General features: G+C 56.7%; 3 protein-coding genes across 4 annotated transcripts; all 3 read left to right on the top strand.

Annotated features, from left to right (window-relative positions):
* The first annotated feature begins 33,342 nt into the window (after positions 1 to 33,342).
* LOC130594376 (elastin-like) lies at positions 33,343 to 51,290 on the top strand. The gene is made up of 21 exons (XM_057400215.1): positions 33,343 to 33,510; positions 39,375 to 39,428; positions 39,851 to 39,877; positions 40,039 to 40,071; positions 41,456 to 41,500; positions 42,045 to 42,137; positions 42,520 to 42,579; positions 42,694 to 42,759; positions 42,850 to 42,897; positions 43,965 to 44,036; positions 44,279 to 44,305; positions 44,502 to 44,573; positions 47,529 to 47,555; positions 48,017 to 48,085; positions 48,362 to 48,406; positions 48,531 to 48,605; positions 48,687 to 48,746; positions 49,592 to 49,684; positions 49,774 to 49,824; positions 50,993 to 51,142; positions 51,223 to 51,290. Exons 1-21 carry the CDS (start codon positions 33,432 to 33,434, stop codon positions 51,288 to 51,290), a joined length of 1,314 nt encoding a protein of 437 aa, XP_057256198.1. The 5' UTR covers positions 33,343 to 33,431.
* A 40-nt stretch (positions 51,291 to 51,330) lies between these two features.
* Positions 51,331 to 55,419, top strand: LOC130594379 (elastin-like). Its single transcript, XM_057400224.1, has 11 exons — positions 51,331 to 51,568; positions 51,674 to 51,733; positions 52,182 to 52,304; positions 52,480 to 52,533; positions 52,735 to 52,869; positions 53,053 to 53,100; positions 53,512 to 53,553; positions 54,674 to 54,715; positions 54,927 to 54,956; positions 55,075 to 55,125; positions 55,273 to 55,419. Exons 1-11 carry the CDS (start codon positions 51,337 to 51,339, stop codon positions 55,320 to 55,322), a joined length of 867 nt encoding a protein of 288 aa, XP_057256207.1. The 5' UTR covers positions 51,331 to 51,336; the 3' UTR covers positions 55,323 to 55,419.
* A 1,305-nt stretch (positions 55,420 to 56,724) lies between these two features.
* On the top strand, positions 56,725 to 65,814 carry LIMK1 (LIM domain kinase 1). 2 transcript variants are annotated; one of them, XM_057400222.1, is made up of 16 exons: positions 56,725 to 56,831; positions 58,704 to 58,800; positions 60,558 to 60,696; positions 61,070 to 61,179; positions 61,263 to 61,454; positions 62,389 to 62,494; positions 62,570 to 62,754; positions 62,839 to 63,022; positions 63,138 to 63,224; positions 63,453 to 63,584; positions 63,684 to 63,743; positions 63,827 to 63,892; positions 63,990 to 64,146; positions 64,259 to 64,314; positions 64,448 to 64,605; positions 64,693 to 65,814. In XM_057400222.1, the coding sequence occupies exons 1-16, from the start codon at positions 56,774 to 56,776 to the stop codon at positions 64,844 to 64,846; spliced, it is 1,941 nt and encodes a 646-aa protein (XP_057256205.1). In that variant the 5' UTR covers positions 56,725 to 56,773; the 3' UTR covers positions 64,847 to 65,814. The 2 variants fall into 2 exon arrangements, with proteins under 2 accessions (XP_057256205.1, XP_057256206.1); XM_057400223.1 differs by lacking the exons at positions 56,725 to 56,831; positions 58,704 to 58,800 and adding an exon at positions 59,187 to 59,314.
* Positions 65,815 to 68,323: the final 2,509 nt, after the last annotated feature.

The raw sequence follows: 68,323 nt of genomic DNA, 5'->3' as shown, positions 1-68,323 counted from the left end.
ACCCTCACAGGTTAGCAAGTTCTTACAAAATCCATCATAAAGATAAGCATGAAGATCATGCATGCTCAAGGCTTCGGTCCATGAGAGAGTTTCAAAGTCCAGATATTGTATGCACCTCAGTCTTGCTGAGGAACTTTTAGGCCATGGGCTGAAGGCAGTGATGGAGTTGAGTAAGTTGCTTATAAATCTTAGGTTCTGTTATTAGTGGATGCCTCCTTATGGCCAATGTAATTTCTGAATTAGGGGCCTTCAGCAAACAGCTCTAAGTGCCATGATGTTCAGTGACAACACTGCAGTCATCCAGTCTAACCTGTCTACATTTCTGTAGTATACACATAAGACAGTGCTCCTGTTTTTACTGTGAAATGCATTCCCTTATTGTATTGACAAAAGTACATGGCCTTATCAGCACTGCCTTCATGGATTTGGTGCAGTATAATTCAAAATCTTTAGTCCAAGACATCTGTATGCTGTCTCAGTGGGATACCCAGAATCCGAAAGTATTAAACTATGAGCTGGTCATGATCAGGACCACCATTGTTTTGAAACTAGTTTGTGCAACATCTGTCCAGAATAGCTTGAGGTTGAATTGAAATACTCTCAGGAGCCCTACAGCTGAAGCTTAAGCAGAAATATAATGCGCATATCTATGACATAAGATGAAAGAGAAAACACTTCTTCTGTGGAAGGGAGGTGTGTAATTGCAGAGACATGAACTGGATCTGGTTTTAATCCCATTGGACAGATTGAACACTGTCAAGTGCAATTTCTAATCTCAGTCCTGCTCTGCTGCGTTGGAGTATGGCTGGAGGTGTTTTTCAAGTGTTTAGGAGCCTTTCCAAAGACAACAGTATCATCTGGATAACATCAGCCTCCAGGCTGGTTACTTGAACGGGACACTCTTTGAAAAGCCCTCAGTGCTGATGCAAGCCCATATGGCGCATATTTAACCTGGGACATGTCCATCTGTAAGACATGCCATGAGGCTTCTGTAGCTCTCGCACACTGGCTCGGCCACTCTCAGCCTGTAAGTGCAGCACAGAAGTGCCATTCCCCTCTCCCAAATCCTACAGGACTTCTATGACCCATGGAGGTGGCCAAATGTGTCAGAGGTCTCCCGCTGCGCTGAGGCTCTATGTGCAGCCCACACCCCTCCAGGTCTTCCCAGCTCTGTGTGAAATGAACCTATCCAGCCTTTCCACGTGCACAGCATGGAGTGGGTCTCTGCCTTGTAGTGCAGGACCAGCACCCCGAGGAGAGGAGGAGCACTGTGGGTGTGGATTAGCCCTGGCTCAGCATGCAGACAGGCTCCTCCAGGGATGCCCTTGGTGGAGCCTGGGCTTGAGGGGTGGTAGGGTGTGGGGGGGTGTGTGTGCAGAAGTGGTGCTCAGTGTCAGCTCAGGGCCCAGGGAAGATGGGCAGTGCTCTCTTTTCTGCTTCACCCTTTCAATCTCCAGTTTCAGGCACATGGAGGCTCTCCCTGCCTCTCCCTCCACCTTCATCGTCATGACACCCCACTGCCAGCCTGGGTTGGATCTTGTCCTTTCCCAAGCAGCTCCTCCTCCATAGGCAGCACTGCTCCTGCCCATACCAGTCCTGACAGTGAACCTCTGCCCTGGGATGGAGTCAGCAGCCCCTTCATCCTCTAAAAAACAGTGGATGATACCATGGGGGAGGATGCCATCCCTCTCACTGCCGGAAGCAAAGGCACAGGGGGGGTCAGCATCCTTGAGCTTTGTGGCCAAGGGCTTGATCTGGCTGCAAGTCAGAGTCACACAGATGATTTTTGCAGGGAAGAGTATCTGCTTCTCTCTAAACAACTCCAAAAGGGCTTTTTCCTCTGTCCCGCTGACATTTTGAAAGTCCTCATGCTTGGCACAGCTGTGCACTGGTGTGTTCTGGGGTTTCAGTTTTCCTTTTGCTGCTTCTGTAGGTTTTCCAGAGATTAAGAGATTTGGAAAAGCTGCAGGTGGAAATGGAAAAGTGCAGTGAATACATATCCTAGACACTCTTGATTTTTATGGCCATGAGCAGTAGAGGGGAAGAAAAGAAATCTGTACATTCCTGGCTGGAAGTAACAAGTAGGTGTTTGAGAATATCAGGAAAACTGTGATAGTGGTTTACAAAGTTGTTTTCTTTAGCACAGAACCTGTCACTTCAGGCAGCTCAGATTTTGGGTCTCACTAAGAGCAGAAGGGATGAGCTATACCATGCCTGGCATTAACCACGGAGGAGCAGAGTTTTGCTTTCCAAGGAAGAACAAGGATTCAAAACATGGCATGAGGGAGGTATAGAGAGGGCCTTAGGGCAGACGTTCAGACTTCCCTGTACTGTGTGGGGCAGGATATTGGCACAACCGCATCAGTCTGCTGGGAGACCAGCAATGCTTGGTGTCAGTGCAATAGCCCCCAGCTAGGATTAACCTTGTGTCATCAGAATTTAGGTACCTGACAGAAAACACATCCCTACAAAGCAGCTGATTGAGAGACAGATCTTTGCAGCTTTTCTTCCCATTTACATTTGTGCTGGTGTCTGTCCCCTACAAGTGTCTGAACTCTGTTTGCAGGGGGAGGACAAGCCTTGGAGGAGCACACACGGGTGGCAAATGCTGCAGCTGCACAACACATGCTCAAGTTCCCGTGGAAAGAGTTTTCCAGATGCAGATGCCAGCACTGCTGTCCCTGGAGAAAGGTAGAAAGAGGGTGCTCTGAAGCCTTTGGCCTTTCTGGTCTAGCCAGGGCGGGTGCGGAAAGCTGAGCTGGGACCCCCAGCATCACCACCCAAATCCCATCAGCCTCTGGAAGGAAGGTTTCCCTTGAGACCTCGTGGGAGCAGCACTGGAAAGGGACCATTGCCAGTGGCTGTCTGGGAAGCATTCCCTGCCCTAGACCTTCCTGCTCCTGCACCTGGGCAGAGGATGGCTGGCAGCATTGCAGTGCAGCTGCAATCTGCTGCCTCTGAGTAGCACCCAGATCTTCCTACACCCATCCTTGTGCCATGGCACCATCACTGGGAGAGAAATGCTTGGCCATCACCACTGCACCTTGGGTTCCTTCAGCTCCCTCTCCCCACAGAGGAGATCTGACTGTATCCAAATCCCAACACTCCCATGGGCTTGCAGAAGTAATGGGTGCAGGTGCTGGATAAAAGGACGCAGCTGCTGTCATGGGTACAGCAGAGGCATGGTTGTCCTTGCACTGGCAGCTCAGTGGCCTCTGATCGGTTATTTGAGTCTGGCCTGAAAGAAAACAATCTTCTTTTGGAAAAATTGGCGTCTAAGAGCATGTCTTTAGGGGTCTGAACTCTTCTGAACTCATTCCTTTCATTTTAATACTTTAATAGAAATTAATAAAATTTAATGAGCAAAACCTTATATTGCTTTGGTAAAGTTAAGACATTGTCTTTTTCCTAACAGAGCAAATATTTTTGGCACAGCAAGTAAGTGCTTTTCTGTCTAAGCTCACACAGGCTGTGCTTGACACTGCCCCTATTCCTGGGGAGTGCAGCTGGATGCCCACTGGCATCATGCTCTCCCTGCTTCTGCCAGGCTCTTGATAACCCAGAGCTGTCTCATACAGGTAGGAGGGGTAGAAATGAAGTTTGTGAGGGTGCTGAGGCAGTGGCACAGGGTGCCCAGAGAAGCTGTGGCTTCCCCATCCCTGGCAGTGTTCAAAGTCAGGTTGGACAGAGGGGCTTGGAGCAAGCTGCTCTAGTGGAAGGGGTTCCTGCCTGTGGCAGGGTTTGTTGCTGGATGAGCTTTAAGGCCCCTTCAACCCAAACCATTCTAGGATTCATTCTTAGTTTCATCTTCCCCATGCTGATCACAGCCTTTCCACATTGGTATCTGGGTGCTGCTCCTGCAGCCCAGCTGGGTCTGGGTAAGCTTATTCCTGTTGTTGTCCTAAGGGCTGGTGTCTTTTTTTCTTTCCAGGATATGGTGCTGAGAGCTAAATATTAATCTTTTCCCCTCTAGCACAGGATCTGTTAGCTCTATTTCTGTCTTCAGCTCACACATTAGCCACAGATTGGGTAATGCTGCATCAACATACCTATCCCACCGAGCATTGGGGATGGTCCTGCGGTGGTGGGGCTGGGTTGTCTGTGAACAAAGATGACATGAGTGGCTACCAGGTGTCACTGGGGGCAGATCAAGTCTGCTGGGGATCACCTGGTCAAGTATCTTTGGACATCCTGGGCAGTCCTAGTCTGGTGTCTTGCTATCCTAGACCTGTCCTGGCTCCAGCTGCCTACAGGGCACAAGTCTTTCAGGGCTCCCCAGGAGACGGGAGCTCTACAAATGGGAGTGCAGACAGGACACTGGGCCTCAGAAAAAGGATTGGCAAGATGCAAGAGAAAACGTATCCCCTGCTGCTGCTGTTTCTCCTAATGAAGAGCAAGGCTTTGCCCAAGCCTGAAGGCATGAAGCGAAGTCTGAGCAAAACTCTGATGGGGAAACTCTTACTGCCACAGAGCTTGTCCAAGTGCAGGAAGGCAAGGGGGGCTGTCAAGCTTATAATTTTAGTGAGTCCTGGGGGCAGAGACCTGCTGGCTGTTGCTCTTCTGAGCCTCTTTTCCTAGAAAGCCGAAAGTAATCCAGATGGGCACCATCTGAGAGGAGCTGCTGAGTTCTCTGGCTGGAGGAAGAGGGATATGCTGCCAGTCCCGGGAGGTCTGATGGGTCTCGCAATCATTCAAGCTTTGCACCACTGCCTCTGGCCAACACTCGGGCTCTTCGGAAAGTATTTCTGAATGATTCCCAGCCATCATTCCCATTTTGTTCTGTTTGAATTTTTCCTTCAAGACAATCTTGCTCGTAATTGTTCTCAGATTTAGGAAACTGGCTCTTTCTGAGACCCAGAAAACATTGTTGGTTGTTGGGACAGTACTCCTCTCTCACTGTGAGCTCCCTCGAGCCACACTTGTGCCTGGGGCTACTGCAGTGTCCCAGGCCAGACAGGGACCTCATTTTTACTGTCAGAGTGAAGTCTGTGCTCCCACCACCTGTGGCTGTGCTGGGCAGAAACATTTTGACTTCAGAAATCAACTCTGGCTTTTGGAGAGCCTTGGGCATTTCACGGTGGTGAGGAGACTCTCCAGTGCACCCCTGAGTGTCTGCTGCACAAGGGTGCTCCTGTAGGCACTTTGAGGCTGTCTGTCCATCTCCCCAGGGACAAGAAGACCTCTGCTGTGTGGCTTCTCTGACAGGATAGTGATGCAGCCACATGCAGCACCCTGAGCCTTCAGCAAACCTAAACTGAGTTTCCTATTCTCTGATTACATCAGGAGCAGCTTTCCTTTAAAAATGCATCCTGTCAGTATCTGGCCTGAGGATCTGGGCTAAAACAGCTGATAAGTGCACTGAGGGGTATTTTACTGCTGCCCTTGGTCTTCTGTCACCCCAATAACTAGCCCACTCCACTTTTATGCTCCAGGAAGGGAACTGCTGCAAGGGGAAGTTGGACCAGTGACATCTGGATACCGGCAATCAGTCACTGTTGGGAACCTCGTGTCTGCATCAGAGGCTGGGAGTAGACCTCCTCCATCAGTCCATCTCTGAGGCAAGACACAGAGATGCCCTTGCTCTCCCCTTGTGCCTCTGCAACGGCGCAATCCAGGAGCTGCCCCCATTCCCCTGCAGAGCAGCAGCGATGTGCTTGTTGCATCTGCCTGAGGTTGCTGCCAGGACTTGTCCATCTGCCCTTCGTTTGGCAAAATGCATGGGAAAGTGCTGTGTGGAAACAGAGCAGAAAGGTGGGGAAATGGGGACAGAGTCTGGTCTGTTTGTGGGGAACTACACAAGGGAGGGCAGCTAGAGGGTGTGCTGAAAGAGGAGCTATGGCTTGAAGGAAGATGTCAGAGCTGGTCCTGAGGCTATGGCCTTGTGAATGAAATTTCCTGGGGTGCCAGATGGGAAAGCATCACAGACATAGCCAAGGAACAAAATCGCCTTCTGGAAAGGTTGGGCTGGGAGAAATGTTAGGGCAAAGGCAGATGTCTGCACAGTACCCCCAAAGGTGTCCATGAAAGTCAGAAGAGAAAAGGAAGAGCAGTCTGGGAACAGAAGAGTCACCAACATAGCCTTGGAAAGACAAATGCTGAGGGCAGGGTACTCACTGCAGGGACTGGCTGTACTCACTTCAGGGACTACCTCATACCCACAGCACTGAACAGGCACTGCTGAGAGCTGCTCCACTCCCAGTTCTGCTCACCCACAGGCACAATGAAGGGCTCAGCACAGGAAGAGGTGGGACAGGCGTGTGGAAGGAGACCTGGTACTATGAGAGGAACCTAAAAATACTTGGCTTGTTTAGTCTAGGAAAGTGAAGGCTGGAGAGAATTGGTCTATAAATACATCTGGGAGTAAACAGCTGAAGGGGTAAGAGCTGTTTAGGCTAAAGGACAGTGCTGGCAGAGAAACAGATGGCTATCAGCTGGCTGTGAACATGGTTATGCTGTGAGCGAGAGGAAAGATCCCCTCCTTGCAAAAGGACCCTCTGACAGCCTCTTCCAGGGTCAGGTAGAGGCAGATTCCACAGCTCAGCCGTAACTTTCAGCCAAAAATCCTTGTCAAAAATCTCACTGGATGTTCATAGCCTCATATGCCTCTGTGCCATGAGGGTGGCGATGGGAGAGGAGCCCCTTGGTGGGACCAGACTGGGTTGGTACCTGGCAGGGTCACCTGGCAGACCAGTGGGATGATGCTCAGAGCTCCAGATGCTGTCATGGAACAGATGTCCCCATGCCTATCACTGATGTGAGCTGTGAAGGTGACAGAAACGTCAATTCACCAAGCAGCTGTGGGGTTGGGAAGATTGTGGTTCACCAGGAACTTAAAAAAAAACCACACTGGTGCAGATCCAGGTTGGCCCTGCCCTGGGTTAAAAAAACAAATAAACATGACATTTCTGGTGAACTAGAAACCCTGGTGCCTGGCCAGTGCTGCAAATAGCCTGACTGGTTTCAAGATGGAGCTTGAAAAATGTATGATTACCCAAGCGGCTGCCCCTGGTAGCAGGGGATGGGAATGCGTCCCTCAGGAGCGCTTCCCAGGCTGGCGCTTGACCTGTGGCTGTAGTCTGGTGCACGAGGACACAGACACCCTGCCACCGCCAGGCTGGGCACGGTGGTGTGGGGCTGCTTCCTTCCTCCTGTGCTGCCCAGCCCTGCTCCGTGGCTGCAGGGACTGCCCTTGGGAAATCATCGTGTGGAAAGCAGAGGGGACGAACAGGTGTGCGAGTCCCGATTGTGCTGCCCGGAAAGGTAATGCTGCAGGCAGACGTAGCTGATGTAGCTGATGCTCAGGAGGGTCTCAGGGCCGGTATCTGCAGGTGATGCTCACCATACAAGGGTGATGCTCAAGGGCACCTTGCACACTGCTCTCACTTTCTTTGGTCCCATTTTGTCCTCCAGCTCCTTCCTTCCATCACACTTTGCTGTGCTTGCAGCCTCTGCCATTCTGTTTCCCTTTCCCATGTGGTCTCCCTCCACCTTCCCTTGATGTGCTGACTCAGCCTTACACCACCTGATACCCCCTTGTCAGAACACTGCCTGTGTGCTAGGGGACAGTGCTATTTCCACCCTATATCCCCCTCCAAGCCCTTTTCCAGGGCGTATGTTCCCCTATTACACATGCTCCTTTCCTCCCCCCTTGATAAAGCTTCAGTGAGGTCAGACCTTCACAGCCATTCCCTGCCTATGGGAATGTTGCACTGCATTTGTGGCTCCCAACAGGTTTTTGGTGGGGATGACACAGTTCCAGGCACTGATTTGTTCCCAAAGGGGTCAGTGCCAGCACCCCAGAGCTACCACTCACTTTTTCTAGGCCACAAGTTGCCCAGAGAAGCTGTGGCTGCCCCATCCCTGGCAGTGTTCAAGGTCAGGTTGGACACAGGGGCTTGGAGCAAGCTGCTCTAGTGGAAGGTGTCCCTGCCCATGGCAGGGGGTTGGAATTGGATGAACTGTAAGGTCCCTTCCAATGCAAACCAGTCTGTGAGCCTATGGTCATTACCCTCTCTTCCAGCTTTTTGATGTTCCTCAGGCTTTGTTCCTCACAAACCATAATTACCCTTCGCCACTGCAAGATCTCTCCAGGCATCCCACTTTGATCCCTGGTGCTCAACCCCTCCAGATGCATGTCAGAAGCAGAGAGCAGGTTCTCACCTCCAGTGATGCTGGGGCATGATGTGTAATGTGACATGCACACCTGGCACAAGTGCAGCCAGCTTTCACCAACAAGCCCCAAGGAAGAAGCTACACACCCCAGGGGCTTGTGGTCATGCTAGGGGGATTCCCACCCAGCTTTGCCACTCATAGCTTTGTCAGTGTGACCCTAATGCTTCATGTTTCTTAATTTCCTCTTCCATCCCAGCTTTCCCCTTCGCCATCCATTGAATCTCAGTGGAAGCAGGAACGAGCTCCAGCAACGCTCTCGGCTGGGCAGTTGCAATGGCTGTAGTAAAGTGCTTGAAAAGAGATGAGAAATATTGCTTGCACTTGAGGGACTCGGGGCCTCCTTCCAGCTGGTTGGGCTTGAAACAGGTTACAGTTCTGGGAAATGAGGCCCTTTTAAAGTGTCAAGTAAACGATGCTTTGGCGTTCCCAGAACACATAAGATGTAAACCTGCTACCCGAGCACGGCACACTGCTGTCCCCATAACGCCATCGCTTTCAGACCCCCTAGGGAACCCTCTTTGGGGTAGGCCCTGCGTGTCTTGGATTCACTGCTCCACAGAGCTCCCAGACACAGTAATACACAGAAAGATTTCATCTCCTGTGTGGAAGTAAAGAAAGATTTTATCTCCCATCAGTACTCAAGCTGCCAGTGGCCTGTGACCATGCCCTTCCTTCCCTGGAGGACCTTCAAACATCCCTGCCCCATGCCTGTATGATGTAAGCCAGCTAATATTCAGCCCAGGCAGCAGAAAGCAAGGTAGGAAAGGATTGCAGCTGGGGTTTTGAGTCACTAGTCACTCCGGCCCCTTGCACCAGCCTCCCAGTGGGCTCTGCAAGCCCTGTCAGGGTCCAACCCTCCATGCAGGGTGTCGGTCACCATTGGAGGGCACCAGGCACCCTGACACCCTGCCCCAGGCTGCTCAGGCATCCTTGGCTTCACTGCCCGGCTTCAAGCCTGCTCTGGCTTTGTGCACCACAGGGCTTTGGCAACACCAGCAGCACTGGTGGGTGTCTTGCTCCACAGCACCCATGACCTGAGTGTCTGCAGCATGCCCAGCTTCTGTGGGCTCTTGCACAGGCAAGTGGACACTGGACATCCAAGGCTCAGGGCTTGTCCCAACACTTCTCACACATGGGGGTCCCCTCTCCTGCATGGCCTGGGGACCCACGGGGCAGTATCACTGTGCTGTGGGTAAACCCCCCCAACCTCCCCACTCAGGGTGCCATCACAGATCCCTGAGCGCTGGGACAGTTGTGTCTGCTCAGCCCAGTACTCAGACTCACAGCCCTGTTTTGTCTGTCCGGGGCAGCTCTGCTGGATCAAATTAGGGGCTGTGCTGCATCTTGCCTGCTTGTGAAAGCAGCCAGGGCTTGGTCCCCTTGGTGCCTAAGGCTTCAACTTAGTGCTCTGCTACCCAAGTTTCTGCCCCGGGACCAGGCAAGATGGCTTGAACCACATTTGAAGCCATGCAGCCAGGGCACTGCTAGGAGAAGGTTGCAGCTGGGGACAGGCGAGTTCTGCACCATGGGCCACCTCGGGGGGTGGCAAGGGCACAGCCCTGCCCCAGCAGTACCCACTTCTACAAAAGCTTCAGCCTTGCTCCTGGGTCAAGATCCCAGCCTGTCCTGTTACCTCAAATGTCAGTGGTCTGTGCGCTGGGGATGTGAAGAGCAGCAGTGCTCAGCGCTTGCTTTTGTGCATGCTCGAGGTCTGTGCCATCCCCTGCCATGGCTCTTCCCTGGGACAGGGCAGCTCCTGTCCCCACATGCCTGGAGATCAGGCACAAGGGCCACAATCTGTTGATGCTCACAGCTCTTGAAGTGCCCAGGCTGTGCATGCAACACCTCTCTGCTCAGGGAAGTTGTCTGGCTGCTTGATGCCAACCCACTTTTGTTGTGTGCTAAGATGCAAAATATTTTAATCCACATTTCTCTTTTGTGTTTCTTTTCTTTCCCATGCTAGATTCCTAGAAGACAGGGAATTTATGGTGTGAGTCTGCTCCAGCCGCACAGGAGCCTCAGCCAAGGTCAACACCACGAGACAGGCAGCTCCTGCCAAGGGGGGAAACAGCGATCACTTAGTGCTTGGCGGAGGAGGAAATCAAACCAAAACCCTTCCAAAAAAATCTAGATATAAAACACCCCCCACCCAAAACCCTATGGTGGAAAAAGACCAAAAGCCGTAAGGACTGTGCCTGCACTGTTTCCCCTGCCTGGCCCCAGCCTGGCCCTGCTTCGCCTCTGCCCCAGCCCTGTCCCCTGGCACTGGGAAGGCAGCGAGTGGGAATGTAGCCAGTGGCACAGGGTTGTTCCTGCCACCGTGCTCAGCTCCATCACTTGCCTGGAGGTCATGTCTGACCAGGCTACCTAGGCCAGCTTCTTGAAACCCAGTTTCTAGGCTACCTTTTTTATTTAGGGGCCATTCCTGTGTGGCTGCCTGGTTTAGCATCGCTCGTCAGCATCCTTCCCCACATGCCTCTGCCTGGCACTGAGAGACACTGTTCTGACACCCGCCCTGTGCGCAGGGGCCAGAGATTTTGACTTCTTATGGCACGCATGTTCCCAACCTGGTCTTGGCAGCCACAGGGAATTCAAGCCATTTCATCACATTGGATAATGTGCTTTGTGGTGTTCTCCAGCAAATGACCTCTGTGCTCTTCCTGGCGTGTTTGTGTGCCTGTTAGCACCCATGCCAGGCTCTGCCACACAGACCTGTGCACACATCTGTGGGTCTGCAGCCAGGACAGATGCCAGGTCACTGCCCACTGGTGAGGAAGAGAGCATCAGTCCATGGCATGAGTGGCTCTGGGGATCAGGATGGGGCTCACAAAGCCTTGGCAAGGCAGATATGCTGGCCCTTTTAAAGACATAAAGCAGCTACAGAGAAGAAGGGAACAGTCTGTTCATCTCACTTGTGGAAGGCAGGACATCAAATGGGCTTAAGTTATAGTGGGGGAAATTCAGGGTAAACACTGGGAAAAGCCATCTTAGCAAAGCAACATGCGCAGATCTGCCAGTGTGGAAGTGGCCAGCCCCGGAGCTGGGGCAGAGCACGCAGGAGCCCTCCCAGCCTCTGTGTCATCCCTCTCAGATCCCATGGGCAACCCTGGGCACTAGCTCTGCCCACATCCCAACCTGGGCCAGGCTCTCTGTTCTCCCTCCATCTCTGCTCTGCCCATGCTTTTACTCTGTCAACCCTTCCCCTCACCCAGGGAGCTTCAATGGGGTCTCTATCCCAGCCAGGGAGCTGCTGGAGATGCCATTGCCCATAGGGAGGTGATGGGGTGTGGGACAAGGTGGGCTGGGGAAACAGAGAGGTCCCATGGCCAGACAAGCAGTGGCTATCCCATGTGGTGAGTGAGGGTCACTGCTGGCATCACACACTACTCTTAGCTCCCCTGCCTGCCTGCCTTTACCCCTTTGCTGATGTCAAACCCTGGATTTCCATCCTGGTCTTAGGCATGACCTACGCAGTGGCCTGAAGCCACCCTTCATCCCTCACATCTTCATTGTTGGGAAGGAAAAGCCTTGCTGAGGCAGGGCCAGCCCCAGCTCAGCCCCACGGGGTGTGGAGCCTTAGACATTTCTGTGCCTTCCACATCTGCTTGCTCAGGACCCCTGTCACCACCAGGAGGGACTCAGTCATGTGGAGCCCACAGCTTGGTGACCCCCTGAGTGCCCCCAGCCCTTGAAGGGGATACCTGTCCAGGACAGGGGGCTCTGGTGAGACCTCCCCTGCAGTCCTGATCCAGCTCTGGGGCAGCAGCACGGGAGGGACTTGGAGCTGTTGGAGCGAGTTCAGAGGAGGCCATGGAGATGCTGCGGGGACTGGAGCAGCTCTGCTCTGGAGCCAGGCTGAGAGAGCTGGGCTGGGTCAGCCTGGAGAAGAGAAGGCTCCTCAAGGGGAGACCTCAGAGCAGCTCCAGTGCCTGAAGAGGCTGCAGGAAACCTGGAGAGGGGCTTTGGACAAGGGCCTGTAGGGACAGGACAAGGGGAATGGCTTTAACCTGGCAGAGGGAAGACTGAGATGAGCTCTTAGGCAGAAGCTCTTCCCTGTGACAATGCTGAGGCGCTGGCACAGGGTGCCCAGAGAAGCTGTGGCTGCCCCATCCCTGGCAGTGTTCAAGGCCAGGTTGGACACAGGGGCTTGGAGCAAGCTGCTCTAGTGGAAGGGGTCCCTGCCTGTGGGAGGGGCTGGAACTGGATGAGCTTTAAGGTTCATTCCAAAGCAAATCATTCTGTAATTCTATGATTCTGAGAGCCTTGGGTTACCCACACTCTTAGTGTGAAAGCTACACCAAACTAATAACCAGTGGTGGAACTGTCCTCTGGCCATAGGTCTGCTGGGGATACAAGGGATGCTGCAGGGACACCTGTGCAGATCTCAGCAGATAAAGGTGCAGCAGATGAGCAAAACCATGGTCTGGGTACAACATGCCACTTGCAGGTCTGCCCTGCACCCAGGGACACCCTGTGCTCAGGACAGCCTGTACCCTCGGGCTGCTGCCAGGTTGTCCTCCGCACCTTATCCAGAGGAAAAGGTGTTTCCTGTGGGTGTCCTGCCCTTTGGCTGCCGGCTGCCACAGTGACTTAGGCAGCTGGTTTCCTCTCCCAGCCCCTTGCACCTCTCCCTCCGGCTTCCACCTTACTTTGCCAGGGAAGGGTGTGAAATACCCAGCTTATCGCGGCCCCATTCACCAGTGATTGCTGTGTTTCTTGTGTGCAGGCACCTCCCTGCTCCACACTAACCCAGGCCACAGAGCTGGCAGGACCAAGGTTGTGGGTCTCCAGCCAGGTCACAGCCCTCCTGCTGCTCCCTGAGCAGCACCTCAGCACTCAGTAGCCTGAACACAGGTATCCACCAACAGAGTGGCCTCCAGAAATGCTCAAACCTAGAGTCTGCCTTGGCCATCTTCTTAGGGAAAGCACCATGGCACACCCCCCCACCTCGAGATGCCCCATGTCTGTGGGGTGAGGATGATGGACCCCCCCCTGCTGACAGCTCATCACAAAAGGGCAGGTCTGGTGACATCCATACACCACCCATCTGTGGTCCCTTGTCCCAGGAGCTACTGTTGGTAGTCTTGTGGTAGCTGCTCATCATCATCATGACTGCCCAGCAACTACATCAGGGCAGCCATGGAGGGGAAGACAGAAATTTCCAGCAGCAACATTCATGCAGTCTTGAAACAATTCATTAAGGGAAAAAGGAGTTTGTGGTTAAAAGTTTGGTGTCTAAGACATTGGCTTCTGTTCCCTCCTCTGCCGCACTTCAGTCACAGGCAAGTCACTGGGACTGAATCCTAGGAGAAGCTCTGGAGCCAATGTTGTGCAGCAAACTGCTTCCCACTGCTTTGGTCTGCAACGGGGCTGGTTAGACCAGCACTTTCCAAGCCACTTGGCCATTTGGGGTGACAAAATCCCCTTACACTTGTCCTAGACCGAGGAAGGGACTATTGCCTGTGTTTACTCTGTTTGACTTCTGAAGCTGTCTGATGTCTCCCTGTTTAAGGCCCCCTCAGCTCGGCTCCATTTAAGGGGCTTAGGAAGAATTGAACATTGCTGGAATTCTTCTCTTGCTAACTTTAAACATTCATTACTTTAAATTCTAATCCCCTGAGATTATCCCATTGGAGAAAGCAATGTAAAGCAATGGGGGAGAGAACAGCATGTCTTCTTGCCCATTGCACTAGTTGATGGGACTTTGGGGGGGGGGGAAGTGTGAAAATGCCAATACAAGCCTCTCCAAACCTAGCTTGATTTTTACACCTTGGCATGGACTCTCAAACAAGACAAGTCTGAAGTCTCTTGCTCCAGCTGGTTTTGAGTCGTACATGTCCAAAGTGTCTCCATGGAGCACGAGGGGAAATGTGTATTTTTCCATGTGTGTGACTCAGAAATGACTGAACCCAGTCGGTTCCAATTTCTTGAAAAATCCACTTTGGCTTGAGCCCAAGAATGGAAAATTTCAACCAAAAAAGAGTTGATTTGAGCTCTAAATAACATTTAAAAAGGTTTAGAAGGGAAACTGGATTTCAACCATCACTATGGCAATCACTTCTCAGAGCCTTCTGGCAGCAACAGCAGAGCAAGTAGTGAAAGTAATTCGCAAGGAAAATTCACTAGGATCCCATGGGCAGATTGGGATTCAGCTGCAGATGCTTCGTACCAGCCGTTCACTAGCAGGAGGGAGGTCAGCCCTTGGAACAGCAAAGGAACAGGAGTGCTCAGATCCAAAATGCATGGATGATGGAGGTCAGCCTCAGGCCTTGGCACTGACTGAGAGCAGGGCAACTGCTTTCAGACAAAGACACCACCCTGCCCAGGGAGATATTTCTCTCTCCTCCCTGGGTTGTGCCTTTGCCTTGCTCAGTTGGGCAAGATTTATTCCCTGAGAAGTGCCTGAATAATTTCAAGCCACAACTAATTAAAGACTGCTGCAATCTGCTTGCACACAGGAAGCTAGGCAGAGAAAATGGCATAATCTCTAGAAAACTGATGTGTTGTGAATTAGCTCTAATCAGACTAACAATGATGGATGTACTCCCTCAGTGGCTTTCATCTGAAAGCTTATTATGCTGATCATTGTGAAGGCCCTGCGCTGGATTAGGATGAGATAGACCAGCTGATAGACCGGGTTTCTCCTGCATTTCAAGGATGCTGGATCTCATCACAGAGATGCTGTCCAACTTGGCCCTAGTCACACTAGTAAATCAATGGCCGGGCTATAACCGGCAATGTGGCTCCCTGGCTCTGATGAAGAGAGGCCGGCAGGTTTCCCTGAAAAGAGCAGACTGTTTATAATTGTGGAAAAAAGCTCCATTAATTGGAAAGAAAGCTGAAACTGTGCATTGCTCGCTAAAGTGCTCAGGACATTCTAGTACGGCACAGAGCTGCAGGCTGGGAGGGATCTCTGGTGCCTTCCATCCAACCTCAGAGCAGGGCTAGCTCCAAGAAGAGACCAGGTGGCTTTGGGCTTTGTCCAGGCTGTTTGTGAACATCTCCAAAGAGGATTTTCACCCTTGCTGTGAAAATCTTTTTCTTCATGTCACTCTGGATTTTCCTTTGCCGCAACTCATTCTTGTTTCCCCTGGATCCTTTGCCACACACCTCTGACAGGAGTCTGGTTTTGCCTTCATAACTCATTAGGTGGTTGAAGACAAAACCACCATTAGGTTATGAAGGCAAAACTATAAATTTTATAATCCCTTACCTTAAAAAACCCACTTCCCTCAGCCTTCCCTCATGCATCAAGTGCTCCAGCCCCTTACGATTTTTGTGAGCACTGGACTCACTCCAGCATGTCACTTTTTTATAGTCATCCCAACCCAAATGCAACACTAGGTCCCACCAAGATCTAATCTGGCCCAAACCAGTGAAGGTTCAAACCACTGTGACTCTGCCCCACCGGGGTCACCACCTGATGTCCACAGGTTTCTGCTCACAGCAAGTGTTATCAACCAAGGCCACAGCTCAAGGGAAGGAGAGGCTGGGCAGGTGCTCAAGTTAAGGAAAGGACAATTCTGTGCTCATCAAGCCATATGCTTGAGGCCAAAGCTATGGTGTGCTGTGTGTGGGTCGGAGCCCATGTACCTCATCACAGGACATACAGTATGGGATGTGGCTGTGGTGAAGGGTGCACATAGGGGATGATGAGTGAGAGGCATGGGATGACCCCTGGGATGGGGAGGGCCATGCAGAAACCTAATATATTGGTGTGGATATGCCAGAAACCTGCTTAGATGAAAGGGCTTTGAGGGTCGATGTAGTTGAGGTTTGACTGACTTTGGCTGCAGGCTCTGCTTTGGGAGAAGGAGAAATATCTCCAGGACTCTGTAGAGAAACAGGCACCTTCAGAGCACTGTGCTGCTTCCAGAGTGGGATCTGCAGCTTATAAAAAACTGTCTGTGGACTGAAGCATTGCATGGTCATGGTGGTGCTCAGGTATTTCTGAGTCAACTCAGAGGTTTCCTGTGCTGGAGTCACTGCAGTTACCATGGAGGAGATGTGACAGGCAGGATGAGGTATTCGTCTCCATCCCCTGGGGACCTGTTGCAGAGGGACCCTGTGGATAAGCTGGGCTTCTAACACGAGCCTGTGGAGCAGGACAGCAGTGTGACCTGGGGTTTACTCACGTCAGTGGTACTCAAGTCCTTTTTAGGCACCAGAGCAACCAGTCTGGATATGTCCCTTAATCACAACTGCACATAAATCTTGCTGTCACAGTGGGAGCCTTTCACTTCCAGATATAGATTGGAGGGCAAGTGCTACCAACTATTCTGGGACGTGGCAGCTGATAAATGGCTCCAGAATTTACTATTTTAGACTTGGTCTTTGCAGTTGGGGAGACATGATAGAAAAGTCAGTTGCAGAACGTGCACGTTGACCACATAGGCTTCATCTGAAACTGAAGAATAACCTCTGCCAGATTAGTGTTGCAGGTGGAATATTTTTTTCCTATACTGGGAGAAGTTTAGGGACCCAACCACTGAACTCATCAGAACTGAAGAGCTCAGAAGCTGAATGTGCCAGAGGACAGCAGGGATCCCTTGCAATAGTGGCTTGCCCACCAAAAATCATAGTGAGAACAAACAGCTTAAAGAGACCAGACAGATCTTCAGGGAAAAGTGGGTCTGAGGACCTGGAAGAGTCAGGCATAAATGAGAATTGCCAGAAGTCAAGCTGAGCTGGACCTTGCAAAGGCAGATCAAACAAATAGCAGAAGACTCTCTAGCTACGTCAATAAAGAGAAGGGGTCAGAATGCAGGGAGAGGAGTGGAGATTAAACTCAGGATGGCCCCCATCCTAAACGCATTGCATTTCTGGTGATGTCAGTGGTGCACCCACTATGAGGTGGCTTATGGAGATATCCCCAGGAAACCAAACCCTGTGATGGTATCAGCCCAGGGGAACACACCTACCCCAGTCCTACAGGAGTTGTCTGCAACTCAACACAGCTCCCATAAGGACGGGTCAGTGTGGACTGGGGAGGGCCAGCAAGGTTGAGGGGGCTCATCAGCCACCCCCAGCTCTGAGACAGGTCTCCCTGGAGGTCTAGGAGCTTCCCATCACTGTGAGAAGCACCTTCTGCAGGTGGTGCAAAGAGCACCACTGCATGGTGCAAAGGGCAGAATTCTCACTGGGAGAAGAGCAGGGAGGATTTTTAACATATTTTCTCAGTTGAGAAAGGCAATTAGGGGAAAAGTTGGGGCAGGAGAGCAGCACAGTGGGATGTTGGCTAATTGCACATGACTACGTGACAGCAGCAGGTACAGGAAGAATTAGGGCAGAGGGAAACAGCAGTGAATTGTATCAGGGGTTTGTGTGGAGCTGTTCCGGAAGGTGTGATGTCTGACTTAAGAGCTCTGCACTCCATCAGACATGGATGGGACCACCAAGAAAGAGATTGCTCCCCGCAAAGACTTGGGAGACTGGGGGATCATGGCTTATTGCAGAGGATAGGGGAGATCAGGCTCCAATCTGATCACAGCAGCAAGCAGGTGGGCTCTGCAGCACCTAGAGGATGCTGGTGGAGGGGGCAGAGAAGGGTTGAAGCTGGTGAAGGACACCTCTCTGCTGCCTCAGGACTAGGGGCAAGGAGTGGAACAGACCTTCCAGGAGAGCAGTGGAAATAGGGAGGACCGTAAGATGGAGTGAGCGTGGTTTACGAGATACTGATGCTGCTGGGAGTCAGCAAGCTCTGCGCCATGAGACTGTGGTCCTTATAGTGTGAATAAATCCACAGGTGCTACAGTTTTTAGAGGTTTTAGTAGTGTGGATTTTCCCCATAGGTCACATGGAGGAGCCATTCTGAAGGAGCCAGCCAGTAATGAGTTTTAACTGTTAAGGCAATAAACAGGGATACTTGCACGTCCTCTGGAAATTCAGGCATTGCCAGGAGCAATGTACATGCTGGGAGGAGGAAATCTCTTTTCATTGTGCAGCACGAGGCTGAATCCTTGCTCTAGTTGTAAAGGAGGAGGACCAGGAGGTGAATCTGCCCCTTCTCCTCTTGGACCAGGCTCAGCTTAGCTCTGTCCCCAGCTCTCAGCTCTGTCCTTCCAGCACACCAGCAGGGCTTTTCAGTTTAGCAAGACCGTCACTGCTCTCCTACCACAGCTCTGCTGTGGGACTTGGCCCTGAAGTCTTCAGCCCTTAGCAGAGCAGAGCTTGCACCAGGGTCCAGGCTTAGTCCCATGTGGCCCTGTACACATGCACATTGCCTCCAAGGAATGTGCTTGCTGAGTGGAAACTGTGTCATCGGAGAACTATTCCATATTTTTGTTCATTCGCATTCCCCAAATGAAAAATGAATCGTAATGTCTCATAAATAAGGGGCCAAGTTTCTCATTTACATATTTCTGTGGTTGTTGGAGCAGGGGTGGCTGTGGCCCTGCCAACCATGTCCTAAGCCTTCCTCTCATGCACCTTCACTCCTGCTGGCAGCTGCCTGCACTGCCTGGAACACGGTGCCCTGAGATCTGTGTGCTCAGATGGGCTCTGCATCTCTTAGGTCACCCTGACTCCTGCCAAGCACCTTGTGCAGCTACAGGCTGCTGGCACAAGCATGATGGGGAAAGCATGGGTATGTGGGAGCTTCAGGGGAATCCCAGCCCCAAGAAGGTTTTGGGGATTCAAAGAGGGGTTTGCAGAGGCCTGGAAGGTGTGATGGAGAGGGGAAACCCCACAGCCTGACTCTGGAGCCACGGCACTGGGATGATGACAGACAGCAGATATGGAAGGGGTGGCTGGAGAAGCACAAGTGGAAGAGGGTAGGAAACTGTAGGGGAGAAGGAGGTGAGTGAAGGGAAGAGGGAAGATGGGACAGTCAGGCACAGTCCAAAGCAGGAGGCAGATAAGCACAGGCTGATGTGGCTCTGCCTTCGCACTGGAAACATATGGCTGTCCCATGGCTCCCTCCTGGGGCACAGCCAGCCACTCTGCCCTTGCTCACTATGTCCAGCTACACCAAGTCTCTATCTTCGCCCCTCACTCTGACCCTTTCCATGCTTCATGGCCAGGGCCAATTTGCAATTTGCCTTCTCCCTCCTTCTTGCCTTCCCAGTGAGGACCCTGCACCCTTAGGGTCAGATGTGGCACCCTTGCCAAGTGCCTTCTCTTGAGGCACTTGACATGAGTAGAGTGGAGAGAGGAGCAGGATCTTTGGGTATCCCTTGTGGATCTCCTAAAAGTGTTCGTAGCCAGGTGTGTTGGGACTTATATTGGGGGCATGTTTTCCTTTCAGTTCCTCCAAAGAGATCTGTAGGTTCTCAAGGGGGTCCAGTTGGTGCAGGGCACCAGGACCTCTTCTGGGTGCTCAGCGGGACCATCCCAGGGCATGCCAGGGCTGAGAGCCCTTCTGGACTGGGAAATGCATCTCTCCTTTGGGATGCTGCTGTCAGCAAGCTGTGCACTCCAGTGGCCTGACCTTGTCTTGGTGCACACTTGGGCTCGGGCATGGATGGGTTTGATAGGTGGAGATGCTGCACAGATGCTAGCTGTGGCCATAGCTGTCTTCTGGACCTGGTTTGGGGTTTCAGGTGGGACACTGTTTGCCAGGGGGGAAGGGTCTGGTTTGTGCCACCCAAGGGTTAATGGTTATAAACTGTGCTGCTAAAGCCATCTTCTGGTTTCAATTTAACTTTGCATTTGCGTGTGGATTAGTCTCAGGGATGTTCATGTTCACTTAATAATCTCCTCACTTAGGCACTGCAGAGATGAGCACTTAGCTGCCAGAGCCAGGGGAGGAAGTGGAATGTTTTACCCTTTTCTCCCTGAAGGTGACCCCACTTTCCCAGGCCTCAGCAAGCAAAGACTGCCAGACACCTGGCCATTAAGATATTAACAGTGATCAAGGGGCAGACATGAACTTGGCAGACCCCTCATGCAAGAGTTCAGGAGAGATGCACCCTTGAGCTCTCCATCTCACTCTTCCAAGGGTGCATCAAGAGTAAGGGACATGGGGTGGCCACAGTCTCCCTGTCCTCCTGCAGACCTCCATCCAGCAGATCACGATAGGATTCCCTGAGCCCTGGCAATGCCATGTGCGAGGTGGTGATTATCCAAATCCACTGGGAGAGGATCAAGCCAACCCTACTAAGCCCAGGGCAGCCCAATGCCAGCATTGCTTATGCTGTCTGCCTGGCCCAGGCACACAGAGCCCAGGACTTTGCTTTGGCTTCTGGCTGCTCCTCTCTTGTCAGACTTCAGAGTTGTGCTGGAAAAAGATGTTTTTTGGAAAGGGAGCTAGTGTGTCCTGCAAAGTTGTCTAAACATAGCACAGGGAAACAGGAATGCAGGGCAAGGCTCTGAGCACAGCAAAAAAGCCACGGGGCTCACTGCTTGCAGTTCAGCATCCTTGACTTCTCTGCAGCCAGCTCCCAGGGATGCTGAAGGGGCAAAGCATGTCAGGGCTGTCCTGCAGTGAGAAAGCATGCCAGGTGCCCAAAAGAGCAGGGTCATAGTCTACAGCTCTCCCCAAGCCTCCTCTGCTGTGCTGGGGCTGAGGACACCACTGTGGATTCGGAAATCCATATCAAAAGGGTTTGCAATGACATCAGGAATGTGCTGGGGCTCTGCTTGGCTCCTTGTCTCTCTGTACATCTTCCCAGCAGGACTGGTGCTGTCACTGACCCTGTCATTGGAGGAGGGCAACTGGTAAACCCACTTGTCCAGAGTCCTCCCCAGCAGACCTGTACTAGGGACATTCTTGTAGACACCGATCATGGTCCTCATGCTACATCAAAGGGAAGTCTTGGTGCCAGAGGATGTTGTCCTGGCCTTTCTGAAGTATCCCATGCTACAGCTCCTCTCCACTATCCATCTTAGCATTGGAACCTGGACATTTTCCAAGTCATGGACACAGAACAATGGACACAGTCTGTGGACAACTTCTGCTAGGTGACCTTCATTAAGCAGGAGGTTGGACAAGAATCATAGAATGGCTTGGGTTTGAAGGGAACTTAAATATCACCTTTGTTCCCAAATAAGGCCTGGAGAATGGCATATGGGCAAATCTGATGTGAAAGGAGAGCAGGACATGCTCCTTATTGGGACTCTTCACAGACTCACAGAGTGGTTTGTGCTGGCAAGGACCTTAAAGCTCATCCAGCTCCAACCCCGGCCACAGGCAGGGACACCTTCCACTTGAGCAGCTCGCTCCAAGCCCCCGTGTCCAACCTGGCCTTGAACACTGCCAGGGATGGGGCAGCCACAGCTTCTCTGGGCACCCTGTGCCAGCACCTCAGCACCCTCACAGGGAAGAAGCTAGGACCTATAGAGGTCCCTGAAACCTCAACCAGCCTGTGATTCAGTCTTTCCCTCTCTTCAGCTATTGAACATGATCTTCTTGGCTCTATCTTCATCGTTCAAGACCAAGTTCCTGACCAGCAGGTGGTTCCTATCTCCCCATCCCTCAGTGATTGCTCAGAGGACACAGGGGCTATGTGGCCTGTGGGCCAAGGCAGCCCTGCTGTTGAGCTCGGCATAATACAGGTGAATATCCACAAGTCTGGGCTTCTTGGAGCAGCACATTGGCTTTCAGGATGATGCAGGGTCTCCTTCTGCAGCCCCATAGCTCTCCTGCTCATTAGTCATGCACAACCCCGTGGCTCCTTGCCAACAGCTGAACTCCATCTCCTGTTCAAATCTGGGCTTGATGGCAGCCTGGATACACCCTGTGCCAAAAAGCACCTGATCAGATTAGGTGGTCCTCACCAGAGCAGATAGGGTCCTCACCTCCCTGTCTGAGACTCTTTAAAGAAAGTGAAAAGAAGAAAAAGGGAGCTTTTAACATAAAACATCTGGCATGTTATTCTGTCTTGCACATTAGGATGCGAAAGAAACGTCCTCCAGGCAGAAGGGAGGAAACAGGAGGTCTCTGGGTCTATGCAGTAACTGGTACAAGAGCAGCTGGACCTACCACCTCCAAGTGGGCACTGACCTGCTCCTGCATCCCCCCAGGATGTGGTCAAAGCTGCAGTTCAGGAACTTGCCCACCACCTCACATGCCTCAGGGGAGGGCAGGCTGCAGGGTTCACAGCCATCTGGAAGAACCTGAAACCATCTTAAGACCAAAACCAGGGACAGACCTCCTCACCACTACCACAAGCCGACATCAGGCAAGGTCCCAAATTTCCTCTGGGAGATGGAAACTTAGTGCCTGGAGAAGGCGGGAGCCAGGATTGTTAAGCAGGGACAGGCAGGCTGTAGGAGGGTGTTAGAGAACAAGCCATGGCTGAGAGAGTGCTGTAAAATACTTGGGAGTCTGTCAAGCAGGCTGGTGAGAAAGTGATTTTAACATCACTTCCACCTGGTCTGAGCATGGCCCAGAAGAGCGAGGAAGTATTTGAAGCTGAGCTGAGATCAGAGCCTCACAGTGACCCAGACCAATGCTGCCATTTATCACCCGGCTTTAAACACCCACTTTTATGATGTGTGAGAAAGGGGAATCTGGTTCTCTAATTAATTCAGGAGTGATGAGTTGTGAAGTGCTGCAAGAAAAAACAGCTACCACAGAGATAGCAGAGTGCACCATGCCAGCACAGCCCGCTCCTGCTGCTAGGCAGCCCCGCTCAGCGTGGGGCAAGATGACTTCGCCTGAGGGCACTGCCTGCTCCAGTACTGCCTGCTCCAGTACTGCCTGCTCCAGCTCTGGGCACTGCCTGCTCCAGTACTGCCTGCTCCAGCTCTGGGCACTGCCTGCTCCAGTACTGCCTGCTCCAGCTCTGGGCACTGCCTGCTTCATCACTGCCTGCTCTGGCTCTGGGCACTGCCTGCTCTGGGCACTGCCTGCTCCATCGTGGCCTGCTCCAGGCACTGCCTGCTCTGTGCACTGGCTGCTCCAGCACTGCCTTCTCCAGCACTGCCTGCTTGGGCACTGCCTTCTCCATCACTGCCTGCTCCAGCTCTGGGCACTGGCTGCTCCAGCACTGGCTGCTCCAGCACTGGCTGAATTTGGGTTTGAAGTGCCTGCTTGGGCACTGCCTGCTCCAGCTCTGGGCACTGGCTGCTGTGGCACTGCCTGCTCGGGCACTGCCTGCTCTGGGCACTGCCTGCTGTGTCACTGCCTGCTCCCGCACTGCCTGCCCTGGGCACTGCCTGCTGCTGGCAGTTCGTATCCAGAGGGTCTCAGCTAGCCATTCCCCAAGTGAAACATTTGCCTTCGAATGTACCACCTGAAAACCTCTGTCTGATGAAGATGGTTGGGGTCGGAGCAATCCCAGGCACTGCTACAGGTTGGGCAGAGAAGAGATTCAGAGCTTCACTGCAAAGAAGGACTTGAGGGTGTTGGTTGATGAGAAATGAACATGAGGCGGCTTCAGTGTGTGTTCGCAGCCCAGAAAGGCAACCATGTCCTGGGCTGCATCAAAAGGAGTGTGACCAGCAGGTCGAAGGAGATGATCCTGCCCCTCTACTCTGCTCTTGTGAGACCTCACTTGCAGCACTGGGTGCAGTTCTGGTGTCCTCAACATAAGAAGGACATGGAACTGTTGGAGCAAGTCCAGAGGAGGCCACGAGGATGATCAGGGGCTGGAGCACCTCCCATTTGGACACAGGTGAAGAAAGTTGGGGCTGTTCAGCCTGGAGAAGAGAAGGCTGCGTGGAGACCTCAAAGCAGCTTCCAGTGTCTGAAGGCGTCTACAAGGATGCTGGAGAGGGACTCTTCATCAGGGCCTGTAGGGACAGGACAAGAGGTGATGGGTTCAAACTGAAACGGGGGAAGTTTAGCTTAGATATAATGAAGAAGTTCTTCCTTGTGAGGGTGCTGAGGAACTGGCACAGGGTGTCCAAAGAAGTGGCAAATGCTCCATTTCTGGCAGCCTTCAAGGCCAGGTGGGACAGAGTCTTTGGTGACATCGTTTAGTGTGAGGTGTCCCTGCCCATGTCGGGGGTGGTTAGAACTTGATGATCGTAGGTCCTTTCCTAACTATTCTATGATTCTATGATGTTGACACAGAGGATGTTCTAACACAGTAGGGCCCTGGGAATTTCACAGTATGGCTGTTTCTTCCTTTGTCTCATTTTGCTGGGACTTTGCTCTTCCCTTTTGCATTTGGATGCTTATTGGACTTGCATGATCTTGTTAACACACAACAGCAGCTGGCCCTATGGCATCTGCTCTGGTGGCCTCTCACTCATCACATCAGCAGGCGTGGTGCTGGTCGGCACCTTCCTGAACCCACTGCAGAATTCACCTGCTCATGCTAGGGCTCCCCATACCAGGCACTGGGGCACCTCTGGGACTGGAAAACACCTTTGGCATTTCCAAGAGAGCTAAAAGCCCGATGTTAATCTGTTTTACCTAAAGACAGTACTTCTGTGCTTTCTATTCCTGAAATCAAAACTAAATCCTTAATGAATTTGGATTCAAAGCAAAATGCCTGTTTCAGTCTGAAATGTGATATCTGGGTTTGCTTTGTATGTTCAGCCATGAAATATAACCCAGTCCCATGCTAGAGTGAAAAATGCTCCAAATTTTGCATTGAAGTTGTGAAAGATTTGTCAGTGTTCTCTTTGAAACCCCTTCAGTGAGCAGCTCACCTGGCCTGAGGCAATGCTCTGCAGTAGAACCACAGAATGGTTAGGGTTGGAAAGGACCTTCAGGTCATCCAGTTCCAACCCCCTGCCATGGCAGGGACGTTAATTAAACTGAAGTGCTATCCAAGTGCTGGTTACAAATGATGTCTTATTTGGCCAAGTTAAGCTAGAGCAATACTATGAGCAATGGGATCTGGGTGGCAGAGCAGAAGTAATCTTAAAAGCCATTCAAGAGCTTCAACAATGCACATCCCTGAGGCAAATGGCCCCTGGCATGTGGCTGACGCCTGGGCAGTGGTGCCATTGGGAGCGAGTGTACCAATCAGCTCTCAGGAGCACATGGCAGGAAGAATTGTCTCTGTTCAGACCCTGCTCCTGGGAATGAAAGAGATGAAGACAGTGAAGCCCCTGTTGGCTCAATGGAAGTTAAAGACTTGAGGAATGGAGACACCAATGCTTGAAGTGACAGGTGAAACTTTGAGGCTGGGAGGAAAATTTAGTAATGGTTGTGACCCTGAGCAGAGGGAGAGTTGGGAGCTAATGCATTGTTTGTAGCTGAAAGTGAGGAAATTTTGTCCCTAGAGTAAAGCCCCAAACCCCAGGGGCTGCTGATGGATGCTGGTGAATGACCAAGGCACAGATCCCAAAATCTGGAGGAGGAGATGAGCCACATGGTCAGCACCAGGACCCACTGGCATCAGTTCCCACTCATGTTTGGTGAGGGTTATCACTGGCATTTTCCAGCTGCCGAAGCCAGCCCAGTGCCCTCCATTACCCCTCTTCCCCTGCACTGCCTGCGCTGCCGGCTCCTCTCATGTCCTCATCTGACTCTTTTTGGCCAGCCTGCCGGGAGGAAACAGCGTGCATTGGTGGAGGGCCAGAGCTCCACTTGTGCTGGAGCTCGCTGCCAGACTGCAGTGATCGGCTGATGCCCCTGGGGGGCTGCGCTCTGGGGCTCACTCCTCAGCCCAGACAGGCCAATGAGAACCAAAGGATGCTGCGACCTGCCAGGTCTGGGCAGCAGCTCACAGGGCTTTCAGCAGGGGAGCCAAACCCCAACAGTCAGACAAAATCATGGCTTCCCCTGGGAAGCCGAGACCTGTAGTGGGGCTTGTTGGAAAGAGAGAAGCAATTCATACAAACAGCCCCCCAAAAATGCAATGAGTGCTGCCCAAGCTGCCCGTCACTCCAAACCAGGGGTGTAGTAGTGTTTCTCACCACCATCTCCAGGAGAAGGTAGCAAGAGGAAGCTCTAGATTATCCTTCATACATCCCTGGGAGAGATTCAGGGGCAGCATCTCAGTGTGATCCCTTCCAGGTGTGCCAGGCATCAGTGGTGGTCTGGAGACATGGGGGTCTGCAGGTTGATGGTAAACTGGCTGGGCTCCCCCTTCCCATCCCGACACTCAGAGGGAAGCATGGGTTGGGGACCTCTGGGAAGGAATGTTTCCAGCATGGTCACTGGCTGGAGAAGAGTGGAACCATTGCACAGCAATAGGGAATGGCAGCCAGGCTGGGCTAGGCAGAGCCTGTCTGCAGGAAGATCTGATTACTGCTGTTGCTGCTCAGAAAGACTGAAGAACAGCATTGAATGGGCCAGAGAATGGCCAGGAATGCTCTAGAAGAGTCTTACAGGGATGTAGTTCTGGCGAAGCCACAGGTGAGAAGCCCTCACGCCTTTCCAGGAGGTGTGAGGAAGTCCTGGCTGGTACTGGATTGAAGCATACCCCTGGTCCCAGCAGGGACTTCCATACCTCCTCTGCCCTCTCGCAGCTCCCATCCCTGATATCTTTAAACCCAGCTCAGCTCTTGCAGGAACTGCTGGGCCCCCTTCCCACCATCACCTTGGTGTCACCAGCTCTCGCTCAGACCCTGACCCTACTGCTGTCTCTGGCACATTGCCTCCTTATGGAAAGGTCTGAGCCCTTCTTGCTCCCCCCAGAGCTGGACCCTTTCATCCTTCATGGTGTTTGTCCTCTCCTCTTCACCCTTCACTCTTCATCTTGGGCCAGACCCCTATCTCCTCCTTGGCCACTGCTCTGCCACACTGGACCATAAATCTCTCTTCTCATCCCTTCATAGTGGTCTCCATCTTTCCCCTAATTTTGGCCCCTGGTTGCCCTCAGACACCTTCTCATCCCACCCATTGGTCCCTTCTGTCCTCTCCTCTTGCCCCCCACAGCTATATCGTTGTGGAACCCCCCAGCATGACTGTCCCATAGACCCATGGCCTCCTCCATCACTTCTCCAGGTTCCTCAGTGTGTTATTTTGATAGAGCCATCAAACCCCAGACACATTTCCAGTTGCCCAGGCAGAGGTGGACCAGCTGTGGGTGACCACCCTGCACAGCAGCAGGAGCTTTCCAAAGGGAAAAATGATGGGAAACCCTCCATGGGGGAGCTACAGATTCTTGAGCAGCCCAGGGAGGGTGGCAGAGGGACCAAGTCACCAGCCTGCACATACAGAGCCAGATGCAGCCCTGCTGGAAAGCATACTTTTAGCTTTTTGGAGGAGCTCTGCAATTTCCCAGCAAGGAGATTATGAAATGCCAGATCTCAGGATCGCAGGGCTTTTAATCACACATGTGTAGCCTCTCTGGGAGTCAGACAAGAAGGCTGGAGATTACTGCTGAACCAAATCCCCCCCTTTGTCAAGTGTTTTGGCATGGGGAACTTATCCCAAGGTCACCCCATGGCTGAGCTCGTCTGTCCCAGCGCTCAGGTCACCTCGAAGCAGGACAGACCGGTGTCATCCAGACTCTGGGGGGAGGTACAGTCCCTTCAAGGGGACATTCTGCGAAAGGAAATCCCCAGGCACTGACTCTGTGGGTCCATCAGCAAATTCATCACTCACCTTGCAGGTTTTTTAAACCCCACCTCCCAGAGATATGAGCCTGAGGGATATTCAGATTTCACTTTGCTAAAAGGTAAATGCTAAGCCCTTCTGGATGCATGGAAAAGCTGGAGGCTTAAACCTCATGGTTTAAAAAGCAGAACACAAGAAACTATACCCAGTATGTGTTTTTTGGTTTTGTTGTTTTTTTTTAATAATTTCCTAATTCGAAGCTCTGCTCTTGATTTTTGGGCTCTGACTCATGCTCAGAATTATCAAGGCTCAGGGAGCCATGGACTGGCATTTGCAGGATACATTGGGAGGGGAGGGATACAGCCTAGCCCTGCCTGCTATGTTTCCCCTGAACACCACAAGTATCTGGCTGCGAGATAATAGAGCTCCACCGCCTTTTCCTTAGGGCCCCTCTGTGCTACAGACACAAAGTGGAGCACAGGCAGTATCTAAAGTTCATGTTCTGGCTGAGTGTTACCAGTTACATCTCTGTGCTCAGCTGCCCACAACTTGCTTCAGCTTTCCCCTCTCTGGGTCGATATTTTCCAAACTCGTTCTTTGCACAAAGGCGATTTGAAAGTCTCTTTGAACACTCTTTGGCCATTTCAGAGTACACAGGCAGTGAAAAGCAGTATCTCCATAATAAACATGCTCCCTCTTCTTTTTTTCTTTGAAGAATACAAAACAATCTTCAAATTTTTAAGCGGCTCTACTGCTGAAACTGCTGGGGGTCAGAGCTGACATCTGGCAGGGAATCAGTCCTGGCCGAAAACAACCATGGTGCATTCCTGTAAACACTGAGTTTCAGTTGTTGAAAGCTATGTCCACCCAGGCACAGCACATTTTGCAGTGATGGTACCTTTTAATCAACACTTGGAATGCTCGCAAGCAGTCTGGAGAACAAAAACAGACTCTTGAATGATGTGACTGAAAGTTGAAGGCAGTGGGGATGGACGGATGGATGCAGGCAGAGGACAGGTTTCACACCCAAGGTGGGAGTGGGACAACAGCACAGCCTGGGGTTACCTACAGGCAGCAGATGAGCAGCTGTCCTTGAGAAGAGCAACATGAATGAGATGTGTGCAGTCAGGACCACTAAATCCCTCCTTGGCCAGAATCAGGCTATAATGGTTCAGTGATACATCACTGAAGGCTTCCCAGAACTACATAAATACCATAGAGAATTTGATATAAATTACGAAAGGATTTATGTTGGGAGGGATGTCTGTAGGTGTCCAGACCAGCCCCTGAGCAGGTTAGCACTCCAAAGCTGGGTCAGGCTGCTCAGGGCCTTGTCCAGACATGTTCTGAACATGTCCAAGGATAGAGATCCCACCTTGCTGTCCCAAGGTTGTGCCAAAGATGCAATCCAAGCCTCACAGATGCTGCACATCCATGTATCCTCAGCACAAGGAGAGCTGGTTATCTGCAGAGGAAGGGAAGAGAAGAGGATGAGAAAGAAAGGCAAAGCCTGCAGAGAAGACACCATCACAAACACCACCTGGCTTATGCATGGCAGAAACCAGAAAACTGGGTTGGGTGTCTATAAACTAGGGGCTGGTGATGGCGTCACCCCTTCTCTCCCTGAAGGGACTCCAGTGACACATATTCCCCAGAGATCTTGAGGTCCCTCTGTGGCCATGGAACAACGACACTGTTTCTGTCAGTCATGCCAAGAAGAGCATTCCACCACTGCATGTGGCTGCAGCTCTAGCACTGGTCCCACTGAGCAGCATCCTTGTGTTGGCAAAACCTCTTCCCATAACAACTAGGAGAAGGGACTGACAGAGAAGGAAGAGCTGATGGAAAGTTAAGATTGGGAGGGGGTACAGCTGGGGTCACACTCAAACCCAACAGACACACGTACAATGGGACCTGACAGTGCTCTGTGGCTGGCCAGGAGAGGCTGCCTAAGCCCCTGTGGTCTCCAAAGAGTCCCTGCAATGCTGCCAACCCCCCTCCGGCTTCGAGAAACATTCCAGCACCAAGCGTACAGAGACAGCTGAGAAGATCTTGACCACGATGCTGAGTTTGGTTTCTGTGGTGGCTTCCAGACTCGTGCCAGGGACAGAATGGCTGCCTCAGCTGCCAAAGGGATGTCCTGTGGAGCTGTGCCATGGACTACAAGCAGGGTGGTTCAATGTTTGTCCAAGGAAATGTGCATGGCTGCAGCAATGGGATGCATGGATGGAGACCACCTCTGCCAGCCATGCGCAGAGGACCCAGCAGTCCTCAAAATCCCTTTCAATGTTTTAGCAGCCACCCATCCGGCCCTGTCTCAGCACCAAATCTGTGACCCTTGTGTGGTTGATATGAGCAGGGGGTTGATGCTCCCCTGCTCCAGAGCTCCGACCGTGCACCAGCCCAAGCACATGCTCCAGTCTGGACTCCCACTGGTGCCCTCCTGTTGGGCTGTCCAAGGGATTGTCCAGAGTTTTGGCAAGAAAACACGAGAGCTACAACCGCAGCCACATGCTGGGGTGTTGCCTTGTCACCTCGCTGCTACCCACTGCTTGGACCTGGCTGCAGATGTCAGAGCTAGCTCAGCAGGGAGCCATGGAAACAACTGAGAGATGGTGAAAATGCCTCTGAATACAGGACTTGACAAGCCTGAAGGTTTTGCTTGCAAAAAGTAAGACTGAGAAGAGACTTGACTTGATTCCCAGGTACTATGAGCCCCATCTGTGACTCATAACCTACCTCTCCCCCACCCCATGCCCTGGAAGGCATTTATCTGGGATTCTGTAGCAGGCAGACCTACAGAGGTCTCTATTTCAGACAGCCTCTTCAGTGCTTTTTTCTTTTGCAGCATCTACAGGGGTGATAATGCATCAGTTAACAATGAACTGCTGCTGAACAAAGGCAGGAAGACATAAGGATGTTCAACCATGGGAAGGAGCAGCTTGCCTGTCCCTTGGTGCTTTGGATGAAAGGCTGTGAGCCAATCTGGAAGACGCACTGTAGCCAAACATGAGGCACTTGCACAGCAGGTGACATGAGAAGTTTAGCTCACATGCTGCCCAGTCACCAACCCCCAGAGCAGCCTCAGCTTCCCCGAGACCATGACAAGCTCGAGCCCTCCCTGTGACCTGCCCCTCACACATATCTTTCTTCTGAGCCCACGCCACACAGGCACCATAAAGCCCCATCACACCCTGTTAGCATTGGTCTCCTATGACAATGCTGTCAACAGTGCATGGGGCAGGGTTGGGGTCCCAGCCTGGGACATGTAGCTATAGCAAAGGGGTGTTTACTTGTGTGTTTTGTGTGTGAGTGATACCCGTGGGACAGCTCTGTGTGTGTGGCACAGGGGGTACGTATCTGGCATCTCCCCCAGCAACTATGTCAGCATTGAGGGGAACTGTGTGCCACCTGCACCTGCCGGTCACCACAATGGGAGCCGTGCTGGGGATTGGCTGCTGGGACCCTCCTCCATGGAGCTGCCACAGCCTCCAGGAAAGCCCCCAGGCCCTTCACCCTCTGCACCGGTGCTGGATGTAGTCCCTGGTGGTCTCGCTCCTGCCTTCGTTGTGGGTTTCCTCACCTCGGTATTGCACTGTGCAGCAAACACATAGGGCCTCTCATTTTCTACCTTCTCCCTTTCTTGTCGGGCCTTACCCAGATCCGTGCCTTCCCAGCACTGGCCAAATAGCACAGCTTTTCCCCAACACTTTGCAAACTTCAGGGAATGCTTCCAGCTCTTTCCCATGGGCAGCTCATGAAGAGCTTGGCTCTGCCCTGGCCAAATCACAAAGGGCTTGGATCCTGTTCCCCGTCGCAAGTGCCAGGGGTGGGGAGATCTTGCCTCACATATATTCTTTCTAGGTACAAAACATGCTTTCAGGAGTCAGAGCCATTTCTCTGGCAAGGGGCAGAAGCTGCTAGAGACAGTCAGCTGCCCGTTATGATTCCCAGCAAGGTCATTTTCCCAGCCCTGCCCTCTGCATGTTTTGCAGACACACGCACTGAGGATGCATTGCCTGGACACCCAGCCAGACCTGACTGGAGGTCCTCATCCCACGGGCCACAGCATGGCCCTGAGGCCGCTGGAACTGCTGCAAAGCTGCTGGAGCCTTCATCCACGTCGCTCCTCTCAAGCACAGAGCTTGTGTTTAATGACTGCGTGTGTTTTTGCTCAAGCATTACATCATTCAGCAATGCCAGCTGGGCAGATGGGCCAGCTCGGCTGCTCTGCCCTGATGATGCTCACCCCCTCTCCACACCCAGGGGTGCTCTGTGCCCCACAGCCCTCAGTCTTTTGCAAGGATGCAGGTGAGCAGAAAATCAGCATCCACGCAAAAAGCCTACTGAGGAGCTCAGTGCCCCCTCCATCTCTTTGATGTGTCCCAGCGCTAGGTGCAGAGGGCAAAACTCTGTAATTTCCACCTCCCAGATTTCCTGCTCTGTAGCCATTGACACCTTCCCTAAAATAAAGTGGGAGCTGAGTTAAGCCAGACAGCCAGGCTCCGAAATGACTGTCCTGAGCATGGATTTAGCTCACACTTAATTAAGTGGGCGTTCAGGTTTGGGACCTTGCACCTCTTGCAGGCAGAGAGAAACTGACTGGGTGGATTTGCGGATAATCTGCTGCCGATTTCTGTAGCCACGGAAGGAGCATGGGGGGAGCTGCTCACAGAAAGGGGGTTCAGGCAGTGCATGTCCTTGCATGTGATCTCATTCCTTGGGCTGTGGGCCGGGGCTCACAGGAATAGAGCACTGGGATGAGCAGTGAGTTGGTGCCTGGCAGAGTGGAACCCCCCATGTCATAGCTGAAGTGATGGGCTGCAGCGCCGGAGCACGGCCAGTGCCGCAGTGACAAGGGTATTTTGGTCTTGCTTCTCCTTTCCACACACCCCACTCCCCATCCCTCTACCTCCCCCGTTTAACGCGCTGCCTGCTCCAGCAGCTCACCGACACTTGTCCAGAGACACCCGGTGGGAAGGGGGACGAGATGGCATGTGGGGATGCACGGAGCCTAAATTTGCACAAGCATCTGGTTCTGCACTCAGAGCTGACAGGGGGTTGGAGCCCCTGCGGCCCCAAATGAACTGGGGCTGGAAAGAGTGGAACAGCCCAGCACGGCTGCAGGAAGCTCCCCGGGCTCTGGAGGTGGCCAGGGGACGCGGTGGCTGGGCGCTGCGTGTCCCCAGGACACCCCAAGGTCGGGGCCGGGACGCGGACGCACGCTCCCGGGCCCCAGCCGCAGATTTTCCTGCGGGCCGGCCGGCTCTCGCACCGCGCACCCCGCTCCCGCCACCTAACGGCCGCCGCCGGTGGTGCCCCGCTGCACCGGGCACCGGCACCGCTACCAGGACCATTCCTTCCCCCACAACCCGGGTGGAGCGGCTCCCCCTTGGCACCTGCCTGCACTCCGGACACCCCCGTTCCTTCTCACCCCCTTCCGCTCGGTGCCACCGGGGATGCGACCCCCCCGGTGTGGGACACACATCCGGAGCACTGCCTCCCCGGCACCACCGGGGACGGGGGGTCCCATCGGGGTGGGCGCAGCGCCCCATTCCCGCTCCCCGGCCCCGCCCCCCCGCAGGCTGCCTTGGCAGCTCCCCCCATTCCAGCTTTTTTGGCAGAGGCGAACTCAGATTGGAGAAAGAGGAATTAAACCAGGAAAAAAAAAAAAAAGGAAAAAGGGAAAAAAAAAACTCAGCCAGCCCAATCGGCTGGAGAGGCTGGTGTGTGTTTGCCCTTTCCTCATGACGTAGTGTCCTGTGCCTCTCTCCCCCCTTCTCCCTCTCCTTTTCCCCTCCCTCCTTACACACATTCCCCCCTCCTCTTCCCCTCGCATCCTTGGAAGCAACAATTAAGCAGCTCTGGGATAAAACACACAGCCTGCGGGAGCACGAGGGCATTGCTTCAAGAGATGGCAAGGCAGGCAGCTGCACCCCTCCTTCCAGGAGTCCTCCTCCTCTTCTCCATCCTCCCGGCTTCTCAGCAAGGAGGTAAGGAAAGAAAAGACTCCTTCCTCTTTCCCCAGCTCCCGCTTTACACTCCCTCTGCACGGACCCTCCTCGGCTGCTGCCTCCTACAGCCCCCCCAGGTAGCCCCCGCCTGCCCTGGGTGCGTGTCCCCAAGCAGGGACAAGTGCCCCCTGCCCAGCCCTGGGCACCTCCCTGGAGGACTTTCTGTCCCCCAGCCCACCCGGGTGGGGCAGAATGTCCCCAGGGATGGTGGCAGGGCAGCCCAGGAATGGCATCACTGTGCAAAGCACTTGTTGGGAGAAGGCTGCGAGGTGCTATGTCCTAGTGAGAGCCCCTGGGGACACGAGAGGCTAGGGGATACAAGAAACTGAGACCCATGAGGCTCAGGGACCCGCAGGCAGTGTGCAGAGCAGGGCAGCCAAGGGTGTCCTCTAAGCGCCCATGGAGCTTACAAGTGTGAGGGGCCCAGGGGAGCTGGCACCAGTCACCCACCCGGTGTGATGTCGTTGTGAGCTGGAGGGGCAGGGGGGGTCAGCGTGTTGCATCCTACAGCTGATGTGGGCGAGTGTGTGCAGTGTGTGGCTGCTGCACAGCTGGCTCGACTGGTGCAGCTGCAGAGGGCTCAGCCTGCCTGAACCTGGGCTCTGAGTGCCTGGGGTGTCCCCTTGCACTGTATCACCGGCGCTGGCTCCATCCACCCGTGCATTGCACAGGTCATGGCTCACTGGCTGGTGCCTTGGTTGAAGAGGGGCTGTGCAACACCCCAGCACATGCGCATGCACGTGCAGCAAACACGCTGCTGGTGCAGAGAGGCAAAGCCCGCGTGGACTGCACATCCCACCACGCCGTGGGATGCAGCTTGAGCTGCCAGCGCAGCAGGTGCTGGCTGGCTGGCTGGACGCTTGTGTCTCGTGGTCAGGCCATGACATGCACAGCGAGTAGCTCTGAACACTGAGTTTCAGCCTGCTGTGATGGCCAGACTGGGCAAAGGGCTGCGAGGTGGGGACAGCCTGGTTAGGTATGGGACAGCCCCCTCTGGAGACCTCTCCTGTGTCACACTGTGGAGACTGTGGGGGGGGCAGAGCCACCATCAGTGATGGTGTCAGCGCCAAAGTTGTTGCATGAGGCTTCTCGACCAAAGAGGACTGAGGACCAGAGGAGAGGAGAGGGCAGGGGTTAGGCAGTGCCAGGGCTGTGTATGGCACTTGGCAGCTGCAGCCTGGGCCACCCCTCGCCACAGGCAGAGCACTTAGGGGTCTGCAGGCAGCAGCTCCATCTGCCAGAGCCCTGCAGCTCCCTGCTCTGCCCTGTTTTGGTGGTGGACTCCAGCCAGGGGATGGTCTGCCTCTGTCTGTGCAGGGAGCATGACCCAGAGGGGTGCCCAGCCATACAGCACCTGTAAAGCCGAGCCACGGTCAGTGACTGATCCTGGGTAACTGCTGCTCAGGGTCAAGGTGCTTGATGGGATGCAGCTCAATAGTGGGCAGTCTCCAACACCAGCAGTGATGCTCCATGCTGCTTGCTGCTACAGTGGCTTTGTGCCCCAGGTCTCAAGCAGTGGCCAGCTGGGACTGTCTTTGGAGGACATTGGTCCCCTGGTGAGATCCTGCAGCAGTTTCTGAGCAGTTTGTGACTGTTGACTGTGACTCAACCTCCAGAGGTGTCTGCTGATTTGGGAAGTAGCTCATAGAGGAGATAGCCATGGCCCAGTGCTGATGGGGACACCGGAGGACGCTTCTCCATAGAGGAATGAGCAGTGTCTCTGCAGCTTGGTGTGCTGTGTGGCACCAGGCAGGTTCAGCCATACCCTTTGCCCTGCCAGCCCTTGTGAACTGTGCTGGGACAGAGGCACAGACAGTGGCATGGGGGGGGGGGGGGGGGGGGGGGGCGGGGCTACCAGCCAGCATCCTCCTCCAGCACCCACTGCCAGTGTGGCTCCAAACCAGCCTGGCAGGAGAGGGACACTTGAGAGATCTCAGGGTCAAGGGGGAAATTGCACACAAATTGCGCACAAATTACACACAAAGCAGTGCTGAGGAGCTGAGTCCCAGGCTTGCAGCAGATGGTGGTACTTGGGAAACTCTCAGTGGCAGGTCAGAATCATCCCCTGCTGCTCTGCACCCTGACAGCAGAGTTGTACTGGGCACTGTGGGAAGGTGTATGGCTGGATCCCATGGGGAACCTGCTGTGTGTTTCCCTAAAGTTGCCAAGTGCAGCGTGTCCCAGCATTTGGAGCAGGGTGTCTGTCCCACAGTGCTTCCATCCATCCATCCATCCATCCATCCATCCATCCATCCATCCATCCATCCATCCATCCATCCATCCATCCATCCATCCCTTATTGCTTCCCATGGTGGAGTACAGGGCAGAAGGAACCAAGAGGACTCTCAGCCCTGCAGTTCTCTGGGACCGCAGGGTGAAGTTTGGGAGGTGCAGGGTACTGGCATCCCAGCATGGGGACACCCAAAGTCCCCGGGGTGCCCCAGGGCCAGCTGTGGGACTCAGGTGGTATTTCCCCCTCCCAGCCAGGCACCTCCCCAGGGCACCATCCTGCTGGGGCTACTCCCTCTGCAAACAACTTGCAGGGTGCAGCTTGTCTGCCAGCACTCTGAGATGAAAGCTAGAGTCTCAGGGGGCTGCAGAGGAAGCTAGGCTGTTGGCAGCAGCCTCCCTGCTCTTCCCGAGCTGCTGCCAGCGAGCTGTGCCAGGGCGTAGTGCAGCTTCAACATTGCTTGGACACTGCATATTTCCAAAACCCATTTTCCCAAGAAAACGCAAGCAGTGGCGTGAGGGAAGAGGGGAAATGCTATAGAAATTCTATGAAATATCAGCGGAGGTTATGTGCTGAGCCTGCCCCAGGAGCCCACAGGCATGTGAAGGGTGGCGATGTACAAGGTTTGGCTGCACAGTGAGGGTGTGAGCTCGCATCCTGTGGTGGATGCTCCAGCCTGGTCTTGGTCATGAAAGCTGTAGAATAGAGAAAACATCTGTACTTCTGGCTTGTAAAGAAAGCTGCAATCAGTGGTACAGGTAGAAATGGTACAGATGACACTGGCTTATCTGTGGGGTGGGTGCTGGGGGCCAGCCCAGTGCTCTGCAGGCTTACAACCAGCCTCGGCTCAGAGATAAGCTGCAAGATAGGAGAAACACCCCTTCCTGGAGTCTCAGCAGGCTGGGACCAGGGGCAGAGGCAGCACAGAGCTCCTCCTGTACTGAGGGGCTGGTGACTCAGTTTGCTCTTCCCAATGTGCCAGAGGAATGCAGGATGGAGAGGTCAAAGAGGGGCATGCTATGCTGGGGTTATGGGCACTGTCTTCCCACTGGGATGAGCACAGCTCTGCCAGCACCAACACAGTCCAGAAAAGAGCTTCAAGAGAAGTGCAGAGCGGGCTGCCTTTGGCAACATGGTCAGAGAGAGAGCAGCCAGGGGGAGCAGCCTCCTGCAATGCTCCTGAGTGAAAGCCTTGGCTCCCCAAAGTCTCATGGCATCCCCATTTCTGCTATTCTGCTGCCCCCAGCCGTCCAGGCTCCTGCCAGGACTTGGTGACATCCTCCACCTACTGATGTGGGCATGGAGAGGATTGATAAACTGACACATGCCCTGTAATCCTCCAGAAGGTGCAGACCTTCTGTGAGCCACTGGGATGAGCACAGTGCCTTGGCCATGGTATGGTGTCTGGGGGAAGCAGGACCTCCCTTTCAGGGTCCACAGGAGGGTAACAATGCTGAAGGGTGAAGAATAGCAGCATGGCTGTGGGCAGAGGTCTCCAAGCACCCCAGGAAGGCTGTGAGCCATCCAGCCTTGTCCCAGCTTCCTCAGGGGTAGGAGAGCTCAGCCCAGGTTGCCGGGTGCTTAGCATCACCCAGCACGAGGGACCTTGCCTTGGCCATGGGGTCTGAGGCATCACCCTGGGGCTGAGCACTGCAGGGATCCCCCTGCTTGGTGGGGGATGGTCACTAGCCCCAGGCATGGGGGGACCCAGATGAATCTTGGCTGGATCCAGCAGGGCGGGGGGGGGGGGGGGCAGGAGATGTGTGGATGCTTGGAGTCTGTTTAGAAACAGGCAAGAAGCTGAGATTTATTTTTCCAAGCTGGGGGGTGGGGGTGGGGGGGTGGGAGGGGTGGCATGGGTAGGGTTGTGGATAGGGGAGTGTGCAGGGAAAAGAGCCACCCCATAAACCCCTGGCTGGCAGCTGGGCTGGGCTGTGCCATGCTATGCCATGACAGAGGCGTGAGCGGCCGGAGCTATGGCCCAGTGCATGTCCCCAACATTGCAAGAGACACCAGCTGCTCCAGGGCCAGATTTGTCCCCCAGCCCCAGCAGGGCCCTGGGGTTGGCTTTGGGGGCACAGTACTGTGTGACAGGACTTGGCACAGGTCCTCTGTTTGTGTCCCAATGGGTTGGTAGGTGCATGTCTGCCGGTGCGTGTGTCCTGACATCTGTGTGTGCACAGTCTGGCACCCCTCTTGTGCACGTGTGTGTCCTGACACACATGTGGTTGCATCCCAGTACCTGCTCTCTCTGTGGCTGGGCTGAGGTGTCTGTCCTGGCGACATGTGAGCAGGGTTCAGGGAACACCCTCATTCCTGCTGTGTCACAGCAAGCAGCTGTTGGGGTGAAGCAGGGGGCTGTGGGCACAATGAGGGGGGACCCCCAGAGTTTGCACCTCATCTGAAACGGAGATGTGCAGCACAGTGTACCTCTCACCATGGCTGCCAGCTCTGTCCGACACCTGTCTGTGCTGTCCCTGGGTACTGTGCAGCTTGTGGTGCATGCACCCAGCTCCTGGGGGTGCATGGGAGGCCAATGCAGCCTTGGAGCAGGACAGCAGGTCCTCAGGTCCCAGCCATGCCACTGAAGGGTCCACAGTGCCATCCAGCCTGAACTCCATCCCCTCTGTCCAGAGCTGAGTGCAGCTTTGCCGCAGGGATGCTGGCCATGGCAGCCCTGCTCTTGCCTCCAGCAATCCCCAGATCCTCCTGCCAGCCTCGCTGCAAATCCCACTGCAAACCCCATGGCAGCTGCCCTAGTGCCAAAAACATGCTCCAGCCAAAAGCGGAGCATCCCCCAGCACTGCAACCTCCCTGTGCCACCAACCCACCTGCAGGCCCCAGCCATGGCCCTGATGGAGCAGGGTGACCACCCATGGGCCGGCTGCCTGGTGGTATGCAGGACACAGCCCTTTGACAGAGTCCAAACCAGATGGACAGCACTGTGGGGTTGTCTGAGCACAGGCTCCACATGCCCTGGAAAGCAATGAGATCTGTGTGGTTAGATGCTCAGCTCAGCTTCGCAGAGGTGGGCACAGGGGTGCAGGTGGTTTCAGTGGATCATGCCACTGTCCCCCCCAACATCTCAGTACTGTGCCTGAGCTGGCTCTTTCACTGGCAGCGAGGCAGAGCAAGGCAGGGCAGGCAGCATGGGCAGGTGGCAGCCACAGCCAGGCTTGGCTGGGATCAGCATTGCCTGCAGGGTTGAACAGGGACAGCCCCACCCCACCATGACATGGCTGGACAGGTACCCCAGAGCCATGTGGAGCCGGAGATGATGGAGACAGCACTGGTTGTGGTACAGGACAGCCGAGCTGGACACCAACCAGAACTGCTTCACAGTAGCCCCATGTCCTTCCTTCCCATGCAGGACCTGCTGCAACCTCCACCAAGATGCCCCCCCAGCTCCTGTCTGGGGTACCTCCAAGCCCTGTCACCACTGTCACAGTGGGGAAACTGAGGTGTACAAGGACAGGCAGGGGCCTGCCCCAGGGCTCTGCTTCCCACCTCATCTGCAGGGAGCATCTTCCCATCCAAGGAGGTGTTCCCTCCCACCCCACCAGACAGACTTGGATCCCTGGGGGAATTTTAATGAGGGTCTCTTCTCTTGCAGGGGTCCCTGGTGCTATCCCAGGAGGGGGAGTTCCCGGAGGAGGCTTTTTCCCAGGTAAGGGGGTCCAGGCTTGGGTATCACCATGGGGTGCAGGTGCCTGGGGAGGTGCCTGGGGAGCCCCTCGTGCCTGTGAGCCAGCACAGAGGGCTGGGGATCTGCCAACTGGGAGCAGGGGACATGGGGACAGCCTATATGGCTGCTCAGCCCTGGGTGGCTTCCTGGCAGTGTCCACTCTCCAGGGCTGGCACTTAGGGCCTGCCCAGCCCTGGCCACAGGACTTGGTCATAGGTCACAGCCTGTCCCTGTTGTTTCCTCCAAAAGCCTGGGGACATCCCAGGGGGGATGCCCCATCCCCTGGCACCCTTGTGACCCTCTCTGTTTCCCCATGGACACTCTGGGTAGCCTGGCATGGGTGGGTGGGTGGGTGAGTGGGGGATGCTCACTGGGATGGGTGCTAAGACTGTTGCTGCTTGCAGGTGCTGGGATTGGAGGTTTGGGAGCAGGTGAGTGCTGGCACCAATTTGTCCATGGGGGTGCTGGGATGGGGACCCCTAGCAAAGCTGCTTGTGAGGGGAAGGGCATCCCCATCCTGCACCATATCCCCCCTTTGGGGGATGCTTGGAGGAAGGATGGCTCTGATCCCTCTCCACTCACTCTCCCCCAGGACTCGGAGCTGCAGGAAAACCTCTCAAACCAGGTAAGAAGCCTTTCCCTGGTGCTCTTGCCATTGCCAGCCATGCCAGGGGACAAGATATTTCCTGACCCCTGTTGCCCTCTTGTTTATTTCACATAGCCAAGGGATTCCCTGACCCTGGGCACGTCCATGGCCAAGGCACAGAGTGCTTTCTGCCCTGCCCTGGTACACTGACCCCCGCCAAGTCCCAATAGCGGCAAGGGAGCCTTCCTCCTTGTACCCTGCTTTGGCACACTACCCTGTCCCCTCCAGCCTCCCCAGACCACCTTTTCAGGGTGCTTGCTGCTTGCAAACCTGTGCCAAAGCTCCGCGGGAAGATGCCAGCTAACACTTGCCCTGCCCTGCCAGACACAGTGCCAGTGGGAAGCTGGCAGCTCTGCTGTTTGTGGCCAAGTAGCTTTTGCTGAGCCTCCTGCAGCCCATGCTGGGGTTTCACTGAGCTAGAAATAATGCAGTGAGAGGGTGCTTCACTGGGAGAGTGAGGAGAGGAGGCAGGAGGATGCACAGCCTGAGGGTACAGAGCCTGAGGCATGATGAGGAAGTGCTGGGGCAACAGGTACTGAACGTGCAGGGGCAAAAGTGGTGCCAATGGAGATACCCGGTGCTCATCGAGGCACAGGAAGAGATCACAGTATCACAGAATCCCAGACTGGTTTGCGCTGGAAGGAATCTTAAAGCTCATCCAGTTCCAACCCCTGCCACAGACAGGGACCCCTTCCACTAGAGCAGCTTGCTCCAAGCCCCTGTGTCCAACCTGGCTTTGAACACTGCCAGGGATGGGGCAGCCACAGCTTCTCTGGGCACCCTGTGCCAATGCCTCACCCACCAAAGCTCTGCCTGCCCAGGCAGGGGTGCACAGGGGCGCACCGAGCCTCCGGCTCCTGCGCTGGCCTGTCTGTGCGGTGGGAGCGCCAGCCCAAGGCGGGGGCCACAACCTCCGTTTGCTCAGATTTCAGCTCGTGGAAAGGAAAACAAGGCCCTTTATTTCGGCGTAATTAAAACCAAATGTGGGGCGGCTGCGAAAACCCAGCCCCAGCCGTGCAGTGTCCGCGCCCCGAGCCAAAGGCACTGGAATTTATGCCTAGAGGGAACGAGGTCTTGATTAGCCCCAGATGTTGGAAGGCAGCGCTGGCCGCAGACCGGAGACGGAGGGACTCGTTCCTCAGCCATAAACATTACAGCTCCGTCCCCTCGTGGCCTGGTGGGGTGGGGGCAGGCAAAGCAGAAAGTGATGGGGTGGGGAGCCCAGACACTGGCAGCACATTTGCCACCTGTCCTTGTGCCTGTCCCTGGGGCACGCTCTCATCCTGTGGGGATGGGGCAATGGGATGTTTCTGCTTCTCTGGCCCTGGCAGTTCCCCGCAGCTCAACCCACTTCTCTTCCCAGGGGTCGGAGGCCTTGGAGGACTTGGCCCACTCGGCCTACAACCAGGTGAGCACTGACCACTGGCCACCCTTTTCCAGACTGTCCCCAGAGACCCACCCTGGAGACAGCAAGGGGCTTTGTCCCAGTACAGTGCACTCCCTTGGCTCTCTGGTGGGTCTCATCTGGGCTGGGTGCTCTGCGCAGACCTGAGGGACTGGCAGCCACCAACAGGCATCCCTGTGGTCCCACAGCATCATGGCATTGATCCATGGCAGGGTGACCCCAAGGAGTGATAGCTGAGGAAAGACCTGCAGCAGGGGAACCTGGTGTGTGCAGCAGCCAGTGACACTGCCGTGGGCCCTGGGTGGCTGGCAGAGCTGGTGATGCGTGGGATGCAGATGGGAGCATGTGTCTGGGGGGGATGCAGGGAGAAGCTGGTGCAGTACAGGGCAGTGCCTGCTAACCACCACCTTGCCCAGCCTCATTCCAGCCCCTGGCATCACGCTGCAGCCCTGCATGGCTCATCACCTCCTGTGCCCACAGTGGCCAGCATGGAGGGCAGGACCAGGACATGTTTTGGGGATACTCATGCTGGTTATTCTCCCTGCAGGTGCTGCAGGTGTCTTCCCTGGAGGTGCCTTCCCTGGGGCAGCCTTCCCTGGTGCTGCCTCTGCAGCTGCACTCAAGGCAGCTGCAAAAGCTGGTGAGTGCTGGGGGTACCCAACAATGCCAGGCAAGGTGACGCTGGGGCTCCTGGTATCCCCTGAGGTCCTGGGTTGGAAAAGCTTTCCCCGTGGAGCTAGGGGGATGCAAGTGGGGATCGCTGACAGTTCAGAGGCACTCTGTACATGTTGGTGTGCTGGCAAAGGGGTATTGGCCAAACCCAAGCCCCAAGGAGAAAAGACCATCAAGCCACTGGGTCCTTGTGCCCAGCTCTAGGGGACTCATCCGTGGTACTGCCTTAGAGTGTCCCTTGTCTCCTAAGAGCTGCCTTTTGCTTGTCCTTTCCTTTGGCACCACTCCGGCCAACCCTAGCTCAGCAGTGGCATCTCACACTGGTTCATTCCTTTTCCCAATGCCCCCAGGTGCTGGCATTGGTGGCGTGCCTGGAGTTGGTGGTCCTGGTGGCCTCGGGGTCTCTACAGGTAAGGAAATAACCCTCATCCCAAGCATAGCTGAGCCTGGGGCAGACCTGTCCCCATGCCTGCCATGGTGTGCAGGAGCTGATGAGGGGCTCAAGGGATGTCTGCTGCCTGCAGGTGCAGTGGTACCTGGTGTGGTGCAGCCTGGGGCTGGCGCAGCAGTGAAACCCCCAAAAGTACCAGGTAGGTCCATGGCCCCAGAGCTGGGGGCTGGGGAGTGGGGGGGAATGGCTCCTGCCGGCTGCTCATTGTCGCCTTTCTCTTGCCTGGCAGGCGCTGGGATTCCTGGAGCTTTCCCAGGTGGTGTGCTCCCTGGTGCAGGTGAGCTGGGGATCCCCAACCTACCAGCAGCACCCCAACTCCTGAGGGGGTCCCCACCCAGTGCCAGCATTCCAGTTTGAGTCGACAGCCTTGTGGCCAGATGGCCATTGCAGCACATCCCCTGCCTGCCCGGCAGCAGGCTTCCTGCAGCCCCTTGCTGCCCGCATGCTGAGCTCCCTCCCTGCCCCATCACTGCTGCCTGTACTTTCCAAACCCTTTTGCTGGGGCCATAGTGACATTTCCACCGTGCCAAAGGCAGGGGAACCCAGCATCTCCAGTGGTCTCATGTCAAACTCCATGGGAGGAGGTGGCATCAGCACCGGGAGAGGAGCGGGCACAGCCCATGCCAGGACTGGCTTGCCCAGCAAAAGACTGTGTGGAAAGAAGGGGGAAGTAGGGGGAGGAGGGGGAGGAATTCCTCACTGCAAAGTAATTCGAGGGAGGAAAACTTGTGAAAACAAGATGTTTCAACATTGTCAGAAGAACTGTGTTGCTGGTCAGGAATGTCTTTTCCATGTCTGAAAATGCAAGAGTTATAATGAAAGACATTTGTGAAAGGGGAAAAAAAACCCCACACACCACAAAAAAAAAAAAAACAAACCCCAAAGCCCAAACCCCAATCCAAGTGACTGCAAGGCCAAAGCACTGCCTGTTGCCCCTGGAGGCCTGGGGCTTCCTGTGCCCCAAAGAGCCCCAGCTTGCACAAAGGCACTGCAAATCACTGGGCAATGAGCAATGCCCAGGCTTGGCTATACCACAGCATGGGCTAGTGCTTTGCTGTCATGAGTGGGACCTTCTCACAGGTGCCATGTATCCTGCAGGCACCTTGAGCTCCTGTCCAGGCTGCCTGGCCCTACAAAGGAAAGGCAACACCAGGGCTGGAGCAAACCCTTCCTTGGCAGCTCTGCCCTGGGGCTGGCACAGGGGGGGCAGCAAGCCCTTAGTGTATGGGGGTGCCCTGTCTCAGGGTACAAGGGTTGGTGCTGAGCCATGGATGGGTAACAAGGGTTTGGGAGCTGGGTGCAGGGGTCTTGGTTACAAGCAATGCTCTCTGGTCTCTTCCACAGGCGTCCGCTTCCCTGGCGTCGGGGTGCTGCCCGGAGTACCCACTGGTGCTGGAGTCAAGCCAAAAGTTCCAGGTAAGTTCCCTAGATCGCCTGGGGACACTGGGGTGGAGGGTGGGTCCAGGGCTGGCTCCAGCTCTGCCTTCATCCCCATCCTGCCAGGGCTGGCTCCAGCCCATCATTTGGCTCACAGCCCCACAGGGCACATGGGCAAGTGAAGCCAACCTTTGGCTGAGCCTATGTAATCCACGCAGACTAGTTTGGACCACAAGGAACAGCCCAGATGCTCACATGGGTGCTTTTGTGTTTCTGCCTAGGAGCAGGAGCCTTTGCAGGAATCCCTGGTGAGTGTCCTGTCTGTCTCGCCTATCCTTCTCTTCCTTCCCAAGCCTGTTCATCACAGCCATGGCCTTCCCCCGCCAGAAGATGCCTCAGGGCTTCCTGAGCCACCCACTCTCTTCTACCAGGGTGCCCTGGGGCACTCCCCTCTTGCAGTGACTGGTGCGGGCTCCAGGTGAGAGTCTGCTGTTGGCTTTGCAGGACTAGGAGGTTTTGGAGGTCAACAGCCCGGTGTCCCCCTGGGGTATCCCATCAAAGCTCCTAAGCTCCCAGGTAAGCTGCCACAGCCAAAGGGGCTAGGGGTGATAGACCCCCAGCAGTGCCAGGAGGACCCGCCATTCCCCAGGACTGAGCCTGGTGCCACCAGGTCCCCTGGACCTGCTGCTGGTGGTGGCTCTGGGACAGCAGGATAGAGCAAGGGGCAGGTGAGTCCAGCAGCAGCTCCTGCCTATGAGCAGCTGCTTGGATCCTGCTGCTGGTCTTGCCACAGCCCATGAGGATGATGCTGTGCCTCTCTGTGGTTGTTATAAGGTAGGAAAGAGCATGTTCTGGGGACCTGCTTTGGGGTAGACCACCCCAGGCTGTCCTTGGCATGAGATACAGCCCTTGCAAGAGCTGTATAGCTTTCTGTGGCTTGCGGGATTGCACCAGGTATCACTGAGCATTCACCTGGGCTGAATATCCTGGCTTGAGGAGCTATAGCCAAGGCCACCAGCAGCAGGCAGGTGATGGAGATGGAGCTCCAGGAAGGTCTCACCCCCCACTGCCCACCCAGATGAGGATCTGCTCCAGCCCAGGGAAACCTGTGGGTGCTCAGCCCCCATGTGGGGCTGCTCCAGGAAGCTTCAACACCCAGCCCTGGGCTGGGTGCCAGCTCTGCCTGCCCCCAGCCAGCCATGCCCAGGCAAGGACAGTGGAGGACAGGCAGTCCTAGGCAGCCAGCACCAGCTGCTGTGCCCTCCAAGGGCCATGCTGCCAGCTTACTGGTCCCAAGATCATTGCCGAAGAGGGGATGCTGGCAGCATGGCCCTGGAGGGCACAACACCCAGTGCTGGCTGGGACCAATAAGCATAAGATCTGGGCAGGCTCCTGCATCCCTGGGGTGTTCAGTAGATCCATGGGCATTTTCCCACTGGCCAAAACAGGTTGGTGCAGGCAGGAAAGCCTTGGTGGGGGGAGCCCATCTGTGGGGAGTGGGTCCCATCCTGGCCCTGGCAGCTCTGCCGACTTCCCCCTGCTGGGGCCCATCACCGCAAATGGCAGCAGAATACTTGGCCTGCTCTAGCTTCCTCCTGTGGAGGCAGTTACGCTCCTTGGGGCGACTTGGCCTTGCTGCCATTGGATACTGCCTGGCTCTGGACGCAGCCCATCCCCAGATCGCCTTTCATGGGGTGCCTGGTGTGGAGAGCAAACAGCCGGTGCATGGAGCAGCCGTGCCTGGCTCCATCCTGCTGCAGCCCTGCCAGGGGCCTGCAGCCCAGCCTGATACAGCTGCAGGCTGACCCACTTCATGGGGAGCCTTTGTGAAATAAACCAGGGGAGGTCACTCATTCCCCTGGCCAGGGAGCGCCATCAGTGCATCACATCTTTCACGGGGACCAACAGGACAGAGGTGGTGTCCCCAGCTGTGGTTTCAGCTGCTGGGTGCTACCTGGTGCCCCAGTCCTTCCCAGGACACTGGGGAATGCCAGTTTGTCACCTCTGAGGGCTCAGGACTGGCAGCATCGGGACACTGGGCTGGCTGGCACCCTTCAATGGTGCAGACAGATGCAGGGGCTGCCACACATCCCCATGTCCCCTGTGCTGTGTCACAGCTGAGTTGAGATGGGATGAGGGGACAGTGGGGAAAACATTTTCAGCGGATAGTCTCCTTTTTGGAGAGCTCCTGCTCTGTGCTGTCCCCACTTAACAGGCAGCCCCAGGGCCAGCCTGCTCACTGGGGGCTCAGCCTGAAGCTGCGGCTGAAATCAGGGTCCCAGCTCATGCCATAGGGATGGGGACTGCTCCCCACTACCCAGCCATGCTGGGATGGCACTGATTAGTGCAAAACCCTTTTCACGCCAGTGAGTGTGCCCATTCACCCTGAGCCCCCCCCCCCCCAGCGGTGCTGGTAGCATCCTCATGCTGGTGCAGGAAGGGTGCAGACAGCCCTGGGGTGGGGGCTGCTCTCACATTTGGCTGGGGGTGGTGGGGAGCTGAACTTGGACCCGGCAAAACCCTTGGAGACTTATGACCCTTGGAGTCACCTCCACATGTGTCACCCAGTGCTGGACCTTTCCGCAGCTTTGGGGTGAGTGAGGTACTTAAGAGGATGGCGCAAGGGAGGTTGCCAAGGTGGGGGACACCCAGCACAACTCACAGCTACTACAGCCTGCAATGCATCTGCCACTGTGCTGGCATGGGACATGATGGGACAGCCTGGCAGAGTGGAGGGAAATCTGGAACCACATGCTTGCTGGCTGTAGGGGACAGTGTCCCACACTCAAAGAGACACTTTGCCATGAGCAATACTGTCCTGGCTGCAGACAGCTGCATCCCTCCTATCCCACAAACCCCTCAGCAGGAAGACTGTGTGTGAGACACCCTGCACCCTAAGTGCTGCTCGAGGTGCCCCCACTGGGGTTGTGACAGCCCATCACTCCTCCTCAGGCCACTGCCAGCTGTAATGGGAGCTTGGTGCTGCCCATCCCAAGCACATATTCCCCACTGAGTCACGGGCATCCCTGTGCCATCCTGAGCAGTGGGATCATGCTCTTTCAAAAGGAGACATTTCCCTGGCTCAACATTGCTGCTCATAATCCCTCCCTGTCCCTTCACACCGACCTCCTAAAGAGGTCACATTTCAGCAGAGGCTCCCAAACTGTCATTCCAATAAACCCCCTTCATTTGGAGCTGGCCATGGTGCAGGCAGCTGGGCACAGCTCTTGCCGCAGGGCTCCCAGGGGACCTCCTGCCAAAGTGGGATCATAGAAGGCTCCTGCAAAACTGGCTGAGTGCCACAGCCTTAGCCCCTGACAGTGAGTGGCTGTTTTTAGAGATGCTGCTTCCAAGGTGATGGAGAAAAGCATCTCCTGGCCTGGCTTCATCATGGGAGTCGTATCTTGGAGGATTTACTATCCTGATGGAAGGTGCCCCAAGGGCTGGTGCTGCAGAGAGGGGCTACACTGCGGGGCAGAGGGGTTGCAGCCACTGGCAGACAAGTACTAACCTATCACCTTCTCTCTCCAGGTGGCTATGGATTGCCCTACAGTACTGGTAAGCTGCCCTATGGTGAGTGCTTGTAGCCCTCACTCTGCAGTCATAGTTCTTCAAAGCCCCACTGGCTGCCACCATGGCTTTGTGGTCACCAACCCTCTGGGTGGTATGAGTAGAATCCTGCTCCCAGGGTGAGGTGGTCCCTCCAGGGACCTGTGCCTTGCCCTGCTGTGCTACCTGTGGGCCTAGCTGGGAGCAGCCCAGCTCTCCTGGCATTCCACGGCATGGGGGACACTGGCAGCGGTCAGCTGGCTCTGCCAGGATATGTCTTGAGCTGCAGCCAGCTCCAGGCAGGGATGTTAGAACTGACATCTCAGCTGCAGCAAAGTAGGTTCCAGCACACCACCCACATCCCTGGGCACCGAAGGCAGGGAGATCCTTTGGGCTGAGGGAGCTGTTTCATTGCCCCCTTCCTAGGGCCAGTGCCTGACTCATCTTTGCCTTTCTGTTTGTGATTGCAGGCTTCGGGCCAGGCGGGATAGGAGCTGGCATTGGAGCAGGAGGAAAGGCAGGGTACCCCACCGGGACAGGTATGCTCCCTTTCCAGGCAGCCCTGGGGTGGGGGCCTGGCATGGCCATGGTGGGGGAACTGGGAACTCCAGTCACTTTGCTGGTCCTTAGACAGGGCATTGGACTCTGCCAGTGACAGTGTCACCCCAGGCACAGCCTGGAGGGATCCAATGCCTCCCAAAGGAGAGCGGGGTGGGTGATAACAGGAGGGGCTAGTCCCCAAAGTCCCTGTGGGGTGGGGGAGCTGAGGTGGGAATGGTCTTGGGACCTTAGTGGCTGCCCATGTCCTTCCCCAGGAGTTGGCGCACAGGCAGCAGCAGCGAAAGCAGCAGCAAAATACGGTGAGTCACCCTCCGAGGGCACATCCATCACTCATCTCCCCAGTGGGGTCCCTCCCTCCCAGGCCTGGGGGATGCTGGTGGTGTCCCTGCATCATCAAGCTGATAGTGCCCTTCTCTGTGGCAGGAGCTGGTGTCCTGCCAGGGGCTGGTGGCATCCCAGGAGTGGTACCGGGTGCTGGTATTGTTCCAGGGGTTGGAGGTGAGGCAATGCAGGTTCTGGGGTTCCCTGGGTCACCTCCACCCATCCCACACCCCTGACTCTCTCCCACTACCCTGGCAGTTGGAGGTCCTGCAGCGGCAGCGGCAGCAGCGAAGGCAGCAGCAAAGGCAGGAGCTTTTGGTGAGTTCCCCACTGCCAGGGACAGATCCTGCTGCTGACTGTGCGGCCATGCACTGGGGCCAGGGCTGCTTGGAACCACAACCGGCCACATCACCCCCTGTGCCATCTCCTGGGATGCTCTCCCAGGCACAGACCCCTTCCATGGCTCCAGGGCTGCTTGTTAGAGCTTAGGCAAGGTGAAGCCACTGTGCTGAGCCAGAAGCTTTTGCTGGGGAAGTCAAAAGCTGGTGAAACCTCCCACAAGGCTGCAGAAGGGCTTGACCCCTTTGGGGGCAGGCTCCAGAAGCCTGTTGGGAGAGCACGGCTTGGGCGTCGAAAAGCCTGGATTACAAAACACAGATTTTCCTGCTGCCTGAAACGGTGGTGTGTCCCCATCAGTCATGGTTTCTCCACAAGAGATGTGGTTTTGCTCTGACATGGTGTAGGGACAGGCGGAGTCTGTAACGAGCCTTTAATTGTGAGCAGAGGGACATACCTGGTGATGTAGAGCTCATGTTCCCTGCCTTGTTGGCTGCTTTGTGGGGGGAAACTGAGTAGCAAACAAGTGCTCATTCCAATGTATCCAGAAGAAACATGTCAGCCCTGAGAGCAGCTGGAATTTATGACCATGGCCATGGGGGACCCCAGAGGTCTCCAAGCTCCTGGGTGGTCTTGTGGGCTCCAGACCCCTCGGCTGGGGGTAGGAAGCTGGGAATCCCAATCCTGGGAACATCCCAGATCCCCTGAGCAGCTGAGGTGCTCAAAGCCAGGTGCCACGGAACCTCCTGTGACACTGGGAGAAACCACGTCCACACCAGTGGCAGTGGGTGTTTTGGGGGGTGTCTCACAGCTCTGCTTCCCTCCAGGTCCAGGGGTTGGTGGTGTCCCTGGCCTTGTGCCTGGCGTTGGTGGTGTCCCCGGCTTGGTGCCTGGTGTCGGAGGTGTCCCCGGGGTGGCAGGTGACTGTACCCAAGAGCCCTGTACCCATCACCCGGCTCTGCGGGTTGTGGGGGCTGGTGGCTGAGGGTCCTTCTCTCCCTTATTCCAGGAGTCGGGGGGCCAGCAGCAGCAGCAGCAGCAGCAAAGGCAGCTAAGTACGGTACGTGCTGCATGGTGCAGGGGGCTCCCAGCAGCTCCCTGGGGACCCTGCTGACCCTCTCCACCCTGGCTCTCTGGGTCAGTCTGGTGCCTGCAGGCTCAGCCTCACTGCCTGGGTGGGCAGACATCCCAGGGTCACCACCTTCCAAAAACCTGGTGAGACCTAGCAAATGCATCCAACCTGGCTAGCAAAACCCAGGTACTCAGCAGTCATAACCTCTCCCAGGGGAGCTCGAGCGAGCAGGATCCCGGAGGGGATGAGGGGTGTGGCAAAATAACAGGGAAGCTGTGAGCCCAGGCACAGAGAGGAAGCAAAGCAGCCCCAAAGCTCCACATAGGGGTGTCGGATCCCTATGCTGCTCCAGAAGGCAGTGCCAGAGGTCACATGGGTGGGTCCCAGGACCTTCTCCTGCATTATCACTGCCAAGCCCTGTGAGTCCCCTTGGAGCAGCCATGCTCAATGGCAGCTTTCACAGAATCATAGGATAGTATGTATTGGAAGGAGCCTTAAAAATCATCTAGTTCCATTGCTGGCCATTGCTTCCATTTCTCTTCTGCATCATGTAGAAAAAAATCCTGCCATGCGCCCAGGGAAAGATGGGATTTAGGAAGATACCTGGTATTGACAAGTTAATGGGAATGTGTTCTGCACTGGGTGCCAGGCATGGGCCAAGCAGGAGACCACGACACCAGCCCCTCTATCAGCCCTTCCAGAAGTGACGCATTGCCTGTCCCTGTGGCAGTAACGAGTGCCAGTGACTCAGGACTGTCACTGCCCTGGGAAACTTCCCAGCCTGGCCAGTGTGCAGAGTACCCAGCCCTTCCCAGCAGCTACTGGGGACTACCAGCCACATCTCCTATGTGGCTTGTTTGGCTGCAAGGCTTGATGTCCACATGATGAGGACCATCTGGAGCCCCCCATGATGATGGATCATCACAGTCCCCTGTGCTGGTGACTTCCCAGCCACTCTTTTACAACTGCAGATTTACCATCCTCACTGGGGCCTCTTGGGACAAATGGGACCAGTCCCACCCTTACAGCACTGTGGAAGAGGTGGTGGGGTGCTCTTCCAACCACAGCATGACAATGAGAGCAGACCTATGACAAGGTCCCACCTTTCAACTGTTGCTGAAATGAGATCTAGCTCCCCCTCTCTCATTGCCTGCAGGAGCTGGGGTCGGCGTTCCCGGCATTGGTGGTGTTCCTGGCGTTCCTGGCGTTCCTGGTGTCCCTGGTGTCCCTGGTGTCCCTGGTGTCCCTGGTGTGCCCGGTGTGCCCGGTGTGGCTGGGGTTCCTGGTGTGGTGCCTGGTGTTGGAGGTGAGCAGATGGGCTGGCACTAGCTGATGGGTGGTGCGAGCCTCACTGGTCCCATGACTCTCTTCCTTCTCTCAATGCAGTGGGTGGCCCAGAAGCTGCTGCGGCCGCAGCAAAGGCTGCAGCGAAAGCCGCAGCATTTGGTGAGTGACCATCATCCTTCTCCAGGGAAAGAGGAGGAACAAGGGGTGCTCACAATGAGCAGAATGGGGGGCACCTCCAGCACTGTGGGTGGCAGAAGGCCAGTGCATACAGAGCCTGCTCAGCCACATCCTGAACCTCTCTCTGCAGGAGCAGGGCGTGTGCCTGGTGTTGGTGTCCCCGGTGTTGGTGTGCCCGGTGTCGGCGTGCCCGGTGTCGGCGTGCCTGGAGTTGGCGTCCCTGGAGTTGGTGTGCCTGGTCTGGTGCCTGGGGTGGGAGGCATTCCAGGTGAGGTGGTGTCTAAGGGATGCTTGGCATGTCTCCAGAGGCTGAGGGGTGCTGGTGTGACCACCATGGCCCATCACTGCTCCTCACGCTTCCCCTCTCCCCCAGGAGTTGGAGCCCCAGCAGCTGCCGCTGCTGCCAAAGCAGCCGCCAAAGCAGCCAAGTATGGTAAGATGGGATCTCTCCAGGGTTATCCCACATGTACTGTCTCCTGGCACTTCCTCACCCCAGGTTACTGCCTTTGTTGGAGTTGAGGCCCAGCACTGAACAGGGTCCCTGTGGGTCGGGATGAGGGATGAGCTCTCCACAGGGATGAGGAGATGAGGATGTGGGATGAAGTCATGGCTGTGTCAGCGGGTGCTCTCCAGAAAGCTGGTCTGCATGAAGGTTCCTAGGTTCACCATCCTTACACCTCATACATTAGTCCATCCACCCTCCCTTCTACTCACCCATCCACACCACCAGCCAGCCAACCACCTCAGTATCCTTCTGTCCACTCATCTGTCCATCCATGTGCTCAGCCCAGCCTGCCATGGCTTTTCGGCCAGTTCCTTCCACCACCTCTCTTCCTGAGCTCCTCTTCCACCACCCCTCTTCCTTCCCTCTCTCCTTGCAGGAGCAGGTGGTCTGGCTCCTGGTGTGGGTGGACTTGCACCTGGTGTAGGTGGACTGGCTCCCGGTGTAGGTGGCCTTGCTCCTGGAGTTGGTGGCCTGGTCCCTGGTGTTGGAGGTATCCCAGGTGAGGAGGAGGATGGCAGGTGATGGTGGCAGCCTGTCTGGGGAGGAGAGGCACAAGGAGGACCTCAGTGGTCTCTGTCAGCTCATGGCCACTCCTTGGAGGGATAGGCTCTGCCCAGCATTGCTGGAGAGGACGCCCCCAGGGACACTAATGCCCTCTTGATGTCTCTGCTCAGGGGTCGGAGTTCCAGCTGCAGCAGCCAAAGCAGCAGCAAAGGCAGCCAAATTCGGTGAGTCGGCCAGAGGAGCCCATTGCTGGCAGCTCTCGCCACTTGGTGGGCAGCCAAGCTCTCCCCGAGCCCTGCTGTGGCACAGCCTGGCCCCAGGGGAGCCCAGAGGCTTCTGGATGGGCACCGCATGTTGAGCAGATCATGGGAGCATGGGGATCACACGGTGACCTCCCCACGCCACCTCACCCCCTCTCTCTGCAGGTGCTGGCGTTGGAGGGGTGCCTGGTGCAGTGCCTGGTGTTGCTGGGGTGCCAGGAGTGACGCCTGGTGTCGGTGGTGTGCCTGGGCTAGTGCCGGGTGTGGGGGTACCTGGTACTGGCATCCTCCCCGGGGCAGGTACGTGCTTCCTCACACCCCCATGGGGACCTGCCTGGGGGCAGGGGTGGCCAGGGATGCTAAAAGCCACCAAGTCACATTGCAGGGTGGCCGGGGGGGATGCAGGCGGGATGGGGGATGGTGGCATGTGGGAGGGGCACAGGGGGGACCGGCCTAACTGTGGTGTCCTCATTTGCTTTGCAGGCATCCCCCAATTAGGGGTGCAGCCTGGTGCTAAACCTCCGAAATTGGGTAGGTATCTCTGCCACCCGGCCCCAAGGTCCACCCCAGACGGTCACTGGGTACCCTTCTCATGTGGCCATTCAGGGTGCTGTCCTCACTTTGTGTGCCCTGGTGCCACAGTGGAAGGTGGCCCAGGCACTGGAGGTGGCATGCTGGCACCTATGGGTGCAATGTGCCATCTGTGCCCCCTCCCCGTGACTCACTAGGGACATTTTTAACCTCCTTTGCACTGCTTGCAGTGATGCATTACACAGGGGTGAACCCCCTCCAGGTCTTCTTGCTCTGGGTACTGTGATATGGGTGTTGGGGCCACCTAGGATGGGTGTTAGGGCCACCTCAGTGGGTTTAGCACTGTCTGAGGTGCCCAGAGTTGTGGGTGCTGAGCTGTGGGGGGACGAGTTAATGGTGTCTTTCTGGCAGGTGTTCCCGGGGTTGGAGTCCCAGGGATCAGCGGTGTCCCAGGTAGGTGCTAGCAGGAGCTGAACCCAGGCAGTGAGGATGGGGCGGCAGGGGGATGCCCCCCCAGAGGGATAAGAGGGGAGGGATGCTTCCCTACGGCATAGGTGGCTGTCTGATGAAGGACAGGCACACATCAGGCTAGGCCTGTCCCTGCTGGCACTCACTCAGGCTCCCCATTATAGGTGGCCTTGGAGTCGGTGGCCTTGGAGCTGGTGGCCTCGGAGTTGGTGGGCTTGGTGCTGGTGAGTGATGCTGGCCCCTGGCATCAGGGCTCTTCAGGGCTGGGGTCCAGGGAGAGGAGCAGCAGCAGCATGCTGGCAGAGTGCTGGAAAAGGAAGGGTTTGTATGGGATGCAGGGTTTGCAGGGTCACTTTTGTCCCCTCTGGGTCACACCACACACAGTCACTGTGCCCTGTGCCCCATCTTGTGTCTGCTGCCTGCCCTGCTCCCGGGCATCAGAAAGGAATGCTATCACCAATCAGGTACCAAGGGTCATAGCACCAGCGTTGCCATTCCGTGGGGACAGGGGCAGGTACTGCACCGTGTCCCCAATATGCAGAGATGCGGGTCACTGCCCGGTGACCCTCTGGTCTCATAGCAGGGTCTGGCTGCACCACAGCAGCAGGGAGCCCCAGTGAGGGCTGCACTGATGCCCTTCTCTGACACAGGGCTCTTGTATCCAGGAGCTGCTGGGAAACCTCCCAAGCCAGGTAAGAAACAGGAGCTGCTCTGGCCGGGGGGGGTTAAAGTGTGACCCTCATCTCTGTCCCCATCCCCACCCTTGTCCCTACACTCCCCACCCTCAACAGGGTTCTCTCATCCCACAGGTTTTGGTGTCGGGGGGCTGCAGCCAGGTGAGTGCCCATGTTTGGGGTGGGGCGGGAGTATGTTCCCTGCCACATCACACTTGTCCCGACTTGCTGTCCTCACCTGCTGCCATCCCCTGCTGTGCACAGTACTGCCTGGGAGAGCACCTCAAACCCAGATAGGTGCCATGGTGGGGATAGGGGCTTTTGTAGCCGCTTCCGTCCCTCCAAGTGACCCCAGCCAGGGTGCCCCAGCCAGGCAAGGCTGGGGTGGCACTGCTGTCATAACCTGTCACTGGCTATTGCTTTTTCCCCAGGGGTTGGAGTTCCCGGCTTCGGTGTGTCACCAATACTTCCAGGTACCATTCCCAGCTCTGTGCCTCGGCACCTCCCAGGGCACATTTTGTGACAGCTCATGGAGACACGCACAGCCCACGGAGCAGGGGGACATGGCCACAGCCTGGGGAGGGATGCAGGGTGGTGGACTGAGCTGGGGGCCCTTGGCTGGGGGGTGTGGGGCAAAGCAATAGGGGTGCCTGGTGACTGCTGAAGGCTCCACTCTCCTTTCAGGTGGGGTTGCTGGTCAGCTGGGATTTGGTGGTGAGTGTCCATCCCCCATATGGGGTATTTTTAGGGTGGAGGGGGTTTATCTATCCCCTGCACCCAGCGGCCGAGCAGGTTGGAGGTCCCACTCACCCCACTCCTCTCCTCCCTGCAGGGAAGCCCCCCAAGACCTATGGAGGAGCCCTCGGTGCCCTGGGCTTTAGAGGTGAGCGCTGCCACTGGTGACCCCCACCACAATGGGGCCGGCTCCTGCACCCGTGCCCTTCACCCCCACCCCCCCACCCCCCGGGGTTGGAGGGTGCAGAGGAAGCCTGACCCTGCGCACATCCCCCTCCCCGCCCCCCACCCCCAGGCGGCGTGGGCTGCGCACAAGGGAAGTACTGCGGGAGGAAGCGGAAGTAACCGCACGTCGTCACCCATGACCTCATGAACTTTGGTGCTACTGCATGGTCCAGAATGTAAATCCCAAGCGAAGCTGAGACACCCCCACCACCCCCCACCCCCCAAAACCCCGGACCCAACGTTCCCAGGAGGGGCCCCGTGCCTCCGGCAGCGCTTGTCCCACCCCCAGCCCCTCCATCCCGGTGGGGAGCACGGAATAAACTGCGGCGAGCAGCCGTCCCCCTTGGTGCTATTGCTCCCTGCGGGATTTGAGGGGCTCTTGGGGTGTCGCCACCCTACCAGCCTCAGCCCTGTCCCCGGAGGGGGGAGGGCAGGATGAGGGGCACCTCACATTGGAGGGAGGGAAGGAGGGAAGGGGGTCCCAGCAGCGGGGAGCTGCTCGGGGAGGGATGTCCCTGACAGCCCTGGGCTCCCCCCGGTCCCCGCGCTCCAGGGGGGCCGCGGCCAGGAGGGGCTCTGTCCCTTCATGTTACTCACTTTGCTATAACCGGGTGGGACGCCCTATGCAGAGGAACTCACTTCCGACAGACAAATAAAAGACAAGTTTTTAAATGACTCTGGCTCTGTCCTGTGTCCTAGTTCCCCTCCCTGTGGTGGTGGCAGCGGTGGATGCCACCGCCCCATCTCTGTGCCTGTGGCTCTGCCTAAGCCTGGGGACTAGCTGGGTCCGTGGTCGGGGGGATGCCGTGTGCCCCACTCTGTGGTCACAGACCTAGGACACAGCGGGTAGGTGAGGGGAGAGCCTGGGGACGCAGGGGTGTGCCCATGTTTCCACGGTGGCAGCTTGGGGATGGAGGGACATCCATGCCCTGTCCCACAGTGACATCCCCAGGGATGATGGTTGCTCTGCCCCATGGTGACAGCTGAGGGGTGCAGGGACACGTGCATGCCCCGTCCCATGCGGACAGCCTGAGGACCAAGGGGTATGTCCATGCCCCTTGGTGTCAGCCCAGGGGACGAGGAACACATCCATGCGCTGCGCCATGGTGACAGCCCGGGGGATAAAGGGGACACCCGTGCCCTCCCCATGGTGACATCCCCAGGAGGATGGGGACGTCCTCCCCCTACCCCGCAGTGGCAGCTGGGGTCCCAGGCCTGCGCCCCGCGGCACGGTGACAGCCGGGCCAGCGCACGGGGCTCCCACGTTGCCCGCCGCGACTGCACGGGCTGCACGGCTCCCACGCCTCCCACGTCCGCCCCCCTTTGCCCCGCCCCTCCCGCGGCCGCGCCGGCGCCGTGCTCCCGCCGGGCCATCCCCGCGCGCCGGAGCCGCAGCGGCAGCGGTAGGGCCGGGGCCCGATCGGGCCGGGACCGGAACCGGAACCGGAACCGGAACCGGAACCGGACCGGACCGGACCGGACCCGACCCCGACCGGACCCGACCCGACCCGACCCGGGGCGAGGGCGGGGGCGAGGGCAGGGCCTGGCGCGGCGCCGGGCAGTGCGGCTGCATGAGGTTGATGCTGCTGTGCTGCACCTGGAGGAACGAGCCTATGGGAGAGGACGAAGGTGCGTGACCCCCCGCTCTCCCCTCCCCCGCCTGACTCAGCGCTTCCGTCGCCGCTTGGGCCCTGCGACCCCCCCCCCGCCCAGCCTTCGGCCCCGCGCATCCCCTGCTCTCACCGCCCAGACTGCACCCCCTGCACCCTCCTCTGCACTCTCCATCCAGCTTGCACCCCCCCACACCCCCTCCACAATCTTCAGCCAGCCAACGTGCCCTTGCACCCACAGATCACCCTCTGCACTACCCATCCAGCCCGCATTGCACCCTGCCATCCCCCCTGCACCCCTTTTCTAGCCTGCAACTGTCTTGCCCCCCTGCATCTCCCATGCACCCCCTGTTCGGCCTGCATCTGTCCCCTGCTCTACCCATCTAGCCTGCATCCCACCTGCACCCCCACATCCACCCTGCACCCCTCATCCAGCCCACATTGCACCCTGCATCCCCCTGCACCCCCTTTTCAGCCTGAATCCTCAAATCTCCTCCTGCACCCCCTATTTATTCAACCTGTATCCCCACCTTGCATCCCCTTGGTCAACCTGCATCTGCCCTGCACTCTCAAATTTCCCCTTGCACTTCAGCCTTCATCCCCCATGTACCCCCAGATCTCCTTCTGTACCACTTCTTTAGGCTGTAACCCTACTGCATCCCTGCCCACACCCTCCATCCAGCCTGCATCCCTCCCTGTACCACAACATCCCCCTACTGCATCCCATCCAACCGGCATCCCTTCTGCAGCATACAAACACCTTGCACCCCCCACATCCCCTCCAGCCTGCATCCCTCCCTGCAGCATACAAACACCTTGCACCTTCCTTCCTGCACCCCAATATCCCTACCCCCCTATGCCTCATGCCTCCTTCCCTGCACCACCACATCCCTGCTGTGCCTTCCATGCACTCTGCACCCTTAGCACATCTCACCCTCCTCACACCCTGAGGATCTCTGCAGCCCCCCCATCTCTCACCTCTTTCCATTCTGCAGACCACCCCCAACACCCATCCTGCACCCCTTGGTGTCTCTGCACTGATCATATACTCCATCCATGCTGCATCCCTCTCTGCCACCCCAGCACCCATGCTGAACCCCTCTGCTGTCCCCCCCCGCACACCGTGCATCCCCCAGCACACATCCTGCACCCCTCTGTCGTCCATTCCCCATTCACTCTACATCCCACAGCACACATCCTGCACCCCTCTGTGTCTCCCCCATGTGCTTTATGTCCCACTGGATCCCTCCTTCACATCCCTTCCAGTCTGACAGTCTTTATCTCCCCCTACACCCATCCTGCATCCCTCCTCTGCCCCCTTCCTGCCGCCTGTCATCCCTCCCGCACCCATCCTGCATCTCAGTATGTGCTCCCGCTCCCATCCCACCCCTCCTGCATGTCCAGCCGCAAGCACTAAGCACCCCTCCCTCCATCTGCTATGTCTCAGTGCACCCCAAGCATCTGTCCTGCTGTCCCCAGCCCCCCATCACCCCTGCACCCCCTTACTTGCCTGTTCCCTATGATGGCTAAGCCCTTGCCTCCCCTTCAGCACCTCTGTGTTGCACCCCTAGGTCCCCGATCCTACCCCGTGCCCCTCAACCACTCTGTGTCCCCCCATCCTATGGGCACCCACGATTAGGTCCCCAGGGTACAGGGGTGGCCTGGCACAGCGGGACCTGACTGGCACTGAGGCCCTGCCCTGTCCCCAGCTCTGGGGACATCGTCACCACGACCTTGTCCCCGTTACAAGATTGATGGGTGGGGGCCAGGGGGGGTGAAATTCATCACCCTGAATGGAGCGACAAGGACAGAGGGACATCCTGGGGGCTGTGCCTGTGGGTAGCTGGCAGGGTGACAGCCGTGTCCCCATTATGTTCCCCCCTCCACGCAGGGACCGACCTCCCGGTGTGTGCGAGCTGCAGGCAGGGCATCTATGATGGGCAGTACCTGCAGGCGCTGAACGTGGATTGGCATGCCGACTGCTTCCGGTAGGAGCGCGCGGTGCAGCCAGGACAGCAGCGGGGACACCGGGATGCTGCCGGGGACAGGAGCAGCAGATCCCACTCCTGCCCTGACGACCACACACAGGAGGCTGTCACATGCACCCGGATGCTGGCGGGAGCGCAGCTGCAGGGTGCAGGCAGGCCTGGCTGGGGGATGCAAAGCCTGGCAGAGGGCCCCACTGCCTGCACCCCACTGCTGTCCCTTCCTGCCCAATGACCCGTGACGGGACGTGTGGGGCTGATGTCACCCATCCTCCTCCCTCCCTCTCTTGTTTCCTCTTTCACTCCCAGTAGCTCAAGCTGTGGGAGCTCTGCAGAGGACGAGGAGGAAGGTCCCAGGTTTGGGGGGCACAAGGGGTGGCTGGGACCTTGCAGGTGTCCCAGTGGGGGTGGGGGTGTCGAGCACAGCAGGGCACGGGGGTGGTCCCCTCCATCACGTCCCGTGGAGGATGCTGGTAGCAGCACTGAGGAAGAGCCACATCCTGAGCTCCGGAGCCAAGTGAGTGGGTCGGGATGGATGCTGCACCCCTATGGCCCTCTGGGAGATGCTTGAGTCCACCCTCCATGGGCTGTCAGTGCAGTGAAACCGCTGTGGGGCCATAGCTGTATCCAGCCCCCCACAACTCCCCGGCTGCCCCATGGGAGACCAGCTTCCGGCAGCACGGGGCTCACTGGTGCAAAAACCTTTCTCCTCTCCTCTCCTTCTCCTCCTCCTCCTCCTCCTCCTCCTCCTCCTCCTCCTCCTCCTCCTCCTCCTGTGCCCACCACCCCGTGGAAGGAAGTGTGGGCCCCAGCCCCATGTCACTCATCATGGGGGGATACGGCTCCTCATCGGGGCACTCGGCAGCGTGGGGGTTAAGAGGGCGGGGCCCAACAGCCGCACCCCTCCCCCATTGCGCCTCTGCTCCGACTCCTGGCGCGGGGGAGGCCTGGATCTGGCGGTAGAGTCCTCTTGCGATGATGTCATGGGGTGGGGAAATTCCCTGTCCTGACGTCACGCCTGATTGGTTGGATACCACCTGAGCGCGGCACCCGCCCCCGCCTGCGGCAGTCCCCGTACACCCCCCCTGCACCCCCCGACTGCCCCCTCTGCACCCCCTGTGCAACCCCTGTGCACCCCCCGACAGCCCCCCCTGCACCCTCCCCTGCACCCCCCAGCGCCTCTAGTCCCCCAGCAAATCCCCTTGAGCACCCCCTTGTACCCCCGATGCAACACAACACTCCTGCACCTGCCTGTGCACTCCCAAAGCTCACAGCCCCCTCTGCATGCCTGGATGCACCCTCCCATCACACAGCCCTGTGCACTCCTGCACCCCCAAGTCGTGGCCCCAGTGCAGCTTCTGCATCCTCACTGTGCATCCCCCTCCATCATGCTAGTAACACGCAGAGTGCTGCACCCTCAAGGCTGGCACATCCCTCTGTCTGTAGCCAGGGTGGCCCATCCCTCTGTGTCTCTATGACCAGGCTGGCACTTTGTTGCAGGGCTGGCATCTCCCTCCCCACACATGTCCCTGCTCCACGTCCTCTGTCCTGTTCAACCCTGTGTCTCTGCAGTGCCAGTCTGCGCTGCTAGTGACACATGGATGTGGTGGCCCTGCAGCAGGGAAAGAAGTGGGAAACAGCTTGCCCAGGGAGCTGTAGGGCTGGTGGGCAGGGGGACACTGGCTTTTCCCTGGGGTGACAATGGAGATATAGTGACAAGGGGGACATGGTGACTAGGGGGTCCTTGTCCCTTGCCACAGGTGCTGTGAGTGTGGGGCCTCCCTGTCCCACCAGTACTACGAGAAGGATGGACGCCTGTACTGTAAGAAGGATTACTGGGTGCGCTTCGGGGAGCTCTGCCATGGCTGTTCTGAACAGATCACCAAGGGGCTTGTCATGGTGAGCGTCAGTGGGGACATCTGGGAGACAGACACAGAGTCCTGACCCACGACTCAGCTCCAGGAAGGGGATGAGGTGGGAAGGATGTGCAGGTTTAGAGGGACCCTGGAGGGTGTGCCACCATGCTGGGGCTGCGGGATGCAGGGTGGAAGGCCCACAGATGGTGGGGAGATGTCCTTGTAGCTGTCCCCAGCCTGGTGGCATAGCCATCCCCAACCTGATGGTACATCTGTCCCCACCACTCCACGGCTCAGCCTGCCCTTCCCTTGGCATGGGTGCAGCCATGGGTGCTGCTAGCACTATCCAAGCCCTGGCATGCACACTGGGTGCCCCAGATACCTGGAATCCCGGGGCTGATGGTGTCTGCTCTCAGGTGGCCGGGGAGCAAAAGTACCACCCCGAGTGCTTCAGCTGCCTCAACTGCCACGTATTCATCGGTGATGGGGACACCTATGCACTGGTGGAGCGCTCCAAGCTCTACTGGTATGTCCCAGCCTGGGAGGGTGGCTTGGGGGACACACGTCCCCTCACAATCCCCACCCACCGGCCTCCTCTTGGCCCCACAGTGGGCACTGCTACTACCAGATGGTGGTGACACCGGTCATCGAGCAGATCCTGCCAGATTCGCCGGCTTCCCGCATCCCACACACCGTCACGCTCGTCTCCATCCCTGCCTGCTCTGACGGCAAACGTGGATTCTCCGTCTCCATCGACCAAGGCTGTGGCACTGAGCACCCCCACACTGTCCGTGTCCGAGAGTGCGTCTGTGTCCCCTCTGCCACTGTCCCCTCCCCAGGGCTGGGGGTATCCTGTGCCCCTTCTGCTGGTGGGATCCACCCTGCAGAGGTCTTTCGGGGTTGGAGGGTGAGGGATGGGGCTGGAGTGTCCCCATTGGCCAGGGGTGGCCAGTGGGGACCATGGTGGCATGTCCCCAGCTACTGGGCTTGGTTTGTGGGGACTGTGCTGGTGTGTCCCTGACCATCAGGGTGGTTTGGGGTTATGTGCTAGAATTGCTCTGTCTACCAGGGTGACTGTGAGTAGAGGGGTGGCAAATCCCTGTGTCCTTGGGATGGCTTGGAGGTACTCCTGCAGGAGTGGCTCATGGGCGTCATGCCTGCAAGTCCCCATAGAATCAACCAGGCTGGTAAAGACCTTTAGGATCATCAAGTCCAACCGTTAGCCAGCGCTGCCAAGGCCACCACTAAACCATGTCACTAATGGCCTCATCTACTACTGCCCATCTCTCGGGGGTGACTTGTGGGTGCCGTGACTGTGTGTCCCAATCCCAGAGGGGTGATACATGGGTACTGTGACAGCATGACCCCATCAAGCAAGGCTGGTTTGTGGGCAGTGTGCCTGTATTTCCCTTTTTAGCAGGGGTGGCTCATGGGTACTGTGACAGTAATGAATCATAAAATCAGACTGATTTGGGCTGAAGGGACCTTAAAGCTCATCCAGCTCCAGCTCCTGCCATGGGCAGGGACACCTTCCACTAGAGCAGCTTGCTCCAAGCCCCTGTGTCCAGCCTGGCCTTGAACACTGCCGCAAGTGCTCACATCTCACATAAAGTGACTTGCAGAGGATGTGGCAGCTTGTCCCCATTCCCTGGGGGTGGCTCATGGGCTGTGTCCCAGCACATCCCCACCCATGACAGTGTTGGGGGCTGAGCCCTGCTGCCTGTTGGCCCTGCAGGGTGGATCCAGACTGCATCAGCCCTGACATGAAGAACTCCATCCATGTGGGCGACCGCATCCTGGAGATCAATGGCACTCCCATTGGCCATGTGCCCCTGGATGAAGTATGCTCTCCCTTGCCCCAAGCCAGCCCCCCTCCCCGGTGCAAAACTACCACCGCAATCATTCTTTGCCCCCAGATCGACGTGCTGATCCAGGAGACCACGCGCTTGCTCCAGCTGACCATTGAGCACGACCCCCACGAGCCTCCTGCCCGCGAGCCGGGGCTTGCCTGCAGCCCCCTGACTGCCCCATGCAGCCCTCTGCGCTCCCTGGTCCCCCCAGCCTGCGGGGAGCCTGGTGCCATGCGCCAGCGGGCTGTCACGTAAGGCCACCAGTTTGCCCGCCTCTCCTGTTGGGGTACGTCCTTAAGGTTCACCCTCTGACCGTCTGTCCATCCATCCTGCAGGAGGAGCTGCAGCACAGACAAGTCTCCAGGCTCCGGCTCGGTAGGTTCGCCCGCGTCCCAGCACAAGGACATCGGTCGCTCTGAGTCATTGCGCGTCGTCTCCCGCACCCATCGCATCTTCCGCCCTTCTGACCTGATCCATGGCGAGGTGCTAGGCAAGGGCTGCTTCGGCCAGGCCATCAAGGTGGGGCTGGATGGCCAGAAGTGTCATGAGCATGAGGGTCTCGGCTCCCCAGGGATGGAGGGGAGCTATCTTCTCCAGCTTTTCCCCAGTGACTCAGCCCCCATGCGCCCTTCAGGTAACTCATCGGGAGACGGGCGAAGTGATGGTCATGAAGGAGCTGATCCGCTTCGATGAGGAGACGCAAAGGACCTTCCTCAAAGAAGTGAGTGTTCCCTTTCTTTGATCCCCCTAGTCTTGGGGGGACACGGGGGATGAGGCTGTCCCATGTTCTCACCCACCCTGGCACAGGATTCTGGACACACCACCTGAAGCAGGGGTAGCCAGGCACAATGAGGTGCAGGCAGCCCTGCCTGTTCAGTGGAGAACATGTGAGCAGCGGGTCTGTCTGGGTGGGTGCTTGGGGTGTCACAGGATTGGGGTGGTCCTGCAGGTGAAGGTGATGCGCTGCCTGGAGCACCCAAACGTCCTCAAGTTCATCGGGGTGCTGTACAAGGAGAAGAGGCTCAACTTTATCACAGAGTACATCAAGGGGGGCACCTTGAGGGGACTCATTAAGAGCATGGTGAGCACTGTGGGGGCAGGTCAGCCCACCACCACCCCACAGCCCCAGTGGGGCTTGGGAACTCCTTTCTCTTTGGCAAATTCCCCCTCCTGCCCCCAGGACAGCCACTACCCCTGGAGCCAGCGGGTCAGCTTCGCCAAGGACATTGCTGCTGGCATGGTGGGTGCCACCAAGGGATGGGTGGGTGGGTGGGGGAACACAGGGTGGGGATGCGTCCCAGTCTCAGCCCATCCTTTCCACAGGCCTACCTCCACTCCATGAACATCATCCACCGTGACCTCAACTCTCACAATTGCCTTGTGCGGGAGGTGAGTCTTGCCTCAGCAGTGTCATCCCCAGGCCCAGGTGGGGGTCTTGGCCCCCTGTGTGGCTCCCCCCGTGCCTCACCCCTCTCCTTCCACCCAGGACAAGAGTGTGGTAGTGGCTGATTTTGGGCTGGCGCGGCTGATGGTGGATGAGAAGAACCAGCCTGAGCATCTCAAGAACCTGAAGAAACCGGACCGTAAGAAGCGGTATACAGTGGTGGGGAACCCGTACTGGATGGCCCCAGAGATGATCAATGGTGAGGCTGGCAACATGAGGGGACATATGGCCAGCCAGGGCTCTGTCCCCAAGCAGGGGACAGAGGTGCAGGCACAGGACATGCAGCATGGCCTGACCCATCTACCCAACAGGGAGGAGCTACGATGAGAAGGTGGACATCTTCTCTTTTGGCATTGTCCTGTGTGAGGCAAGTACCCCTGGGGCTGGGGTACTCACTTGGGGTTGAGTTCATCCCTTGGGTTGGGAGCCTTATGTTTGGGGTCCCTCCCTTCTTGGAGTTAGGGTGCTCCCTTGGGGCTGAGCCAGCTCCTCTTCCCCAGATCATTGGCCGGGTGAGCGCTGACCCCGACTACCTGCCCCGCACCACTGACTTCGGCCTCAATGTCAGGGGCTTCCTGGACCGCTACTGTCCCCCAGCTTGTCCCCCCAGTTTCTTCCCCATCGCCGTCTGCTGCTGCGATCTGGACCCTGAGAAGCGGTGAGTCCTTGAGGACCTCCCCTGGGGCTAGTGAAGGGTGGGGAACAGACACAGCACGGCTGCGATGTGTCCCCTCTTCTTGCTCAGGCCGTCTTTCAGCAAGCTGGAGCAGTGGCTGGAAACCCTCCATATGCATCTGGAGATCCACCTTCCGCTGAGCTCCCAGCTGGAGCAGCTGGACCGAGCCTTTGGGGAGATGCACCGGCGGAGCGAGGGCGGGCTGCCTGCACCCCCTCGATAGACCCCTGCATCCCCTCTGGAACCACAGGACAAGGAGCTGTGCCCGCCGCCAGCATCTCCTCTGGCTGTCACCATCCCCAGGGCTGGATCCCTGGGGCTCCCCGGATGAGCCCCCCAAGCCTATCTCTGCACGGGCTGCCTGCTGCTGCCCACACTGTCCCTGGGAGCTGGCTCTCCCCGGGGCTGCATGGCCCCTGCACGCTGTAGCTGATACCCCTGGAGAAGCCTGGCCACACCATGGGGACCATCCTTGCGTCTCCCTGGCTTGCTTTGCCTTCGCCCCGCAGGGCTGTGTGGCCATTGGCCCCGCACATGCCCCGTGGGCTGCCCCGAACAGAGCCGCGGCCTCGCGGTGGTGCCTTGGCTTTCCATGAACTTGCACTGCAACACAGGAGGGGACCTCCAAAGGGTTCCTTTGGTGGGGGTACATGGCCCCTTGCCTCCCAGGCTCGTAGCAATGCCCTTGTCCTCGGCCAGCCCCTCTAACGCTGCTCCTTGCTGGCACCCGAGGCTTGGGGGACTGCCAGCACCCTCGGCTGAGCAAGGGACCCATGAGGGATGGGGGGCACCCATCTGGTCGCCACTGCCCTCATGTCCCTGCTACCCATGCTAATCCATGACTGCACATCCCTGGGGACAGCACCAAGTGGTCCAGAGGGGTGCAGGGATGTGGATGCCCTTGACCTGGGGTGGTGGGGGGCTGTACCATGCGGTGCTTTTCATGCTCTTTATTCAGGTTCATTTTTCTGTAAGATATTTAAAGAGAAGAGTTTGTATTATTTTTTCATACGATGTAGCGTTTACCATTTGTCACTGCCTCGGTTCTGCTTTCCCAAAGGGATGAAACTGTGAAGCCTCTCCGTGCACTTTTGCCCGGGAAGTCAAAGGCGATGTCCTCTCCAGAGGCGGGAAGGGAGCTCAAACTGTGATGTACCCCGAGCCGTGAGTCAATAAATCCTTCCCCACTCACTGCCCAGCCTGCTTGGGTATCGCTCGCCTCTGCAGGGGGCTGGGAGCTCTTGGGGAAGTTGAGGCAGGAGGGGACAGTCCCTCTGCTTGGGCTGGTGCAGGGGTACTGGGCTTGGTGGTATCCCCCAGCTTCGTCTCTTCTGTGCTGGCAGCACTGTTGTCCCCCTTTATGCTTTTCCCACCCCTTTGTGAGTCACCTTAAAAACCTGGGGCTGATACCATCCCCACCTGGCCAGCCCCCCCCAGACCCCAAAGCCCTGTGTCCCCTCCCTGGGCCCCATGCGGGGTGGCCCCCGCACAGCCCTCGTGGTCCTGCGTGAAACCAAAGCCCCCCAAGGAAGCAGTGCCCAAGTACGACTTTCACTACCACCACCTGCTGCGCTTGCCCCACCAATGTTCCTCCAGGCAGCTGATGGCAGCCTGGCAGAACCCCTCAGCCCCACTGCACCCTTCAGCCCAGCCTGACACCGACACGAGTGGCTCAGTTCCACCAGTCTCAGCGCCCAGCTGTCCCCATTGGTTGTCACCTTTGAGGCAGGTCGTGTTCACCCAGACAAAGCCACAGGTTGCTGACATCTATGTCTGCACCCCATGTGCCTCTTTGGGTCCCACGCCATCCCCAGCTGAAGGGGTCCTGAGGGATGGTCCTGGTGAAGTTCTGACCAAGCTCAAGCCTGGCTTGGCACAGAGGCCCTTGCTGCAGGCAGAGAGCTGGGAGAGCCTATGTCCATCCCCTCTGCTGGCGGGCCAGCAAAGTGCCACCAAGGTGGGGGCCAGTGGCACTGGTGGCTTTGCCAAAGACGTGGCTGAGCCAGTGCTGCTTGGCAGAGCCTCCCCCTGCTCCACCCTCATGCACAAGGCCCAGACAAAGACATCTCGCTGTGACCGCAATGATGAGGATGAGCCGTCGGCCTCTGAGTTTATCTTCATCTGCATGGGTAAATTTTGGGGACAGGGCGGGAAGGACACGGCTTCTCCCCACATATTGGCAGGGTGGGCACTGGTGCCAGAGGGACCCTTCCTGTGGGCAGGGGTGACAGGCAGTGGGGTCCCTATGAGGCTTGAGGAGATGTGCAGAGAGGAGGCGCTGGTGTCCAGTCAGGGCAACCCAGCTCCATAGGGTTATGTGGAGCTGGGGAAGGGATGCTGGGGTCCCACCAGCTTGCCCAGCTGTAGAGGAAGATGGGGAGCTGGAGTAGGGTCATTGTGGTCTGGCGGGGCCATCCAACTCCACTGGGATATGGGGGACAGGTCTTAATGCTTGGGTGCAGGAAGTCTTGCCCACACTGGAGGATTTCCTGGCAGTAAACGGGAGGTGGGACCTCAGGAGCCCTTCCCAGCAGCATTTCTATGTCTCTGCTCATCCATACTCCAGGGCTGGAGGCTGGATTGGAGATGTCCTGAGATCTCTTCTTTCCTATGTCCATCTGATCCACCATCCTGCTCCCAACTCTGTAGGATCTCTGTCATAGTTGGCACTGCTCCCGGAGTCATTCTGTTGTCCCCTGTGCACAGCATCGATCCTACCAGCTCAGGACTGGGCACTTTGCGTGGTTCGGGAGCAGTTTGAACTGTCTTTCCATGATTTGGGCAGGGAAGTGTTACTGTCACAGCCCCATGTGTCCCTCCAGCAGCCTGGGCTGGAAAGAAGCCACCTCCTTGGGTCATGCATGTGACGAAGTCACCACAGAAACCCTTGCGAGGAGCTGAAGCCAAAGCTAGCGGGTTGGTACCCGCCTGCCTCAGTTTCCCCTTTTCCCAGGGACGCAGGATGGGAGGGTGGGAAGAAGGGGCTGTTGCTCCAGCTCCCTCTCCCCTTGTGGACGGGGCTGGTGAGAGGTACGTGGACAAACTCTGGTCCCGGCCAGGTGAGGCTCCCCTGAGTTAAAGCCATGCAGGGAATCCCATCGGCCACCCAGCCCCACCTCACTTGCAGCTGCTTCTGTTGGATCTACGTAAACATGGCATTTTTAAACCCAGCACCAGGGATATATGGCTTTGCTGTGCTTCCTGCAGCATCATGTCCTTCCCTCATCACCCTCTGTCCCAGCCCCACTCTGCCAACCAGGGACACAAGGCTCCCCTCCCTGGGCCCCATGCGACCATGCTGACTGTCACACCACGCGATGGCAGAGCCTATGGTGGCAACTGGCAGGTTATGGAGCTGCATAACTGTGGAAGCAGCTTTGCCATCGATGTAAAACAAGCCCCAGGGAACAGTGGTGGCCCATGGCTGGCCCATGCTGTCCCTCCACCCTTCTCACCTTCCTAAACCAAACTGGGGTCTGCAGGGTGGGGGATCTCCATTCTTGGGGTGGGGGAGGGAGGTGGTGGTGGAGGGGATTGAGCTTCAGGTAGAAAAACTTGGACCCCAAGGAGCTCATGGAGGGGGTGACATAGAAGGGACTGGGGGTTGTCCCTGAGGATGTCCCTAGCGATGCTGCAGCTAGGAGAGGAAGGGGGGAGACTGCATCCCGAAGGGGTTCCAGGAACTGGGGAACTCTCATGG

The sequence above is a fragment of the Pezoporus wallicus genome, unplaced genomic scaffold (assembly GCF_028554395.1).
Source record: "Pezoporus wallicus isolate ANWC-B61680 ecotype Strahan unplaced genomic scaffold, APGP_CSIRO_Pwel_v1 contig_8716, whole genome shotgun sequence".
Lineage (NCBI taxonomy): Eukaryota > Metazoa > Chordata > Aves > Psittaciformes > Psittacidae > Pezoporus > Pezoporus wallicus.
This window is presented reverse-complemented; position numbering and strand designations above follow the sequence as displayed.

Bases quoted from the DNA above. Each gene is read 5' to 3' on its own strand.
- LOC130594379 (XM_057400224.1), top strand. From the start codon at position 51,337: ATGAGCAGAATGGGGGGCACCTCCAGCACTGTGGGTGGCAGAAGGCCA. The intron at 51,569-51,673 runs GTGAGGTGGTGT...CCTCTCCCCCAG, and splicing joins TGGGGTGGGAGGCATTCCAG to GAGTTGGAGCCCCAGCAGCT. The intron at 55,126-55,272 runs GTGAGCGCTGCC...CCCCACCCCCAG, and splicing joins CGGTGCCCTGGGCTTTAGAG to GCGGCGTGGGCTGCGCACAA.
- LOC130594376 (XM_057400215.1), top strand. From the start codon at position 33,432: ATGGCAAGGCAGGCAGCTGCACCCCTCCTTCCAGGAGTCCTCCTCCTC. The intron at 42,760-42,849 runs GTAGGTCCATGG...CTTGCCTGGCAG, and splicing joins GAAACCCCCAAAAGTACCAG to GCGCTGGGATTCCTGGAGCT. The intron at 48,606-48,686 runs GTGAGGCAATGC...CTACCCTGGCAG, and splicing joins TATTGTTCCAGGGGTTGGAG to TTGGAGGTCCTGCAGCGGCA.
- LIMK1 (XM_057400222.1), top strand. From the start codon at position 56,774: ATGAGGTTGATGCTGCTGTGCTGCACCTGGAGGAACGAGCCTATGGGA. The intron at 56,832-58,703 runs GTGCGTGACCCC...CCCTCCACGCAG, and splicing joins GCCTATGGGAGAGGACGAAG to GGACCGACCTCCCGGTGTGT. The intron at 61,455-62,388 runs GTGCGTCTGTGT...TTGGCCCTGCAG, and splicing joins CACACTGTCCGTGTCCGAGA to GGTGGATCCAGACTGCATCA.